Below are 68542 nucleotides of genomic sequence, written 5' to 3' on the forward strand. Positions count from 1 at the left end.
GTAGCCACATGTGGCCAGTGGCTACCACACTGAACAGTTCTAGATATAGAACATTTCCAGGGGCCGGCCCGGTGGCACAGCAGTTAAGTTTGCATATTCCACTTGGTGGCCCAGGGTTCGCCGGTTCGGATCCCGGGTGCGGACATGGCACTGCTTGGCAAGCCATGCTGTGGTAGGCATCCCACATATAAAGTAGAGGAAGATGGGCATGGATGTTAGCTCAGGGCCAGTCTTCCTCAGCAAAAAGAAGAGGACTGGCAGTAGTTAGCTCAGGTCTAATCTTCCTCAAAAAAAAAAAGAACATTTCCACAATCATCAAAAGTTCTATCGGACAATACTGGTCTGGAGTTTCCCACAGTGTATATATGGCTGATTGTTTTCTCGTGGTGTCGTTTAACACATTCCTCTGTCCCATGTCTTTCCTATAAACTGATAATTACATCAGGAAGCTTAATGAGATTCAGGTTCAACTATTTTGGTGAAAATATTTCATAGGTGCTGTGTCCTTCCACCAAGGGCCACATTAAGTTTGGTTGTCTCTTTTGTATGCGTGCGTGATGACAATAGCGTCTTTCCCATCTCATTAGCCAAAGGGCATTCCCATCTCACAGGACCAAACTCAACATCAGTGGGCCAGGGAACGTATCTGGCTTATTCCAGAGGGCCTGCAAAGTCACATGATAAAGTCACGGATGTGCATGGAAATCATAATTCAATCTACCACAAGGGATGTTATTTTTTATCAACTGCATTTTTCAGAAGTGACTCTCTGAGTCACAGAGAAGTTAAGCAACTTGCCGAAGGTCACACAGCTGGCATGGGATGAAGCCAGGATTTGAACCAGGAAGGCTGGCACCAGAGCCCCGGATCATAACATTTACACTACAGGAAAATAATGGAGCCACCTAATGGGGCTGTCATGATAGTCCAGTAAAAGCGGGCATGTATGGCATGTGGCACAAGACCCACGCATAATGCTCAGGAATCATGCTGTTTATTTCCATCACCTGATCCCAGGTTGACCTTGGCTCGAGTCTGGAGGGCTTTTCTGCCCCTGGCAGTGTTCCAGGAATGCGGGCTGGCCTTTATGAAAACATCATTAGGAGTCAGAGTCAAGGGAAGGGAGAGTGGAGATAAAATCAGATGACAAGAGGCAGCGAGGTCAGGAGCAATTCCCCCTTGCCTCGGGCGGCAGGAAGGGTGAGTTGCATAGAGGTGAACATCGTAGGCAAGTAAAACGGCTGAGCAGACACACAGGCGACGGTGGCCAGAGACACTGACGCAGCAGAACTGGGTGCGTGCATAGTCCTGGGGTTGGGTGGCTGAACCCTGTCTCCTTGTCGATAACACAAGCATTTCTTCTCTCGCGTCCTAAGGCCCGAGACTCCACTCCCGTCGTGCTGCTCACAGGCAGAGCTCCCAGCCATTGTGCCATGACGAAGGTGGCAGGTATTTCCCCCAAACGGCCACAGTCATACTTGCAGTGGCACCTGCTCTGCCTTGTGGAAGCTCGGCCCCTTCCCGTCAAGAAGTGGCGTCCGTTTCCCACCCCTGGAAGCTGGGCAGGACTCTGTGACTGCCTTGATGGAAAGCGTGAGATGGATGACTTCTGAGACGTCCGGACCCGGCCACCATAATGTGAGGAAGCCCAAGCAGCCACCTGGAAAGGTCACCAGTGGAGGTTCCAGACACAGCCCCCAGGTGAGGTCCCAGCGGGCAGGCGGCATCAACCGGCTGGCAGGTGAGTGAGGAAGCTTCAGGCCCTTGCAGCCCACAGCCTTGGGGCTGCCCCAGCTGACGCCGAGCTGAGCTGCGATGAGCTGTCCCCATCAAGTCCGGCCCCGATTGCAGATTCATGAGCAAGATAAATCTTCCCATGGGGGCAATTTGTTTTGTAAACTGGAGAGCTTCCAGTTATTTCCCACCCGAGGGGAAAGAGGACTTCAAACTAACTCAGACATCACTTCCCTGCTCAAATGCCTCTCATGCTGCCATCTCCCTCACAGCAAAAGCCTAAGTCCACACATAACCTAAAAAACCCATCCTGCATGTTTGTCCCACACCACTGTCCACCATCTCCCCCCGCCATCACCTCTCTGACCTCATCTTCCTCTCTCCCCACCCATCCCTCTGCTCTAGCCACACCAGCGTCCTCGCTGATCCCTGAAATTACCAGGCAAGTCCAACCTCAGGGCCTTTGCACTTGCTGTTCTCTTAGCTTAGAATGCTTTTCTCCCAGAAATCCACAGGGCTCTCCCCTGTCCTTCAAGTCTTTGCTCAAATGTCACGTTCTCATTAAGCTTTTCCATGATGAAAGCATTTAAACTTATAGCTTCCCCTCACCCCCCAAAAAATCACTACCCGTCTCCAGTTTTCTGGGTTACGTCTCTCCACAGCACCTATCACAGTGGAACAGACTGCGTATTTCACTTACGTTTCTTGTGTATAGTCTGTCTAAGTTCCACGAGGGCAGGTCAGGGATCTTCACCTGTCTTGTTCACCACTGTATTCCCCGCCCCCAGTGCCTACAGCGGTGCCCTACATATGTTTGTCACTCTGTGAATATTTGTTGGATAAACTGAATGAATGAATGAATGAATGAATGAATTGGGGCGAGTATTGTAGGATAAACAGATCCAGGGGAGAGGAAAGAGGAGGAGGACAGGAAAAGACGCCAACGCACCTCGGAAACACAAAGGCTTCTCTTTGCCCGAGGCACAACACACTTTAAAATGAGACCAAACAAAACCCTCTCGTCCCCACAAGTAATAAAAAAAAAAAATTTCCGGCTAATATCTGCCTTGCTTCCTCAACATTTCTTGTTTCTTCCAACATTTCATTAGAAGTGTTTTCAAACATACAGAAAATCTGAACAATTTTACAGTGAACAGATACCATATCATCTAGATTCTACCGATAACATTTTGCTGCATTTACTCTTATCATATTTCTGTGCATCTATCCATCCATCACTCCGGTGTATTTTTTGATACAATTCAATAAAAGTTGCAGACAACAGTGCACTGTCCCCTAAGTCCTTCAGCACGTCCAGCAATGTTTGTTTACTTTTTGTATTTTCTGTTTGGAGGTAAAATTTACATACAGTGAGATGCACAGATCTCAAGAGTACCATTCATGGAGGTTTTTTTTTTTTTTTTGGTGAGGAGGATTGGCTCTGAGCTAATATCTGTTGCCAATCTTCCTCTTTTTTTTTCTTCTTCTCCCCAAAGCCCCCAGCACGTAGTTGTATATTCTAGTTGTAGGGCCCCCTGGTTGTGCTATGTGGGATGCCGCCACAGCATGGCTTGATGAGCGGTGCTAGGTCTGTGCCCAGGATCCAAACCAGCGAACCCTGGGCTGCCAAAGCAGAGCGAATGAACTTAACCACTGTGCCACAGGGCGGCCCCCCATTCACTGAGTTTCGACTAATGCATATGGCTGTGTCACTCAAGATAAAGAACCACTGTCCTGATTTTTTCCCCACCATAAATTAGGCTTGCCCACTTTGGAACTTCATCTAATTGAAATCACATGGTCTGTTCTCTTTTGTGTCTGGCCTCTTTCACTCAGCATGACGATTTTGAGGTTCATCGTGCCGTATGTGGATCGACAGTCCATTCCTTTTTCTTGTTGGGTAGTATTCATTGTATGGACGTACCACAGCTTGTTTCTCCATATTGCTAGGTTGGTATGTTGATACAGGGGTGAATCTCGATATCTCTTCAATCTGTCCCCTCTCCTTCAGCCCCACGGCCCCTTCTGTGGCCCAGGCATCTCTTCTTTTTTTTTTTTTAAAGATTTTATTTTTTCCTTTTTCTCCCCAAAGCCCCCCCCCGGTACATAGTTGTATATTCTTCGTTGTGGGTCCTTCTAGTTGTGGTATGTGGGACGCCGCCTCAGCGTGGTTTGATGAGCAGTGTCATGTCCGCGCCCAGGATATGAACCAACGAAACACTGGGCCGCCTGCAGCGGAGCGCGCGAACTTAACCACTCGGCCACGGGGCCAGCCCCCCCAGGCATCTCTTCTTTACCCCCAGGTCTGCACCCTAGACTTCTCCCTGTGTTCTGACCTCTGGTCTCAACCCCCATCATCCACTCCCCACATAGCAATCAGGGGACTCTTTATAAGTCACATATCGTGTCCCTGTCTTGCTCAAAACTCTGCCATGGCTCCCCAGTGCTCCCAGGAGAGAGTGCCCAAGCTTTTGTAATGACTTTCAGACCCGTTTTGACCTCACCTCCTTACCTGCCTCACTCCCATTCATCCTTCAAGTCTCCATTCAGATGTCTTCTCCTTAGGGCACCTTCCTGACAGCCCCCACGGGCTGGGCGAGGCGCCTGCCCCGAGCCCCCACAGTTCCTGTGGCGCAGTTCACGCTACATGTTGATTATAAGAAGGTCTCCCCTGAATGTCAGTTGCAGGAACAAGATGTCTCTTCAGACAAACAAGAACACATCCTTTTAGCAAAAATCAAAACCGCCTCAACTAACACATTTCCCCTATGGTCTTAGCAGCCAGGAACCACCGAGGGAAGTTTAAGGCTAACCTAGATCATAGATGCCTGGTGCATCCATATATGTAAATTTTGGTTCTGTTTTAATGTTTCTGTAACAAGTGCCAGTTTTTCTGGGGCCCTGGAAATCCTCCGACTGGCTATCTGACGTGACTCGGATAGCCTTTGCGTCCTTGGATAGGACAGTGCTTCCCTTGCAGCCCTTTCTAATTTAGGCCTCTCGTTTTCTCACACTCCACATGCCTGCATGCTGAGGCTCAGGAGATATTTTCTCTGTTTATTAAAATTCTTTTGGGTGCAAATAGCTGAAAATTCAAACAAACCTAAGCACAAAGTAAATGAATGTAGCAATATTTAAAAACAGCAACAACCAAAAAACTATATTGGTTCCAACATGAAATTGGATTTCAGGTATGGCTGGATCCAGGCACCCAAGTGCTGGTGTCAAGACTGCCTTGCACAAACTTTCATTTCTGCTCTCCTCTGTAACAACTTTCATCTCCTCAAGCCTCTCCTTTCTTGGTGACAAAGTGAACCCCATCAGTTTCAGGCTCACCTCCCACCAGCTTGGCAACTCCAGCAGAAATAGAGAAACTCTTTCTTGATAGTTGCAGCAAATGTCTCAGGATTGGTTCTTACTGGGCTAGGTAGGTCACATGTCCTCCCTGAACCAATCCTGGTGACCAGGGAAACAGAATAAACTGATTGGCTAGGTCTGGATCCTAGTGGAGCTGGTGAGGGTAGGGTTATGGCCGGCCCTATTCAAATTAAATAGACTGAGGGGTTCCCCCCAAAAGAAAACTGAGTGGGATACTGGGGTGGGCAAAACCCAGCCTTTTGCTATCGTGCCTCTTCCCTGCCCAACGCTGCATCCAGGATGTTGGTCCGCTGTGGATGAGCACCCCCCCCCCGCCCCCCACCCAACGCACACGCACTCGCTGCTCCCTATCCGATCATCGATCTACTGCTCTCGCCACTCCTTGGTGACCTTCTCCCTCTCCCTTCTTACTCGACTGGTGGAAAGATACCATTTCTCTGCTCCTTTTAAAAGTGGGTTTGATCAAGTTTTCCATATTCACTTGACATAAACTTAATCATTCTACAATCGGAGTTCGAGAGGCAAGGAGGTGGGGCTGGGGGACAGAGGGTGCCCGACTGGAGGAGGTAGGGGGTCCGGGATGGAGGGACGGGGACGGATGGGGACTGGGGGGGAATGGTGGGGCACAGGGGGGAGGGATTGGAGCACGGGCGTGGGGTTGGGAGTTCGCGGGTGGCGCGGAGAAGTGGGGGACTCGTGGGATCAGGAAGAGGAGACAGAGCAGCCAGGGCTGGGCGTCTTGGAGAGGGTGGGCCTGGAGGTCAGAAGGGCCCAACCGTGGGTAGGAAAAGGAGGGGGAAGGCGAGGGTGGGGGTTAGAGGGTGGGGCCCGGGGCGTAAGGAGCAGAGTGAACTGGGTGGGTTCCGAAGAGTATCGGTGTGGGAACTTCGCGGGCCGGGCCGGGCCCGAAGGCGCGGCCCGCGGACCGCGCAGGCGCCACCGCTCTAGGTCAAGTCCGCGGCAAGGGGTGCGGCCGGGGGTGTGTGTGTGTATTTCAAGGCATCCCCCCCCAACGCCTCCCCGCTAGCCGAGTCTCCGTCTCTGGTCCCGCCCCTTTCTCGGAAGTGACCGGCGGGTCGTCCAACCAGAGCGGCGGGCCGGGCGCGGTGCAGCCAATGGCGCGGCGGGGGAGGAGCTGGGGAGGGGGCTCGCAGGGCCCGTGCGGGGGGCTGGGGGCCTCGAAGGGCTCCGGAGCCGCGACGGGCGAGCCATGGCGCTGGGGCTGCAGCGCGCAAGGTACTGGGTTCTGGGGCAGGCATGATGGGCATCGGGGGGCGGCCCTCCTTCCAGGGACCCCTGAGCCGGGCGGGGGACGCACACCCGGGTACAAGCCACGGCCGCCCCGGGACGCGTGGGTGGAGGCACAGCCCCGCCGCACCGTCTGCCCTAGGGGATCGCAGGGGTGGGGGAGTCCCCAGGTCCCCGGCTGCCCCGCCCCTCTAGGCAGGAGCGACTTCGGGGTCGTGACGCCCGAGTTCCTGCTGCTCCGAGTTCGCTTCCCCTCCTGGCTGGGTGTGAAACTCGGGGTCCCCACGGAATTGGGGGTGGTTGCGTTTGAGTAGTTCTGGGCTTCTCTGGGAGGCGTTCTCCCTCCACATATTGACCCTTCTGGGCTCCAAACCCCCAGACTTGAGGTTGTTCTTTGCTACCAGATCCCTGGGATCCTAGGGGGTATGAGGTCCCCCCAAATTGAGCCTTCTCAGCTCTAGAGAGTCCCTTGGAATGGGGAGTCAGTTCCTGAGTTCCAGAGAGATCTCCTTTAATTGGACCCTCTCTGACACAGTCGCCCAAACCTTGAGTTCCCTAGAGATAGGCAGAGGGTGTCCCCTTTCAGAAGCTACTGGGACCCTTCCCAAGGCCTTTTGGTAGCCTTTTGGAAGATAAGGTCACCCCCTCTAATAACAGGGAAACAGCTTGACCTACTTCCCAAAGTCTGGCCCAGTTATCTCATTCCCCCACCCCCCTCCTCCCCCCAGTCCCTGTGATGGTGGGAGGGGGCCCCACCCCAGCCTTATTTGGGGAAGACCCCATGGAGGGTGCTGTGTCTGATGCTGTGCAGGCGGGGATGAGAGCGCCCCCCGCCCACCACAGTGCCCTGCTGGGGTCATCCTGGGCGGAGGGTGGGTCTCTGTGCTCACTGCCCAGCAGGTGCAGATGTGCTGAGGTGACTGGGGACCTGTGCTCGGGGCCCACGGGCAGGACATCCTATCTGGCCATGTTTTCACGGGACCCCGGAAAATGTCCCTGGCCCTTGGTTTCCCCCTGTCCAATCTGAGGCGTCCAAGAAGCCTCACCCCCTTCCCTCCTCCCTGGCTTCGCAGGTCTGATTGGATCTGTCTACACCCCCTATGTTTTCACCCACCCAAGCCGCACCCCTCTCCCCCCAATTCTGTTCCAGTCTCTGGCTCTGGGCCCGCCAGGGAACTCCATCCCACCATCTCTGGGCCAGCCCCGGCCCAGCCCCTCCCAGCGCCCCCTTCTGGCTGGGTGGGGGCCCCTCTTGGCTGAGCTGGGGTGCTCCCCCTTCCCCAGCGAAGGCCAGCCCTTTCCTGTGGTGTCATCCAGCTCTGTGCGCCACCCACTCGTAACTCGCACCCGGATCCCGGCCCCGCTTTATCCCCTCCTGCACCCCTAGGATGGCACCTGGGCCAACGGGGGCCTGGGTGATGGTGAGTGGGCCCCCCCCACCTCCTCACCCCCTTCCTTCCTTCCAGCTGGGGCTTCCTGCTGCCCCCGGGCAGGGGTGTTCTTCGGAAGTCCCTGATGGGCCTGTTGCCCCAGGCCCCCCCAGGTTGGAGGGTTCCCCGGAGAAGATAGGACTTCGGGTACGGGCACCCCACTGGATTCCATGCCCTGGGAATGAGTGGCGCGGGGGGGGGGAGCAGAGAGACACCCCCTGACTGCCACCCCGAAGTCCCTTATCAAATCCAAACCCTGCCTTGGGCCTCTCAGGCCACTCCTGGGCAGTGCCGAGAGGGGTCCCCGCCCAGATACAGCCTGAGCCCCCCCCAAATCCTCTACATTTTCTGCAAGATCCAAGAGCCAGCTGAGTGTGAGAAGAGACACCCAGGGGCAGCCCTGAATGTGGGCCGGCGTCTCCCTACTTTCTCTGGGCCTTTGCTCACGGGTGACAAGTTCTTCAGGATCGGGAAAAGTGGACTTCTCCTTCTCCTGGTTGGGGGGGCCCCAGGCCCCATTCCCAGGCCTCACCCTGGGGCCTCCAGGCCCTGGCCCCACCCCCTGTTCTCTGCTGGAACACAGAGGAAGGGTGGCAGGGTTCCAGCCGCACGTCCCAGGCTGGGCAGAGTGCCAGGGGGCTGGACCAGGGCCGGGCACGCGGCCAGCTGGAGAGACTGGCCAGCTATGGAAACCAGAGGCAGCAGAAGTGGGACACGGGGAAGGGACGGAGGCCACTGGGCAAAGGAGGGGCAGGGCAGGGGCCCCTTGGGGGGGGACACACCTGCCAAGGCATGACATTTAAGAGCACAGGCCCCAAAGTCGGGGTTCAAATCCAAGCTCTCCCAGTTCCTGGCTGTGTGGCCTTGTGCCAGTGACTGCCTCTCTGAGCCTGAGTTTCATCGCCTGGAAAATGGGGGTCATCCCTCCCCTCCCCTGCACCAGATCAAGCTGAGGAGCCATGGGGGAACAGATCTTTGGGGCAGGACAGCCCGTCGATGTGCAATAAGCTGTGTTCAAGTCACACGGAGATCTGGGCAGAAGTGGACACACACACGGTGGGGCTAACTGAGACGCGTTGAGCATAATCAGTGGAGGGCCCTGGGGTTCCCGGCTGGGTGACTTGGGGGCCGGAGATGCCATTGCTCAGAGCCTTTGTCAAAGAGAGACCACTTCTGGTTCATAGGGTTGTTCAAAGGATTCAGTGGGGTCTCCTGCTCCGTGAGTGTCCAATACACCAAAGCCATCATTATTATCACGATCACTGTTATTTAGTCTTCTTCCCAAAATGCTTGTGTAAAAGTCATGGATGGAATTGCACACACACGCCACACCCCGGGGTTACCACCAGGGCCCATGGGTTTCTCCAGTGCCCGAAAGGTTCCTAAGTCTTCCAGCCTTGACGTGGACAGAGGGGGAATAATAAGTTTACCCTTTTTAGAGCACTCATCCATTGCCACGCCCTGTTCTAAGGCCCTCACATATTTCATTTAATCTTCAAAACGGCCCTATGAGGTTGTGTTGTGATGGTGCACAGGGAGGCTGTGCAGTTTGTCTAGAGTCACACAGTGAATAAGAAATGGAGTCGAGACTGGACCCCTGAGCCAGAGGGACTAGCCCCTGCTCTGTTTAAAAGGAAAGGCCAGAGATCCAGGTGTCCGTGAGGCCAGCCAGAGGCCCACGCTTCCTGTCAGAAGACCATCCAGAGAACAGGCTGGGAGCTGGAAGGAGGGTCCCGCTGCAGACACCAGCTGGCTCCTTCTATGGGGAGAGAAGTCTGCCACGGAGGATTACAGAGCCCAGCTGCCTGGGAGGTGGGGGGCTGGCCCCACCCCTGTTCCTGTTCCCTCAGTCCGGGCCCCCAGCTCCGTGAGGCCCGCCCACCCCCACCCTCTGGGCAGGAAGACAAACAGGGCTGGGACAGGCCAGGACGGAATGTCCTCTGGGCAGAGCAGGACTGGAGGCCCTTGCCCCCACCAGCCAGGAGGGAGGGATGGGGGCGATTGCTGGCTCCCTCCACCACTCCACCCAGCCTGCCCCCTCTGTCCCTCCCACCCGGTTGCCCTGTGGAGTTTTTCCCCCTCTGTAGCCAGACACGACAGTCCCCTCTCCTCTCCCCATCGTGGGGCTGCAGGTCTTCTGCTTGGGGGTGAGGTTGATGCCACCCCCTAGAAGTGGCCTCTCTGGCTTTTAGGAAGGGAAGGCTCCCCTTCTAGAGTTCTACTTCCCTGGGCTGGGTTACAAGGAAGGAATGAAGGACCCTCACTGCCTGGGTCCAAATCGCAGCTCTGCTGGTTACTGGCTTTGTGACTTTTGGGGCAAAAGATTTCACCTGGCAGAGCCTCAGTTTCCCCTTTGTGAAATGGATGTTTAAAGTGCCTTGGGTCTCCTAGGATTGACTGCGTACACACAGGCAGAGTACTGACTATGGTGCCAGACACATGAATGCTTAGCACACCATAGCTGCTTATTAATGGTTTTACCAATATTATAAATATAGATACAATTATATATATGTAGGATCCTCTATAATTTTTTTTCCCAAAAAACTGTAGAGTTTGGGTTCAGAAGACCTGGAGTTTGACTTTTAAGACAGTGGCACAAACAAAGAGAAACGTTAAAACCTGGAGATAAACCCAGGGCCCCAGAACAGAGAAAATTGAGGAATTCAAGCACACCAGGATTCCAAGCCTGGCTTCACACCTGATGGGCGAACGCTGCACCTCTCTGTGCCTCGGTTTCCTCATCTGTTCAATGGGGATAATGTTATTACCTTCTTTCTAGGGTTGTCTGAGCTCTAAATGGGTTAATATACGTTACACATTTGGCACAGGGATTGACATAATAGTAAAAGCTGGATAAGTGGCAGGTATTTGTGACAAAATGATGCTCACCCTGCCCCCACCCGTACGTGCAGAATGTGGGCATTTGAAGTGGATTAAAGAGCAGGGGTGAGTGGTTACCTGTCGTCTAGACAGAACCCTAGGGTCAGTTTGCTGTCACCCTGGCAGGGCCCCTGTTGGTGGGTCGTTGGACTTTGAAATCTGTGCTGGAAGATTCTGAGGACTCAGCTCAGCTGGTAGGGGAAAGGGCGGGAGAGGGGGTTCTGGGAGCTGTAGGGCAGGGGGCCTGGGAGACTGCAGGCGTCTTCTTCGTGCTCCCTTCCTTGGCTCTGGGCCAGGTCGGCCAGCTCTCCCCGCCCCCCACCCCCCCCAACCCCAGCAGGAGGCCTCCCTGGCCCCCAGGCGTCCCAAGCCCAGGGAATAAACAACAGATAAGTCAGGGAGGGGACAGAGCGGCTCTGGGCACGCCTCAGAGAGGAGTGAGGCGCTGGTGGGCTGGCGTGGGGACAGATAAAACCCGAGGCGAGGAGCGGCTCCAGAGTCTAACCCTCCCAGGTCCAGAGAGCTTCGGGGACTCGTCCGGGCCACAAAGCGAGGCCTTCACAGTCGTGGCCCTGCTGTCTGTGAGCCCGGGCCCCATGTGGCAGCACCCCACGTGCTTGTCCCCTCCGCCTCTTTCCCTTCCCGGGACGCCACCAGTGAATGCCGCCCATGCCGGCAGGTCGAGCACCGAGCTGCGCAAGGAGAAGTCCCGGGATGCGGCCCGCAGCCGGCGCAGCCAGGAGACCGAGGTGCTGTACCAGCTGGCGCACACGCTGCCCTTCGCGCGCGGGGTCAGCGCCCACCTGGACAAGGCCTCCATCATGCGCCTCACCATCAGCTACCTGCGCATGCACCGCCTCTGCGCCGCAGGTGAGCCCCGCCCCCGGGGAGGCCCTCCTCGGCGAGGCCCCGCCCCCGGAAAGCTGCATCCTTGGGGTGGCCCGGCCTCCGGGAAGCCCTCTCTCCACAAGGCCCCGCCCCCGACGTCTTCCCGGCGGAGCCCCACCCCTCTGGCCCGCCTCCCTGGTGAGGCCCCGCCCCCTTCGAATTCCGGGCCAGTCGGAGCCCAGTTCCCTGGGAGGCCCCGCCCCCTTAGGAGTCTATCACTCGTGAGGCCCCGCCTTTTGGAATGCGCCCTTGGGAAGCTCCGCCTCCTTAGGGTTAGAACTCAAGGAATAGGAGGCCTGCTGCTCCTTAAGGCGCGTCAACCCCTAGGATTTGGTCCCCTGGGAGACCTTCCTGGCTAGGCCCCGTCCCCTTAAATAATAAATACCCCTGGGAGGCTTCGCTGCCCAATTTTTAATTACTTGAGAAAGTCTCTTTTCCCCTCCCCTAGCTCTATAGCTGGTCCTTTTAGTAGCAATCCCCTAGAACTCCCACCAGTTAGAATTCCACTCTGCAGGAGGCTTTGCCACACTCACCGCCCCCCCGCACGCACCCCCCCCCCCCCCCCACACACACACACAGTCCTTGGAATCCCAGGACCCTGAAAAGATTTTATTATAAGGAACATAGAGTCATCCTCTGGCTGGCTCTGCCCATTAGACTTCCCTGCCCCCTAGAATTTTACTTCTCTGGGAGGCCCTGTCCCCTTAGAGTTCTGTCGCCTAGGAGTCCTTGCTTTTTTAGAATTCTGCCCACCTGCAAGGTCATTCCCCAAGAATTCTGAACTCCTGGGAGGCTTGGCCCCCTTAGAATTCTGACTCCCCCTAGGCCCTAGCCCCTTAGAATTTCGACCCCCTAGGAACTCCGTCCCCTTAGAATTCTGTCCTCTGAGAGGCCCACCCCCTTAGAATTCTATTCCTTTGGGAGACCCCTACCTCCTTAGAACTGTGTCCCTCTAGGAGGCCCTGCTCCCTTAGAATTCCGATCCTTGTTGGCCCTGCCCTCTTCCTTGGGACTCCAAGCCACTGGGATGTGCCCCCACTCACCTCGGGGTACCTATACGTTCTTCTGAGTGAGGGAGGGCAGAGGGGGGGGCGAGCCAGGGCAGGCCCACGGCTGAATAGAGATGCCCCATCCACCCTGGCCCGGACACCAGGGGAGTGGAACCAGGTGGCAGCAGGGGGCGGACCGCTGGATGCCTGCTACCTGAAGGCCCTGGAGGGTTTCGTCATGGTGCTCACCGCCGAGGGAGACATGGCTTACCTGTCGGAGAATGTCAGCAAACACTTGGGCCTCAGTCAGGTGAGAGGAGCTGCCTGCTTTGTGCCTGGCCCCGTGCAGGTGATGCAGGAATGCAGAGGGGGCGAGGACCACCTTAGCCGTGCCTTTACAGGGCCCAAAGTACAGAGGGACGACAGACGTGTCCCCAGACAGGGGAGCCTCAGAATGGTCGGGGCTGGGATGGGACAGGACAGCCTTGGGGGTTGTGCATGCCTGGGGATGGGGGATACCTGCCCCAGCCTGAGGGGCAGTGGAGAGCTTCCTGGAGGAGAAGACATCGGTTCTGAAACATGAAGGACTTAGCCAGTCAAGGGATATGGGGAATGGATGGCAGCAGTGAAGACTGGGAAGGTACATGGCCGAGGGGACAGAATATGCAAAGACCCAGGGGTGAGATAAAACAGACCATTTGGGAGAAATAAAGATAATTATCCTGGCTAGGTGCAGAGTGCAGTGGGAGAAGGTGAGAGAAAAAAGGCTAGTGAGGTCAGCAGGGGCTAGATAGTTTAGGGCCAAATTAGAAGGTTTATGGCCAGGGCACTGGGGAGCCATGGGAGGATTTTAAGCAGGGGAGAGGTTGTCTCAGAGAAGTAGAATCAGATTCACATTTCAGAAAGCCCCCTCTGGGTGCTGCACAGAGATAGACTTGGAGGGGGCGAGACCAGAGGCTGGGAGATCCCCAAGGAGGTGGATGCCGGGCCTCAGGTGGGAGTAGGGCCTTGGGGCTGGGAAGACAAGCAAGAGGCACTGAGTGACTAGAACTAATTTCAGTTAATCCTCACAGCAAGCCCCATGTGAGAGCTACCGTTCTTTTTTTTCTATTTCATGTAAATGGGCTCCGTAGTTGGCATCCGTTGCATTTTCCTGCCTCGTTACCCCACCTCTGGTCCCAATTTCTCTGTCAACTTGAGCTCTTGGGCTCAGAGAGGTGAATGTCCCAAGGTCCCAAAGCTCGGAAGTGGCAGAGCCAGAATTCAAATCGAGCTACAAGAGGGGCCATCAGAGGAGGAAGAGCTCACTTCCCTAGTCCAGCATCACCACCGGGCTGTGAGCTGTGTGGGTCCCCTTTCGTCTGTGTCCTCTCCTCCCAGCACCAGGCTCCTTTCCTGAACTGAAAGAGCAAGTTGGTCTTTGGCTTGCCAAACGGGTGGGATTTGAACAGGGTCTCACCTCAGGGCCTTTGCACTTGCTGTTCCCTCTTTCCAGAACACTCTACTCCAGAGAGCCACAAGACCACTCACCGGCTTTGTTTAGCAATTTGTTTAAATGTCACCTCTGCAAAGAAACTGTCCCTGACAACTGCCTCTAAGATAGCCTTGCATCCTTTCATCACTTTACTCTGCTTTCGTTTTCTTCCTATTACTTATTATATTGTTTCACATATGTGTGCTGTTTTCTTTCTGTTTTTCTTTGTTTCTTGTCTATCTCCTCCTGCCAGCCGGTAAGCTCTGAGAGGAGGGATTCTGTGTGGTCACTGCTGTGCCCACACCCTCTAGAAGAGGGCCTGCAAATAGCATGCTGCAGAAAGGAATGAAGGCATGAATGAATGAATGAATGAACGAATAGGGAGAGGGACGAAGTAATCGGGCTCATGAACTAGGGCAGGACTGATGAGGATGGGAAGGAGGAGCTGGGTCGGAGACCCTGGTGAATGTGCTTTCCCTCCCAGACACCCCCTCTGCTTCCCTCCCTCGCAGCTGGAGCTCATCGGACACAGCATCTTTGATTTCATCCATCCCTGTGACCAAGAGGAGCTGCAGGACGCCCTGACCCCACGGCACAGTGAGTTCCCTAGAGGCCTCTGTCCCCATGGCACAGAAACTGAGGCTCCACCCTCCCGCCAGCATCTCCTCTCCTCTGGAAGAGTGGACTGAGAGAAATGGGGCAAGGAGGACGCAGCCCTGCCCTGGGTCTGAGGGGACATGGCCCTTCCCTGGGCTCCAAGGGGATGTGGCCCTGCCCTGGGGCCCGAGGGGACACATCCCTGCCCTGGGAGGTCTGAAGGAGATACCCCACCCCTGAGGGCCCCTCTCTGGTTCCGGGTCTCAGTTTGGTGATGAGGCTGGGGAGACTGGAGTCCCCAGGGTGCTGGAGGGAACTGGGCCCTGTGCGAGGCTGCCCAGTGACCGGCGCCCCCTCCCCCCCACCGTGGCCCTCCCCAGGCCTCTCCAAAAAGAAGCCGGAGGCCCCCACGGAGCGGTGCTTCTCCTTGCGCATGAAGAGCACCCTCACCAGCCGCGGGCGCACCCTCAACCTCAAAGCGGCCACCTGGAAGGTGGGCAGGGCTGGCCTGAGGAGGGCGAGGGGTCTGGGGGCCTGCTGGGGCTGGGATGAGCCCTCAAATTCTGGCAGCAGGTTGGAGCCTAGGGGTGTCCTAGGCCGGGGATCCTGTGGGGCTCTCAGGCTGGATCCAGTGGATCCTTCAGGTATCTAGGAGATTGGGGGTCTGTGGAGTTCTGGGTCTGGGGGTCCTGAATCCTTTCTTAGGCTGGATCTCTGTGGGGCTGGGGCTGGGGGCTCCTCAGCCCCCATGGGGTTGGAATCTCCATGGGGTTGGAATCTGGGGACCCTCAGAGCTCCCTGAGTCTTGGAATCTTGCTCCACCCCCCACCAGGTGCTACACTGCTCTGGACACATGAGGGCCTACAAGCCCCCTGCACAGACTTCTCCAGCTGGGAGCCCCACCCTGGAGCCCCCCTTGCAATGCCTGGTGCTCATCTGTGAAGCCATCCCTCACCCGGGCAGCCTGGAGCCCCCGCTGGGCCGGGGGGCCTTCCTCAGCCGCCACAGCCTGGACATGAAGTTCACCTACTGCGACGAGAGGTGGGCGGGAGCCCTGTCTTCGTCTGCCTTCCTGCCCAACTTCCCTCCCTCTGTTTCTTCTCCCGCTGCCCGGGTCCTCTCTCTGGTCTGTTTCTGTCTCTCAGACTCCATCTCTCTCTGTCTCTGTGTGTCTGCCCGTCTCTGAATTTTCTGTGGGTCTTTTCATCTTTGATCGTGTCTCTCTCTCTCTCTCTGTGTCTTTCTCATAGTTTCTCCCTCCTGGTCCTTCTGTTGCTTTCCTTAAGCGAGTCACTTGGTGGCAAGCAGGTAGTCCAGTGTCGACACGAAGTAAGCACTCCATAAACCGTCATTATTCATTCTCCCTCCACCCTTCCCTTTCTCCCTTTTTCTCTCTCCCCTCTGCTCCTCTCTCCCTCCCTGCCTCCCTTCATTTTTCTGTGTCTTCCTTCTTTCCCTCATCTCAGAGTTGCAGGCGATTCTGGCTTCAGACTGTGGGTTTAAATCCTGGCTGTGTGCCTTTGGCCAAACGACTTCACCTCTCTGGGCCACCCTTTCCTCCTCTGTCCTATGGAACGACAGCAGAATCTACTTCAAACAGTCGTTCTGAGCGCCCGGTGGGTTGCCTGGCACAGAGCCCTATAGAAGTGTGTGTTTTTTAAATCATTATCATCATGATTACTTTTTATTTCTCTTCATTCTTCTCTTTTCGTGATTTTCTTCCTTCCTCTTCCCCTGTCGTATTTCTTTCACATTGTCTCTTTTTCTTTCTTCACTCTTCCCATTTCCACCCTCTTTCTCCCCTCATGTTAGTTTCTTGTTGCGATGGTAGCATAGACCACAAAAGTTGTGCCTCAACACGACCCACGTTCACTGTCTCACGGTTCTGGAGGTGAGACATCTGAAATGAGTCTTATGAGGCTAAAATCAAGGGCTGTGTTCCTTCTGGAGGCTCCATGGAAGAATCGTTGCCTTAAAAGCTTCTGGAGACTTCCTACATTCCTTGGCTCGTGGCCCCTTTCTCCATCTTGAGCCTCGTCTCCATCATTGCATCTCCGATTCTCACTCTGATCTTCTGCCTCCGTCTTATAGTGACCCCTGCGATTACACTGGGTCCACCCAGATAATCCGGGACCATCTCCCATCTCAGGATCCCTAACTTCATCACATATGCAGAGTCTCTTTTGCCATGTGAGGTGGCATATTCCCAGGTTCCGGGAATCAGGACGTCTTTGGGCGCCATTATGGAGCCTACCACGTCTCCTTTTCTATTTCTTGTTCTTTCCCTTTCTGTTACAACCCTGTCTCTCTGTCTTGCTGGCTTCCTCCCTTTGTCCCCCTGCCCCTTCCCTCCACCCACCCTCCACCTCAGCCAGTTTAACTGACCAGGCCCCCCCACCCCCCCATCCCAGGATCGCGGAGGTTGCCGGCTACAGCCCCGATGACCTGATTGGCTGTTCCGCCTACGAGTACATCCATGCGCTGGACTCCGACGCAGTGGGTCAGAGCATCCACACCCGTACGTGTTCCCAGTCCATTTCCCGGGGCCTGGAGCTGGCACTACATGGCCCCAGACAACACCGACTCCCTGCTCCCCAGGGAACCTATCCCCCCACCCTCTGAAGCCAGCCCCCCAGCTCCCCACAGCCCAGGGAGCCTTCTCTTCTCTGGACCCTTCATACCCAACCTCTGCTCCCAGATCCTTCTCTCCCCACTCGCCCCTTCTGTGGCCCTGACCCCTCCCTGTCCCCTTTCGCAGTGCTGAGCAAGGGCCAGGCAGTGACGGGGCAGTATCGCTTCCTGGCCCGGAGTGGTGGCTACCTGTGGACCCAGACCCAGGCCACAGTGGTGTCGGGGGGCCGGGGCCCCCAGTCGGAGAGTATTGTCTGTGTCCACTTCCTGATCAGGTAAGCGGGAGGGGGTGGGGCGGCTATGTGGGTGGGTCTGGTCTGCGTGTGTGTGAACAGGTGTGTGTGTGCACGCGCACAAACCTGCGTGCATATTGTGCACATGTGTGTGAGAGGGAGCGTGCACAGCTCCATGTATGTGGAACATGTGTGACTAAATGCACACACGTGTCTACAGGTACACACGAAGTTGCACGGGTGTGTGTCTGTTAATTTACACTAAAAGGACTCTATAACTTGAGAAATTTAGCAGAATCCTGGGGATGTTTTTGCTTTTTAAAAAATGAAGCGTCATTTACGTATAGAATATTCACTCTTTCTGGTGTACGGTTCTGTGCGTTTTGCTATGTGTGGAATTGTGTAACCACTACCACAATCAAGCAATAGAATAATCTCATCACCCAAAAAAATTCTCTCCTAATGAACCCCAGCCCACCTCCAGTCCCTGGCGACCACCGATCTGTTCTCTGACCCTAGAATTTTGCCTTTTCTAGGATGTCATCCTGGAAAATCCTACAGGATGTAGGATTTTGAGTTTGGCTTCTTTCACTCATAACGTATTTAAAATTCATCTCTGTTGTGGTGCGTGTCAATGGTTCCTTTTTAATGCTGAGTGGTATTCTGTGATGTGAATATGAGTGGACCACTGTTTGTTTATCCACTCACCAGTGGGTGGACATTTGAGCTGTTCCCTATTTTGGGTGATGATGCAAAAAGCCACTGTAAACATTCTCATACAGGATTTTGTGAGATCATGTGTTTTCATTTCTCTTGAGTAAACACCTAGGAGTGGAATGGATGGGTCGTACGGTCAGTGTATATTTAACTTCCTAAGAAACTGCCAAACCGTTTTCCGAAGGGCCGTACCATTTTGCGGTCCCATCAGCGATGTCCGAGGGTTCCAGTTCCTCAGCCTCCTTGCCAGCCTTTTGCTTTGTTTTGTCTTGTTGGGTTTGAATTCCAACCATTCTATTGGATGCTTAGTGGTAAATCATAGGCTCCCTCCTCCTCCTCATGTATCTTAGAAGTTTTTCACATGACAACATCATGACAAGCGCAGCAAATTATCACATAAGACAGACAGAATTACAGCTTTTCTTTGAAGATTGTCTTCCAGGACACGGCATCGATTTCTAAAGCTTTAGGAGTTTTCCCAGGTCTCTTTGATCCAGGACAGATTCTGTTAGAAAACAGAAATTGCTAACAGGGATATTCGTACGAGTCTTCACATTGCCCAAGAAAACAAGACTGAGCATCTGTGGAAAGTTCTCATTTTAACACCTTTTCAAATTAGACACTTGGAATAACTTGTAGGTATGGAAAGAGGTCTCTCCATTGTCACTGCAAGAGAGAGGGACCTGGCCCCATCTTTTCTGGAAACTCCTTTTTTTTTTTGAGGAAGATTAGCCCTGAGCTAACTGCTGCCAATCCTCCTCTTTTTGCTGAGGAAGACTGGCCCTGAGCTAACATCCGTGCCCATCTTCCTCTGCTTTATATGTGGGATGCTTGACAAGCGGTGCCATGTCCGCACCCGGTATCCGAACCGGTGAACCCCAGGCCGCCGAAGCAGAACGTTCGAACTTAACCGCTGCGCCACTGGGCCGGCCCCTGGAACCTCCTTTTATTCACTAGGAAGATTTGCCTTTTTACAGCCCAGCCGTGGGATTGCAAATGTGTGCACTGTAATCGAGGGGCAGGCCAGCAGGTTCAGTTTTGCTGGCAGAAAATGGGGAGGAATGAATAGTTTACTTAGTAACAGGGAAATGAGGAGCGGAGGGTGTTAATCAGCCTTGGGGCTGTGTACGTACTGTGTGGTGTGCAGCTCTGTGGCTGTTTATGTGTGCTCAGGAGCTTACACTTTGTGGTATAAAAACCCCTCCCCTTCTGCACCTGAGCCTCCCTCCAATGCAGTGAGCGAATGCTTCACAAAAGTAAAACTCACTTATACGGGGCACCGCTGAATCGCCAGCGCCTAGAACAGTCTCTGGCACACGGGAGTTGCTCAATAAACCATAACAGAGAATACTTACGTGGAGCTCGCCTTGTGCCAGGCACGGCTCCACCCATTTTTCATATATTAACTCACTGAAGCCTCCTAACAACCTGGGAAGGAGGTAGGATTGTTATTTCCTCTTTACAGAGGAGGAAACCGAGGCCCAGAGAGGTTCAGCCACATGCTCAAGGTCACACAGCTCGTAAGTGGCAGCGCTGGGGTTGGAACCCAGGCCGCTGGCTGCAGAGCCCTTGCTCTTAACCACTAAGCGGGACTGGCCGTCTAGGAAGTGTTTGTGGAGTGAAGGAGCGAGTGAGCTCCACGTGGCCTGGATGCACGTGCAAGCCCGCCTGGAGGGCGTGTGTGCCCAAATCTGTCCGGGGATACACTGGGGCATATCTGAGTGTTCCTGTTTCTGCCTCTGTGTACCAAGTGTGTGTACGTGTGTGACTGCGTGTGCTTGTGGTTTTCCAAGGGGATGGAGTGGCTTTGGTCCAGCCTCAACTGGGATGTTTCCAGCCCGGAAGGGGTTTTGGTGAGGATGTGGAAGGGTCCTAGCTTCTCACGGAGCTGGTGGGAGGACCACCCACGTTCCATCCTGGAGCGTGTCATGCAAATGAGATGCAAATGAGGGCTGGTCTTCAGCCCCAGCCGGATTCTCCGAAAGCCAGTTGGCCCCGTGAACATTTGGGCTGTCTCTGCAGCTAGAGACTGGGGGGTGGGGAGGCGTGGGGGACGGAAGAAGGATGCGTTTATAAATCTGTTCCCTTGAATATGAAAAATGCCCCTGAATAGAAGCCTCACAAATAAAACCTTATTCATTAAAATATATCCCTATGAATGCTTCACATTTGATAACATGGGAATGTTAAATATAGATTCTTCATCAATACATTTATAAGAATAGGTTTATAAGTAAATATCTATAAGGATATCATCCTGATGACAAGACATCCTCTGGGCTGTGGCCAGGGAGCCTCCCTGACTCCCACTCCCCTTTCTGCCCTGTACCCCAGCCGGGTGGAAGAGACCGAAGTGGTGCTGTCTTTGGAGCAAACGGAGCGACACTCTCGCAGACCCGTTCAGCGGGGTATCCCCTCTCAGGACGGCCCTAATCTTGGGGACAGCCTTGGTATGGGGTAGGGCTGGGGCTGGGAGGGGTTGTGTCCCCAGGATGCTTGGGAGGAAGCCCAAGTGCCTTAATTTGGCTCACCAGGCCCTGTGTGACCTGCCTCCTGCTTCCCTCCCCTTCTTGCTCACTCTCCGAACCACACCAGCTTCCTTAGTGCTCCTGGAACATGCCAGACTCTTTCCTGCCTCAGGACCTTTGCATGTGCAGTTTCCTTTGCCTAGAATGCTCTTCTCTCCCTGCTCCTCCCTCTTCTGTGTCCCTGGGATGATTGCTTCAGACTTGTTGGTCTCTGCTGAATCCTGCTGTGGCTCCCCATTGTCCTCTCCCTTCAGCTTGTTCCCTGCTCCCATCTCACTGCTCTGGCTTCCAGCAATCTCCACCCTCCCCAGTTTGGCTCCTTTCTACCTCTTCCTTCTACCCCCCTGGATGAGCTTCCTTCCCTGTTTGTCCTTCAAGGCCTCACCTTCTCCAAGCTGTTGCTGGCAGCCCATGCGCCTGGGTGTGGTGTGGGGGTCACTGGTATCTTTTCCTTTTCTGGCTCAGAACTGACTCAGGGCCACGTCTTGACCTCCATGGACCTGAGAACCTCCTTGAAGGCCTCGGGCCAGTCTTTTCTTGTAACATGCCAGCCTCCCAGAGCCGAATGGCCGAATGCTGTTCTGTGCCGCTGGAGAACTGGGTCAGTCAGGTGCCCTGGTCCAGCCACGTCGAGTTTAAATATTAAAACATCTCCCCACCATTGGGCAATTGCGACTGTCTCGAGCCTACTGTATGCCCTTCACCCTCCACTGGCCTCTCCCCCGGGACCCTCCAGGGCCTGCCACAAGGTGACAACTGAAGGGGTAGCCCCTGGCCCCGCAGGGCTCCTCCAGGACCCAGCACTGTGAACAGTGTCCCCCCGATTGGTTGTTGACGATGTCAGCTATGCTCCCTGGGGTTGGGGCGGAGGGCTCTGCCCTTCAGCCCTGGATGACCATCCTGTGTCCTCCTCTGTGTCCTGCAGACGCCTCTGGTCCCCGGATCCTGGCCTTCCTGCACCCCCCTTCCCTGAGCGAGGCCGCCCTGGCCGCCGACCCCCGCCGTTTCTGTAGCCCTGACCTCTGTCGCCTCCTGGCACCGATCCTGGATGGGACTTCAGCTGCCGCCACCCCCAGCGCACCCCCGGCCGCACGGCGCCCCCAGAGCCCTCTTCCAGTAAGCAGTCCAGCACTCTTGGGCCCTCGGGGTCCAGGCTGCTTGGGCCCTTGGCCTGAATCGTGCTATTCTCTGGGCCTCAGTTTCTCCATCTGTGTAGTGGGAAGGTCGGGATGAGACAAGGTCTGGGGTTCCTTTAAGACCTTGATTCTAGATTCTTCCACTGTTATCTGGACCAAAACCTGGGATGTTTGGGACTGGCACAGGTGACCCCCTCCTTGCTTGTGACCCAGCATCCAGGCTCTCTGAACTTTGACCTCAAAGAGTCAAGAATATCTAATGTCTTAAATTACAGAAACCTGGGTTCAGATCCTGACTCCGTCACTTACCAGCTGTGTTACCCTGGACATGCAGGGCGTCAGTTTCTTCACCTGTAAAATTAGGATAATGGCAAGGAGCAACCATTGGTTACTGTGAGGGCCCAATGAGATCATTCATGGGAAGCAGTAGCCAGGGGCCTGGGCCCTGGTGGATGCCCAGTAGGCCATAGCGGTTACTATTTATCCTGACCTTTGACTCAGGGGTCCAAATTATCTGGTGTTGACCTTCCTCATTCCCACCCTATGCACCCACCTAAATACCTTCTCTCCACCGGAGAAATAGAGTGACCTTTGACCTCAGCTTTTTCCCCTGGGACAGCTGGAGTCTGCATCATCTCCCAGACTCCAGACTCCAAGACCTTTAACCCCAGAAGGCCTGAATAGCACTGCCTCAGGTTTGGTCTTTCGAACCTTTTCTGCTTGCCCTGTGCACTCTGACTTTTGAACACCCGGGTTCAGAACTTATTTGCATCTGCTCTTTGACCCCCTCAGTGTCCCAGCTCTCTGACATTCGACCCTCGCTTCTGTCTGAGTTCAGATGTCCAGACTGTCTCACTGTTGCCATCTCCTGGGCTCAAGATTTCCTGAAGCCTCGATTCTCTTTCCCCACAGGCTGATCTCCCAGATGAACTACTTGTGGATGTGGAGAATGCACACAAAGTCTTTGCCTCCGGGAAAGACCTTGAGGCAGTGGAGACAGATCTGGATATAGCTCAGGTGAGGACCGGCGTGGAAGAAGAGTCTTCACCCCTGTGCTCTGGGGGCTGACATGTCTGAATTTGAGAGAGGGGTGGTGGGATGGTTAAGGGGATGCGTGGATGGATGGATGGATGGATGGATGGACCATTGTATTCATTAGGTGGATGATGGTGGATACATGGATGGGTGATGTTTAGACAGATATTTGGATGGATGGATGGATGGACCATTGTATTCATTAGGTGGATGATGGTGTATATACATGGATTGGTGATGTTTAGACAGATATTTGGATGGATGGATGGATGGATGGATGGTTGGACCATTGTATTCATTAGGTGGATGATGGTGGATACATGGATGGGTGATGTTTAGACACATATTTGGATGGATGGATGGATGGATGGACCATTGTATTCATTAGGTGGATGATGGTGTATATACATGGATAGGTGATGTTTAGACAGATATTTGGATGGATGGATGGATGGACCATTGTATTCATTAGGTGGATGATGGTGGATACATGGATGGGTGATGTTTAGACAGATATTTGGATGGATGCATGGATGGATGGATGGATGGACCATTGTATTCATTAGGTGGATGATGGTGTATACATGGATCGGTGATGTTTAGACAGATATTTGGATGGATGGATGGATGGATGGATGGTTGGACCATTGTATTCATTAGGTGGATGATGGTGGATAGACAGATGGTGGTGTTTAGACAGATATTTGGATGGATGGATGATGGATGTTTGGATGGGTAGTTGGATAGATAGACCATTGGTTCATTGGTTGAATGATAGGTGAGTAGATAATATTTGAATGATTGATTGAGTGGATAGATAAATGGCAGTGGCATGATGTATTAGTTACCTATTGCTGCACAATGAATGAGCCCAAAACTCAGCACCTTAAAACAGCCAATATTTATCATGTCACACAGTTTCTGAGAATCAGGAATCTGGGAGCAGCTTAGCTGGATGGTTTTTACTCAGTCTCGCATGAGGTTGAAACCAAGCTCTCAGGCAGGGCTACAGTCATCTGGGGCTGGAGGACCCGCTTCCAAACTCACACACATGGTTGTTGGCAGGCCTCAGTCCCTCACCACGTGGGCCTCTACACAGGCTGCCCAAGTGTCCTCACAACACAGCAGCTGGCTTTCAACCATACCTTCCTGAGAATGCCCTTCTTTACACAGATGCTAATTTTAGCATCATTTGCCTTCTGGGGAGTTCCCAGAGTCAGCCAAACCTAAGGTGAAAGGCCCAGTCTGCCACGTCTGCCTGAGTCTGGGGGTCCCCAGGGCCACCCTCCCTTCAGACCGGCTGCCAACAAATTCAGAGATTCCCATGGACTCCCTCAGTTTCAATAATTCGCTAGAACCAGTCACAGAACTTAGGAAAGCACCAGACTTATGATTACAGTTTTATTATAACAAAAGAATATTACAGCCAAAGGAAGAGATGCATGGGGTGGAATCTGGGACTAGGAGAGTCCCAAATGCCAAGCTTTCATGTCCCCAGATACGTGTTACTCTCCCGGGGTTGACAGGTGACAACATGCACAGGGAGTATGGCCACTCTGGGAAGCCTCACCCATGCTTTGGTGTCCAGAGTTCTTCTTGAGGTTTCATTATGTAGGCATGATTGCTTGAGTCATGGCCCATGTAGTGAACTCGATCTCATCTCCATCTCCCCCAACACACACACTTTCCTTGGAGGGCAGCTGATTTCACACGACCCAAAGCCCCAACTTGGTTGGCCTTTCTGGCATGACCAGCCTCATCCTGAGTCATCTTGTTAGCATACACTATGAGGTGTGGTCCAAGGGGCCCACCATGAGTAGCCAAGACACAACTGTCACTCAGGAAATTCCAAGGTTCAGGGGGTACCTCCCAGGAGCCAGGACAAAGGCTGAACCTCTTTTCGGGTAAAATTAATTCTTAGAGACACAGGGAGGTTGAGAATTTTCAAGACCTTCAGGTCCCAGCTCCTTCACGTTTAACCTTTCTTCCTTTAGCTTCTCTCTCCTCTTGCCTCTTACTCCAACGTAGCAAGAAGAAACCAAGCAGCCCCTTCAACACTCTGGCTGGAAACCTCCTTAGCTAGATCACTCAGTCCACTAGTTACATTTTCTACTTTCCACAAAACTACAGGTGACAGTGTTGCTAAACTTTCAGCCACTACACAACAGAAATGCCCTTTCCTCTGGTTTCCAATAACATGTTCCTGACATCTTTTTAAGCCCTCACTGGCAGGCTCATGGTTCAGATGTTGACAAATAGTTTGGCAAGCCAAGGCAACCTAGGCTTTTCTCTGATAGCCTCTTCAAAGTCCTTCCAGCCCTCACCCGCTGCCCAGTGCCAAAGCCACTCTCATGTTTTAGGTTCTTGCCATGGTAGCACTCCATTCTCGGTATCAAAATCTTATTTGTTATCTATTTCCAGATAAGAAATTACCCTAACACTTAGCCAATTAAAACAACCAACACATATTACCTCACCTAACTTCTGAGGGTCAGGAGTGGGGGCCACTTAGCTGGGTGGCTTTTGCTCAGGGTCTCTCATGAGGATGCACTCAAGATGTCATCCAGGGTTGCAATCGTCTGGAGGCTTGACCGGGGACCAGAGGATCCACTTCCAAGATGACTCAGTTGGCTGTTGGCAAGAGATCTCAGTTGCTTGCCATGTGGATCTCTCCACAGGGCTTCCCCGAAAGCAAGTGATCCGAGAGGGAGGGCGAGACAAAAATGGAAGCCGCAGTATCTTTTATAACCTGATGTTGCAAGTCGCGCACCATCATGTCCTCAGTATCTTACACTTTTCAAGTCAGTCCCAGTCACTGTAGCAGGGGACCACGCTAGGGTGCGAATACCCAGAGGTGAGGATCCTTGGGGGCCATCTAGGCAAGTGGCAACCACAGAGCCCTTTTACCCATTTTGCAAGTGAGAAAACTGGGTCTCAGACCCTTGACGTCAGACACGCAACTCAGCCACCTGAGGCCAAGGCTCAGACTTTTAACTCCCTCCTGCCCTCTGCAGGACGTCGATGCTCTGGATTTGGAGATGCTGGCCCCCTACATCTCCATGGATGATGACTTCCAGCTCAACTCCAGCGAGCAGCTACCCAGAGCCTACCACAGACCTCCGGGGGCTGTCCCCCGGCCCCGCGCCCGGAGCTTCCACGGCCTGTCGCCCCCAACCCCTGAGCCTTCCCTCCTGCCCCGCTGGGGGAGTGACCCCCGGCTGAGCTGCTCTAGCCCGTCCCGTGGGAACCCCTCCGCATCCTCCCCCATGGCTGGGGCTCGGAAGAGGTGAGCCACAGGAGAGGGGGATATCAAGGGAGTGGAGAGAAGGTCCCTGACCCCCTATCTTGCTCCTGTCTCCTTCTTCAGCCTCATCCTTCATCATTCCTCCTACCCTGACCTCTGCTCCAGCCAGGCCCGCAGTGTTGCCAGCACATGCCACATTTGTTCCAACCTCCATGTTTTTGCCTAGGCTGTGCCCTCCTGCTGGAGTGCCCTCCACTGTTCTCATTGTTTATCCAGATCCTGCCAGTCACCCAGGGCCCTCTCCTTTGGAACATATTTATATCTGGCTCAGTGACAGTTTTTGTCGTAGTTAAGAGGACATTGCCGTAGTGTCAGAGGAACTGTTTAGAACTAAGTTTCCTGACACCTTTGAGAATCTGTTGAAAGCTATGGGCTCTTTCCCAAGAAAATTTACACACACACATACAGACACACAATTTTGCGTGTCATTTCAGAGGACCCGTGTCCCCCTTCCAAAGACATTAGATTATTAATAGTCAAGTTTTTGCTCTCCAAGTTGCAGGCATGTGCCCAGTTAGTCTCCAGAGTGGTCTCTTTACTGTCCTTATGAGGCCTTTATGGACACATCTCAGTATTTCCCAAGGCTCCTGGCTTGGCGCTGGATATACAGCGGGTGCCTAATAAAGACTTGTTAACTGAGGGACAGAGGAAGTTATAGTAGGTAGGTAGGTGGATGGATGGATGATGGATGGGTGGTGAGTGGGTGGGTAGTGGATGGACAGATTGGTGGATGAATGGAAGGATAGATGGATGAAGGTTATATAGATGGGTGAATGGGTGATGGATCATTGGACAGGTGAATGGGAAGATGGATTGGTGGATGGAGAATGAATGGATGGATGTATATATGGATGGATAGATTGGTTGATGGATGGCTGGATGGATTGGTGAGTGGATGGATGGATGGATGGATGGGTGGATGGATGGATCAATGGATGGACAGATGGATTGGTGGATGGATGGGTGGATGGATGGATCAATGGGTGGACAGATGGATTGGTGGATGGATGGGTGGATGGATGGATCAATGGGTGGACAGATGGATGGGTGGATGGATGGGTGGATGGATGGATCAATGGGTGGACAGATGGATTGGTGGATGGATGGGTGGATGGATGGATCAATGGGTGGATAGATTGATTGGTGGGTGGGTAGATGGATGGATGGATGGATAGATCGATGGGTGGATGGATGGATTGGTAGATGAATGGATTGGTGGATGGATGGATGGATGGATGGATCAATGGGTGGATAGATGGATTGGTGGATGGGTAGATGGATGGATGGATAGATGGATAGATCGATGGGTGGATAGATGGATTGGTTGTGGGTGGATGGATGGATGGATTGGTGTGTGGGTGGATGGAAGGATGGATGGATGAATGGATCAGTGGGTGGATGGATGGATTGGTGTGTGGGTGGATGGATGGATTGGTGTGTGGGTGGATGGATGGAAGGATGGATGGATGGGTGGATGGATGGATTGGTGGGTGTATAAGTAAAGGAATAAATAGGTGCTTGGGGGAGTGAATGAACGCTCATCATTTCTGATACTGGTGCCCACACCTGCCCAGGTGTGCTGTGTTTCCACATTCTTGCCTGTCTTCCTGCAGGGCCCTGGCCCAGAGCTCAGAGGACGAGGCCGAGGGGATGGAGCTGCTGGGAGTGAGACCCCCAAAACGATCCCCCAGCCCAGATCCCGAAAACTTCCTGCTGCCTCCCCTCAGCCTGGTATGTATGGGGGTTCGTGGGATTCTCTGGCCCTCAGAACCCAGCGGGCTTAAACCTACAGTTGTATAGATGGGATGACAAGAGGAGGCAGGGGCTTCCTGAAGGTCAGACGGACGGTCATAGTCCCGCTGGGGATAAGATCTTGACCTGCCGCTTCAGCTGATGCGTATGAAAGGGCTTTGCAAATATATGTAAGTCAGTGGTAAGTGCTAGGAAGAAACATCAATCAGGGTAAGGGGAGAAATGACAAGGTCAGCATCTGTAGGAATCTTCTCTGCTCCGGGGAAGCGCCCCCAACCCCAAACCTAGAACAGGTCCTGGTCTTAGATTATTAGGGTAGCGTTAAGAGTACAGACATTAGAGCCAGCAGGACTTGGGTTCAAGTCCCAGGTCTGCCACCTACTATCTATGAGACCTTGGGCAGGTGACATCACCACACTGAGCCTCAGTTTCCTCATCTGGAAAGTGGGGATAATCACATTTCACGGGATGGCCATGAGATCCAGTGAAAGCGGGCCCTTAGCTGATCCTCAGCGGGCTGTTGGTAGATGGAGGTAGAAAAACAAAGCAAACCAGGGCAGCACCCTGGCTCCTCACTCGGAACAGGGCTGTTCGAACATGAGGCGTGTGGTTGGTAATGTCAACAACTTGTATTTATTGAGTGTCTGCCATGCGTCAGACACTGATTGCAGGAGGTGCCTCACATGATTAATTTATTTAATCCCCACAACCACTCTTGAAATATTATTATTATTATAATACACATTTACACATGAGAGGTTAAGCAACTGTCTCATTTGGGGTCTGGGTGGAAAACAGCACGCTCCAATGGGATGTTGAGGAGATTTAGTAACAGGAGCATTGGCCAAGGTGTGGGCAGCATGTAGGAATCAACAAGAGCTGGGGCAGTGCCCTGGGGCTGGCACCACGGGGAGCGTGGCCTGAAGGCACAGGGCCGGGGTGGATACTGGACCCTTGACAGAGCAGGTCCACCCGGTAAGAGCTGGAACCCTCCGTGGAGAGGCACCTCCAACCCACAACAACCCAGCAGAGAAGCAGCTAGAACCCCACAGCGTCCTTAACCACTGCACCATCCTGCCTCCTTGGATATTGATGATGATGATGATGATTTCATTTCTGTCCTGCAGAGTTTCCTTCTGACAGGAGGACCGGCCCCAGGGAGCCAGCAGGACCCCAGCACCCATCTCCTGGAGCTGAATGAGCCCCTGGGTGAGTAGCAATCTGGGTTTCCAGAGGCTCTGGTCCCTCTCTCCCCTGGGAGGTACCTCGGATGGTTGAGAGAGGAGTGGAACAATCCTGAAGGTGGTGGGGGATTGTCAGTGCCCGGAGGTGACCTTGGTGGGAAGAGGCTGCCCGTCTCTCCTCTCAGGGGCACTGTAGTGGAAAAGAGAGACTCCAAGGGAGGCAGGGGCTAGCCAAAGCTGCCCCTTGGGGTGGAAGCCAAGCCTTGGCATCTGATTGCGCTCTGGAGCCTGAACCAATTGGGAGTCAGTCCTGCCAGGGTCATTCCCAGCTGCGTGGCTTAGCCAGCTAGCTTCTGCTTCTGGAGCCTCAGTTTCCCCCTCTGTCGACTGGGGCCTGGGTAATAGCTCTTACCTTAAGGAGATGTTTTGAGGACTCATGGAGATGCTGCACAGGCAGAGCTTAGCTTAAGATGTGGCTTGTCATAAACAACCAATGTCCGTGCTTGTGGCGATGTCGGTTCCACGGCCCCTCCAGAGGGCGCGAGGCAAGTGGCCGTGCTTGTTGGCGTTCTTCTCATCATCTGCAGCACAGCTGTCCGTAGCCATAGCTCCCCTTGAAACCTCCAGGCGTCAACCAGAGGGGTCTCTCCAAAGCTCAAATCTGACCCTGGTCTTCGTCTGCTCAAAACTCTGCCATGGCTCCCTAGGGCCCTTCGGAGAAAGATCAAGCTCCTCACCTTGGACTCAAGTCTCTGCAGGGCCTGACCACTGCCTTATCTCAGATCACACGGCTTCACACCCTGTTTCAGCCACAGTCACTGCCTTTTGATTCATTCTTTCCTTCATCCGTGTAGCAAATATGTATTGAACACGCAGTGAGTGCCAGGCACGGAGCTAGGAGCTGGAGACACAACTGTGAACAAAACATAGAAATCCTCGCCCTCGTGAAGCTGACATTTTAGCGAGGGAGACAGGCCGGAACAGAGAAACGAACAAAATAAAGAGTGCCAGAGAGGAAAATCAGTGCTGCCAGGGGGAAAATAATGTGTGCAAAGGAAAAAGGAGCTCTGGGATTGGGGATTTCAGTTTTAAAGAGTATGACCAGGGGTGGTTTCATTGAAAAGGTGACATTTGAGCAAAGACCGGAAGGAAGTGGGGGAGTGAGTCGTGACAGTTTTTGGGGGAAGAGCATACCAGGCAGAGGGAACAGCGAGTTCAGAGGTCCTGAGGTGGGAGCATATCTGTCTTATTTTGGGGAAAAACAAGGCCAGTGTGGCTGAAGCAGAGAGAAGAGGGGTGAGAGGTGAGGGGCAGACTGCATAGGGCCTCTGTAGGGCATTGTGGTGATTTCAAAGTCATCTTGCTTGAGGAGGCTCCCTCAGGACCTTTGCATATGCTGATCCCTCTGCCTGGAATGCTTTTCCCTCTATTCTTTGCCTAATTACTGCATCCTTTAGATCTCAGATCAAATACTACTCCTTCCTTGAAGCCCTCCCTAACTTCCTAAGCTGCTGGCTCATAACACTCATCACAGTCCATATTCACATACGTATTTGTGTCACTGGCTCAAGACAGATTTTGGCCGTCTTCTCCCTGTGGGTGTGAGCCCTGTGAGGGCAGGGGCCAGGCCTGTCTTGGTCACGGCTGTCCTCTACTGTGAGGCTGGGCACAGTGCAGGTCCTCAGTACATATTTGTAAATGAAGAGCTAACATTTATCTAGTACTTACTCTGTGCCAAGCTTTGTGTCAAATGTGTTATGTCCGTGACCTAACTGATCCCGTCACTGGAAGGTCAGCCCCACGAGGGCAGGGAGTCTCATCTGTCCCGTTCACTGCCGTGTCCCCAGTGCCTGGCACACAGAATGCGTGAATTCTCATAAATGAGGTGGGTATAAGTACCCCTGTTTTCCAGCTCATGTACTGAGCGCTCACAGTACCAGTTATTGTTCAAAGTACTCTACATGGATTCCCTCATCGACTCCACATAACAGCCCTGGGAGGGAGGTACTGTTGTTAGCCCATTTTACAGGTGAGGTCACCAAGGCACAGAGAGGTGAAGTCACCTGCCCCAGGTTACACAGCAAGTAAATAGCAGAGCCTGGATTCCAACTCAGGCAGCATCTGCTCCAGGATTCTTACCTCTTGCCTTAAACACCCTGGACACCTGAGGTGCAGAGAACAGAACTCGCCTGGGATTTCACTGCTATTTGAATCCCGGCCTGCTGGCCTCACCACCCCCGCTTTTAACTGTCAGGAAGGGAAGACAAGTTGGGGTGATCGTTCTCCCCTGGTTTACCTTCCATCTCCCCCCACAGGCCTGGGCCCCTCTCTGCTCTCTCTCTACCAGGATGAGGACACCGCCCAGCCCAGGAGCCACTTCCAGCCAGCGGCAGGTTTGGCCCAGGCCGACTGAGCCAGCCCCTCCTCCCATCGCCCTCCTCCTCCCCAGAAAGGACCTCAACCACACTCCAAGCCGGCAGCCAACGCACAGGATGGGGGCGCCAGGAGGGGGCTGCCCTCTCTGCTCTCAGTGGCCCTCGCCCGCCTCGGGCCTACCTCAGCCCCCACCCCTCTGCCCCCGCCCGTCTGGGGGCTCTCTGGGGTGGTCTCAGCTCAGTGACCTCTGGGAGGGGGTCCCTGGCCTCCTCCTTCTGCTCTCAGGACGTCCCTTGGGGTTCTCCGTACTGGTTACCTCATCCCTTTCTCCAGCTCTCTTGGCTTTACTTTGGGTAATTAGGGATGGGGGAGGTTGGGGTTCAGATCTGTGTTTCTGGGCTCTGGGGAGTACTGACAACCATAATCACATTTCTTTCCATCCATCTTTCTTTTACTATTATTTTTATTTTTGTTGTGTTCATGATAAGTTTTTCATTGCTATGAATTGCCTAGGGTCCATAAGAACGTGGTGCTCTGATCTTCCCCTGCCCTCAGGTGTCAATGGTGGGGGGCCTCTGGGCTAGACCGCACCCCCAGCGACTTCTCATTGAGCCCTCAGCCTCCCAAGCAACTACCCAGCTCTGCCTACCTGCTCCGCTCTGGACTTCTGCTTCCCCTAGCCTCGCCTGGACACTGACTTCATTCGTGGTCTTCCTGTTCCAGGTGTAGCCTCCAACCTCCTCTTCTTCCAGACCACACGACCCCCAACCTTCTCCAGTTCTAGACCACACAACTTCTGACCCTCTCCGGTTCTAGACCACACGACCCCCAACCTTCTCCAGTTCTAGACCACACAACTTCTGACCCTCTCCGGTTCTAGACCACATGACCTCCAACCCCCTCTGGTTCTAGACTCTGCTTCTGACCACCTCTGGTTCTAGACCTGAGGACCTCCAGCCTTTTCTTGTTCTAGACCATACAATTTCTGGCCCCCCTCTGGTTCTAGAGTACACTGCTTGAGACCTTCTCTGGTTCTAGACCATGCAACCTCCAGTCTTCTCTGGCTCTAGACTGCACAGCCTCCAATGTGGTCTGTTTTAGACATTGCATCCTCTAAACTCCTCTGATTCCAGATCTTTCAATCTTCAGCTCTCTCCTGTTCCAGACCTTTCAACTCCCTCAGGTTCCAGAGCCTACAAGCACGAGAGTCCTCTGGTTCTAGAACTTACTCTCTGGCTTTCTCTGGTTCTAGACCTCTCCCTGTAAATCTCCCTTGTGCTAGATGTCACGTGCTCCAACTCCTGCTGATTCCAGATCTTACCACCAACGATCTCCTCTGATTCTGCACCCCACAACCCCAAGCTTTGTGTTGGTTCTAGTCTTCCTGATGTGTAATACATTTTTTTCTATATTCAGACTTCCTAATTTCTAAATAATTTGGTTCTAAACCTCATCATGCCCAGCTCGTTCCTTTTCAGCGTGCCACACTCAAGCTTGCTTTTCCCATCAAAAAGAAGTAAAATGAGTTTTATGTCTTGATCTGATAACCAGTGTTTCCAGAACCAGATACCATGCTCCAGTTCTCTTTTGCTTTAGACTTCATGACCTCTACCATTCACTGGTTCTAGACTACATAACCGTTAGACCTTGCAATTTCTAGGACCCTCTGATTCCAGATCTGATGTTCTCCTTTTTTTCCTCTGGTTATAGAACTTGGCCTCAAATGTCTTCTGATCCCATACCTCATCCTATAAATTCCTTTGGTTCTAAACCTCACAATCTTCAATTCCCCCTCACTCCAGATCTTGACTCCAAATTACCCTGGGTCTAGAACTCAGCCTTCAAACACCTTCTGATTATAGACTTTGCCTTATAAATTTCTCTGGTTCTAGACCTTACAACTTCCAACTCCTGATTCTAGATCTTACAACTCCAAAATCCCTCTGGTTCTAGAACTTGGCTTCACTTTTTCAAACTCTAGTCCTTACTCTATAGATTCCTCTGGTTCTAGACCTCACAGCCTCCAGCTGCCTCTGATTTCAGATCCAAATTCTTTTGGTTCTAGAATGCACCCTCCAAATGCTTCCGATTCTAGAATCTGGACCTCGTCCTGTAGATTCCTCAGGTTCCAAATCTTATGACCTCTGACTCCCTGATTCCGGACCCCCCCCTCCTAACTCTATTCTGGGCTTCTCACCCTACTCCCCTCGCCCCAATTCCTACTCTCTGTCTTAAGTCTTCCCATTTGAAATCCCTGCCCTCCCGGTTCCTTTGCTAATGGACTTCATGCTCAAGCCTCTCTATTCTCAATCTTACATCCCTAACATTTCTCTGTCCTAGAACCACCCCCATCTCAGCCCTCCAGATGTGCACTTACCTTTACTTTACCCCAGGTATCTGGGGACCTGGGGCTCCCTTGCAATCCAGGAGACTTCCCCAGCCGCACAGGTACACGCACAGCCCTATATGCATATCATGGGGTGGGAGAGAGGCCAGGACTCCTCAGTACCCTGCCACCACCTATGAGTCCCCCTTACCCCCCAACCCTCTTTCTACGATGGTGCTACTCTTGGTCTCCCACGGAAAAGGCCTCCCTCTCTCAGCCCAATTCACCCCCTTTCTGGAAGGCACGTCTCACTCTGTTTCGTCAGGGGATGGCCTGTCCAGATTGGTGCTATGGGGGGAGAAGGGTCTGACCCCTCCCTCCCTCAGGGGGTCACCTGAGCCCTCAGTGGAGGGAACTGTGCTAGGCTGGGGGAGGGGAAGGGACTGGATCAGCCACGCTGGCTCTGAAACCCACTAATCTCTGTACCACCATAAAGACCTCGCCTTGGTGGGCACCAGACCTCTGTGTGTTGACTCATCTGTGGGCTTGCTTCAGGGGGCGTGGGGGCACTGGGTGACTGAGTGTCCACGTCACTTTGTGATTCTGTATGTGTGTGATTCTGTGTTCCTATGTGGGTCTATGCAACATTGTGTGTCTGGTGATGTCATTCTGTATGTGTGTGTGTCTTGGGGACAATTCTGTGAACCTGTTTTGCGGGGGGGGCTTTGTCATTCCTTCTACATGTGTGTGTCACTATCTGGGTGAAATGATTCTGCCTTATGTGCTTCTGGTTTCTTTGGATTTCTGTGTTCCTGAGTGTGGGAGGTGTTTATTTTCTTTTTGGTAGCTGTGTGTGTCTGTGGTGTTGTGATTCTGTGTACATGTGTGGGACTGTTGGACACTATGATTCTGTACTGATGCCTGTCTGTGTGACATGATTCTCTGCACTAGAGTGTGTGTGTGGGAGAGAGTGATTGCGTGTTTACAGATTGACGTGCTGATGGCTGTGCCTGTTGTCACGTCTCTATATATCACCCCCCTAATCCCTCTCCCATGTTCCACGTAGGAATCTTCTCAAAGGAAGAAAACTACTTTCAAGCCTTAGCACTTGCTGTTCCCTCTGCCTTAAATGCCTTTCTCCCTTCCTCCCTCTCCTCACTTGATTATCTCCTACTCATACTTCAAATCTTGGTTCAGACGTGCCCTCCTCCAGGAAGTCTTCCCTGCCCCAGCTGGGTGAGGTCCTCCCACAAGCTCCTGAGACTCCCCACCCAATCACAGCTTTAGGTACTCTGTCCCACTCTGAGTATCTATAATAGAGTGAATATAAAAAGTACTTGCTCTGTGTTAAGCCTTCTGCCAAACACTTTACTCATGTGATCTTATCAAACTCTCCTCTAATCCTATACAACAGCACGGTTATTATCCCCAATTTTACAGAGGATGAAACAGAGGTTCAGAGAGGACAGTCACTTGCCCAAGGTCACACAGCAAGAAAGGGCTGAGCTGGACTCAAATCTAGGATTCAAATCCATTATGGCAGCCCTCCCACCCCCACCCCCCACCCCCCAAAATCTCAAAAACCTAACCCACAAAGTGGGCTCTGGAGCCTACAGAGACGGCAGAGTAGGCATTAAGGGCAGAGGTCTTAGCTGGGATGGGTTCAAGTGCTGGCTTGGCCACTTTGTTGCTGTATGACCTTGGGTAAGTGCATTGACCTCTACATATCTCAGTGTCTTGGGCCGTAGAATGTAGACGATGCTACTCTGTGCCTTCCAGGGTGACTTGGCCGTGGCCGGAGGTGGTGGGGTCAGACTGCCAGGCCGAGAAGGTTTGGGGGTGGGATAGCCTGTGCTTCCAGGAGGGGACCCAGGGCAGATCCTTGAAGGATTCGGGGCTGCCGTTCCGCACGAGGGTCGGCTGAGGGCCGGGGAAGGATGGTCTGGAAGGGTGTGCAGCGTGTGGGCATCTGGGGATGCGGCCCGAGGCCAGACTATTCCTGGTCTCCCAGGTCATCAGGAAGAGCTTAGGTTTCCTCCTAGGGGCACTGAGGAGCCATGGAAAGTTGGGGAGTGAGGAAGGCGAGAGAGATGGTGCAACAAGCTTCTGAGCCTGGCTCCGGGCTAGGGGATCCAGGGCGCCTTCGGGTCATATCCTAGAAACATTGCTCCACAAGGTTGGAGCTGAATTCTGTTGGTTTGAGAAACCACCCATTCTTCAGAGAGGGGTAACTGAGGCTCTGGAGGAGCAGGGGTAGATCTGCTCAAGGTCACACGGGGAACTGACAGCAGGCCAGCCTCCCAGCTCCGGTTCCTCGTCGGGCACGGAGCTGCCTGGCAGCACAGCCACACCCACCGGCGGCATCTACCATCCACCCACCAACCCGAGAAGACGGCGTGGGAATCCCACTTGAAGACCCCGAGAAACTTCCGCATCCTCGGAACACGGTAACTCTGGGAGCCGGGGCCACCCCGGGCCTTTTTCCCCCGCGCGCCCCTTCCTGCCTTCCCCATTGGCTCATTCTAGGGGGCCCCCTGGTCACCTTGTCCTCCGCGCGCTCTCGGGAGAAAGCGCCCTGCGCACGCGCGCCCAAGGCGCCTCCGGGCCCGCGCTTTACGACACTTGTGCAGCAGCGGCAGCGCCACTCGGCGCTCCTTCGCGACGATTCGGCCGGGTGCCGCTGGCGGCGGTTGCCAGGGTGGGGGTCGCTTTGCGGCATGGCGATGGCGGAGGGCGAGCGGACTGAGTGTGCTGAGCCCCCGCGGGACGAGCCCCCGGCTGATGGCGCTCTGAAGCGGGCGGAGGAGCTCAAGACGCAGGCCAACGACTACTTCAAAGGTGCGCCCGGCCCGGAGAGGGGGCGAGGGAGGCCGGAGAGCGGCGCGGGGCCAGGGCTGCCGGGGCCCGCGCGGAACCATGGCAACGCGGGGCAGCGGCCCGGGCGCGGGGCGGGCGCCACCAAGTGCCCGGGCGTGGGGGGCGCCCGGGATGGCGCTCCCGAGGGGCGACAGCGGGGGCTCCAGAGAGAAGGGGGGATAGTCCGAAGTGGCGTGCGGAGCGGGGGCTGCTAAGTGGGGAGACTGGAGAGGGCGCCACCGACTGTGAGGCTGGAGGGGGCCGGGAACGGGGACCCTACCGAGTGTGGGACCCCGAGAGAGCTGGAGAGGGCGCTCCCACGGGGTGACACGGGGCGGGGGAGTGGTGGCACTACCAAGTGGGGAGACCTGGGGTGGGTGACACCGACTGGAGGCTGCGGGGGGCTGTCCCAACAGAGTAGGGAATCGTGAGGGTGGGGAACAAATCATTAGATGGGAGGGTAAGGAAGTAGGAGCTTTAGGGTTACGCGCGGAGAAGGGATGTGTGGGAGGCCCTGAGGGTAGAGGTGGGGGAGTCCCCAGAATAGTATGACTTAGCATCTTGGGAAAGAGTAAGACGTGGGGGCAGCTATTCATTCATTCATTCAACATGTTTGTGGAGCACGTGCTGTGTGCTAAGGCCTGTGCGAGACTCCGGGGTTATCAGCAGCCAATGAGGCAGTGGCAGCCCTGCCCTTAGCAGCGTGTAATTTAGCAGGAGGAGAATCAGACGTTGAGTAAAGTCACAAATAAGTGATAAAATACTTAGAAGTTGTAATGAGTGCTTTGAAAAAAAACCCCAACAGGGTGTGAAGTAGAGAATAAGGCTCTGAGGCTGCTTGAGATAGAGTAGACAGGAGAAGACATTTCCATTGAGAAGAATTGGGGAGGAGTGTTCCAGGTGGGTGGAGCCACATGTGCAAAGGCCCTGAGGCAGGAAATGATAGGAGACTGGCAGTTACTGTTGAGTTACTGTTTAGACTGATACAAGATGAGTTTAGGATAAGGGCCATATCACGTAGGGTCTCATAAGGCATTGCAAAGACTAGTTTGAATTTTACTCAGCTCTCCAGGAGGAGACATGCAGTAGATGGATGGGCCAGTCTGGAGCTCCGAGGAGAGGAATTTGGGCATGATCAGCCTGTGGATGGACTGGAACACTCTGGGAGAGGATGAGGTCATCTAGGAAGAGAAGGGGCCTAGGACAGAACCTGGAGGAATTCTGATGTTTAGAACAGAAGGGGAAGAGCCTGAGCGGGGTGGTCAGTGAAGTAGAAGGGAAATCAGGAAATGTGTCGGGAAAGAGGAGAGAAGAGAGTGCTTCCAGGACAAGGCGGCTGTGTCCCAGGTCAGAGGCTGCCAAGGCAAGGCCTGAGCGTTGACCGTTGGATTTGGCTCCACGAGTGTTGTTGGTGGCCTTGGCCAGAGCTGTTTCTGGGCACGATGAGAGTGGTAGCCAGATACGAGGGCCCTGGAGAGTGGACGGGAAGCCTGGAAGTGGAGACAGCAAGTGTCAACCAGCATGTCCAGTGTTCTGGTTCGGAAGGGGAGCGGAGAAGTGGGGGAGGGAGGCTGCTGCTTTTGAGGATGGACAAGACTAAGAGTGTCGTCCAGTAGAGGGGAGAATTGACCCCACAGGAGAGAGGGGAGACGTACAGCAGCAAGGCCCTGGAGAAGGGCAGCGTGGAAGGGGTCTAGAGCCTTGGTGGAGAGTTGGCCTCTGCTGGGAGCACAGACGGATTCGAAGAGTGGGACGGTGTGGTCAGGCTGGAGCAACGAGGAGGAGGTAGGCCTGGTGAGAGGTGAGGCTGGTGGTAGAGCCTTGGAGGCTGGGTCGAGAAGTGTGGATGTCATCCTGATGGAGATAGGGAGCCATGGAAGGTTTTAGGAGAGGAGCAACATAGTCTGATTAGCGTTTGAAAAAGATCCCCCAGCTGCCTTGCAGAGATTGGACGCAAGGGCAAGACCGGAGGCCAGGAAGGAGACTGCAGTGGGGGACAGGTGAGGGGAGGTGGCGGTGCTGCCGACCAGGCTGGAGAGACGGAAACTGACTCAAGAAATGTCTCCGAGAGGAAACGAGAGCGGCCCCCTGGAGAGGGGGAGGGGACTTCAGGCAGCAAGAGCAAGGATGGCAAAGGCCCAGAGGGGAGCAGAGCCTGGCACCCAGGAAGTGAGTGGGGCTGGGATGCGAGAGGCAGGAGGAGTTAATGGTGAGGCTGCAGGAGGAGGCTGAGCTGGCTCCTGAGGACTCAGGTGAGCCGCGGATGGTGCTGAGCAGGGAAAGGACAGGGTCGAGTTTGTGCTTTAGGAAGACCCCGCAGGAGGGGCAGGACTGGCGGCTGGGAGACTGGGAGGAGGCTGGGCAGGACCCTGGGCAGCAGAGGATGAAGGGCAGACCCGGGCAGGGGGTGCTGTAGGGATGGAAGTGAACGGTTCTGAGTGCTGCTCAGCAGGCTGACTGGCCGGAACACGGTGCCTGCTGGACTGTGGGGGTCGAGGGGTCAGGAGGTGTCCAGGACAAGGCCGGTCTCCAGCGGGCAGCTGGCGCGGAAGGGGGCTCTGGAGGAGCAGCAAGTAGGGGGGTTGCTGCTGAGGGGAGGTGAGACTTCTGGGGGACAGTCAGCCATTGGGAGGGGCCCCTTGCCCTCCAGGACCTGGGATCGGAGCCCTGAGGAGCCCTGGGGCTGGGCAGGTGGCCAGAGGTCCTGGTCTGGGCCCCTCGCTGTCTGGCAGGCGGGGCAGGCACGAGCCGCAGCCTCCGGGGCTGTGGGAATAACAATAAAAAGAATAATTACAGCCCAGAGTAATTGAGCCCCTGTGGTGGCCAGGTACAGCACGTTGTTTCATCCTCCCCGGCACCGCACGGCTGTTTGTTTTAGAGAGGAAGCCAGGCTCCGAGAAGTGAAACCGCTTGCCCAAGGTCAGAGTGTGTGAGCGCAGCGCCCGGATATCCCCCTTCCTCCCCACGTGCTTGGCTCCTACGGTCAGAGTCCTTACCCCGAGCCACCCTGGCCCTGGGGTCAGGGGAGAGGGGCCCTGGGGGCTCAGAGAACCCCATCCCTACCCCCGCCAACATGGCTCGCTCACCTCTGTGAGCTCAGGCCCATTCCAGGGGCCTTGGGGGGCAGAGCCTGGTCCCCCATGTCACTCATCTCTCCCCTCTCATCGCCCTTCTGTAAAATGGGGGAGGTGTGTTTAACCCCCAAGGCCGCCTCGGGTCTCGGGGTTTGTAGACTTGGTTAAGAGCTCAGGCTGCCTGGGTTCAAATCTTGTTTCTTCCTTTTACCTGCTGTGCAACCCCTGGACAAATGACTTAACCTCTCTGTGCCTCAGTTTCCCCATCTCTGAAATGGGGAATGTCTTGAGGAATAAAAGTGCTTGTGTTTTTTTAAAACACGTAGAGCGGGCCTGGGATGTGGTGTGTTGGGTGGATGCGTGAAGTCCCGGCCCCTCCCATTTCCTCTGCTCCATTCCCCTTCCCTTCATATAGTCATTAGTTCACTTCTTTTACAAGTGTCTGCTCTGCTGATCACGTTCTCAGCTGTAACTGCATTTCATCCGTGAGTCCATATAACCCTCACAACTGTCCCCCCATGGGGCAGGGCCAAGTGTGATTCCCGCATTTCCGATGAGCAAGCAGAGCCCCAGGGAGCGGGGGCTGTTTGCACGAGGTCCCATGGTCGGGATCTGCAGGGCTGGATGTCAGGCTCTGAGACACCAGGCTCCTCACCCCGTGCCAGACTGCCACTCGAGTAACACCTCACCCGTCAGGAGAGCTGGCGAGCTGGGCTCTGGAACACAGCCAGGTGGCGGGAGGGAGTCCTCGAAGGCGCTGGCATTCCGGGGAGGGTGGGTCAGGCTTGGGCTGCCTGGTTCTGCCCTTGCTTGTTTCCAGGAAGTCTTAAGCCTACCCTCCAGGGCTCACGGTCCTGGGGGGACACGCCCATCACCTAACGGTGACAACCCAGGGTGGGCAGAGCTGGGATAGGGGAGCCCAGGGGCCGGAGCGGCCCAGAGGGGTGCCTGCCCCAGCCAGGGGGTCACGGAGGGCTGCCTGAAGAAGGGGACATAGGAGCCATTTGAAAGATTGCCAGATGTTAGCCTGCAGGAGGGATTGTTGCATTGTTCCTGGCTGTCTCCGCAGGACCTGGCTGCTTCTCCTTTCTCTAGTGTCTGTCTGTCTCTTCCTTCCTTCCTTCCTTCCTTCCTTCCTGCGGGACTGTTCATGGGGCCTGGGACCCTCTTTCTCCATTCCCTTCAGCTGCCTCACCCTTCCTCATCCTCCAGGTCCCAGCGTCAGCATCCCTGCTGGGCTGCCCCAGCCCCACACTCGGAGGACTCTCTGTCTGGACCTCACTGTCTGAGGACAGCTGTGTCCCCCACACTGGACTGTGAGCCCCAGCAGGGCACGGCTGGGTGGGAGCTGCTGTGTCCTCAGAGAGGGCTGCCCCTGCCCTCCCGGGGCTCGGGTTCAATCTGGGGAGATGCATTATAAGCAAGAGACAAAACACAGTCGTGGTGTATCAGACGGCTCTGGAGAAAGCTGAAGTGGGGGTTAGGGCAGGAATTCTCAGTTTCGGCTGGGGCTTAGGAGGACTCTGAAACGCAAGTCCAGAGAGGGTACGTAAGTTGCCCAAGGACACCCAGCGGGTAACCCAGCCAGGGTTTGGGCCCAGGCCACCTACCCCTGTGTCTGTGCCTGCCCCTGTGCCGGGCTCCCGCCCACAGGCCACCTGGCTGGAGGGGAGAGTGGGAGCGTTAGGGTCTTGGCCTGGCTCAGAATCCCCGCCTGCCACTTGCCTCTTGACCTTCAGCATGGGCTTCTCCTCTGAGCCTCAGTCCCTCATCTGGGAAATGGGCCTCATGCAGCCATCCTCGGGGTTGTGAGGGTTCAGTGAAGGGACTCGTGTACCCAGGGCCCCACATGCCACCTGGCACATCATGGACCCCTGATTCGGGTAAGCCTCCAAGCTGTGGTCTCCTGCCTGTTGAATGGGCCCGGGCGAGGGGTCCAAGCCTGACTCTGCAGATGCAGACTGGGTGCTTGACCTTGAACAAGACCTCCGGGAGCCGTCCGTAAAGTGAGCTCCGGACGATGCTGATGCCGTGGAGATGTGAGGATTCCACGGGTCAAGATGTAACGCGCAGGGCATGCCATAGCTCAGTGCACATAAGATCAGCCTTTTCCCCTTGGCCAGATGTCACATTTAGAACATCAATGTCCAGCCCCCGCTGTGGCTGCCAGGGCCTGAGGGATCTGTCCTGCCAGCCTCGCTGTGCTCATCTCCCACCCTCCCCAGCTCACCCTGCCTCGGCTACACTAGCCTCTCACTGGTCCTGGAACACAAGCACGCACACGTATGCATGCACGCGCAGACGACACACACACCCACACCCACCCCGGGCCTTTGCATCTGCTGTCCCTTCCGTTGGGAACGCTCTTCCTCCAGTCTGGTTGTCACTTTCCTCGGGTCTCTGCTGATGTCCCTTCTCCGTCCCCACCTCCTGTTCTGCCAGGCCCTCTGTGTGCTGCTTTCCTTGCTTTGGGGACGACCAGAGCTGGACGACCAGGGGCCTCAGAGCAGGCTCACATTTGCTGGCTCCCTTGTCAGCTCTGGCACTCAGGGACCCGTCCTCTTCAGGCCGTGGGGAGGGCGCAGGAGGACCCTCCTGAAGTCCTGGAAGGAGCATTGCCCGGCTGGGGTCTGGGGTGACGGGTGGGTGGAAGTGATTTCAGCTAGGGTGGGATGCTTGGGACAGGGAAGGGGGCAGGCTGAGGACATTTCTGAGCTCAGCCGTGGACCCCAGTTTCCCCTCTGTACACGGGGAGACAGGGCCGGTACCCCGCCCAGGGCCCTTGCTGGGCGGCAGCCCTGCCTCACACCGCCTCCTCCTCCTCCTCCTCCGCAGCCAAGGACTACGAGAACGCCATCAAGTTCTACAGCCAGGCCATCGAGCTGAACCCCAACAACGCCATCTACTATGGCAACCGCAGCCTGGCCTACCTGCGCACCGAGTGCTACGGCTACGCACTGGCCGACGCCACGCGGGCCATCGAGCTCGACAAGAAGTACATCAAGGGCTACTACCGCCGGGCCGCCAGCAACATGGCCCTGGGCAAGTTCCGGGCCGCCCTGCGCGACTACGAGACGGTGAGCGGGCCTCGGGGAGGGGTGCAGGGGAGGGAGGCCTCAGCGTGCGCGGCTTGGGGGGCGAGGAGGCCACTCAGCACTCACTCACCACTCACTCATCCGCCAGGTGCCCTCAGGCGCCTGGCCTCTAGCAGACCGCCCAGGTTCACAGCCCCGCTCTGCCTTCGCTCGCCTGGTGACCCTGGACAAGTTACCTGGCCTCTCGGTGCCTTCTCTCCCACTTCTGTGAAGTGGGGAAGAGTAAATGAGTTTCTGCTTTCCAAGCATTTAGAACAGCTCCCGGCACGTAGTCAGTGTTGTGGAACAATTAACGATTATGATTCTGATTATGAGTTTTTAATACGGAACGCTTCACGAGTTGGCATGTCACCCTTGTGCAGGGGCCACGCTGCTCCTCTCCGTAACATTCCAGTGTTAACGTAAGTGCTGTGAGGTGAGCGCCTGTTCTGATTGTTGGTGGCGGACAAGAGTCACACAGCCCTCCTGGTGGAGGTCACAGTTCCGAGCGGGGCGGAAAACTCGCCGTGTCCTCAGCTAGTCAGCAGAGCCATTGCCGCTGAGGTCGTGTGCCTGGGAGGGAATGGAATAGGGCGATGTGCGTTAGAGACAGCAGGCGGGGGACGTGGGAGGTGACGAGGAGGTGACGAGGGATGGCACCTAGAGCGCAGCAAGTTTGCTGCCCGTCTGCCACTCCCCGTGCTGTCGTTGCTGTGGTGGTGACAGCAGTAGAGGTGAGGACTCAGAGAGCACATACCCTCACGCCAGGCCTGTTCGCCTGCCGCACGGGCAGCTGAGGGCGTCGGTGTGGCAGCCCCAGGGTAGGAACCATGATCGTCCCTGTTGTACAGATGGGGGGACTGAGGCCCGGAGGGGTTGAGACACCTGCCCATCGACGTGCAGGTGGCAGAGCTGGGGTTTGAACCCAGGCGGCCTGGCCCTCCAGCCCCTGTCTCCCCCGTTCAGAGAGTTAGCCCCCTGAGAGTAGGGGGTTGTTTGCTTGCTCACTGGGATGGTGGCTGGCACTGGGCAGGGGCTCAGTCAGTGTTTGTTGAATGAATTGTCCTTCTGCCCCCTGTACACATGCACACCCTCACTTCCTCCTTTTGTTTCATTCACCACACACCGAGCAGCTTCTGTCATCTGGGGAGAGCTACCGGGGGGCCGAGAACCACAGGCCGCAGGGGGAGGCAGCCTGGTCAGACTGCACAGGTTGCCCGCTGGCCTGGGGTGGAGGGGGCATTCAGGCCAGGGACACCTGTGTCAGGGCAGGGACAGAGGCATCGAGGAGCGGGGAATTTGGAGACTGAGGGGCAAAGTGGAGAAGGGGCTGGGGTGACACCCAGGAGGATGGGGAACGGAGCAGAGGAACAGTCCTATGAGCTTGGGCTCCCAAACCTCTCCCTTGGTGTCCCCATCTGGGAAATGGTGACAAGAGGAGCGGCCACCTCGTGGGTAGCTGTGGGCTCTGGGTAAAGGTCATTGGGGCTGGAGAGCTCAGTAATGAGTAACCCAGAAGGACAGTCAGGATTGGGTGGGGGCAGGGCTCCAAGTGGGGGAGGGGCCCGGAGGAACCGAAAGGGGCCAGAGAGGAGAGCAGCTCCCAGGAGCACAGCTCTGCCGCAAGGGCCTCCCCGCCCCCTCCTGGGGTTGCGGGAAAGCCTTTCCCCAGGGTGAGGAGTGGGGTTCTTCTCAGCTTTGCTCAGACTGGGGCCTAACGACCTGCTCCCTGAGGCCCAGACGGTCAGTTCCAGCCTTGTGGACGTACGGCGTCTGAGCTCCCTCCCAGGCCTGTGGATGCCGTGGAACACTGGGGGACATCCACAGCTCTTTTTGGACCCACCTGTGGTGGAGCCGCACCCAGCCTTTGAATTGTCACAGCCCATTTCCCTGTGGGGGCTCTGCCAGCAGCACTGGGGAGTCCCCATGTGAGCCTGAGGTCCCTGCCACCCTGGGCCTCCACAGGCCTGCGGGCTTTCCACCCTGCTCCCTTCTGACGCATTTCCTCGGGCTCTGGATGCCGGGCAGGGGGGCTGGCCCTAGGGCAGCTGCCCCCACCCAGAGTCTCTGCCTCCCGCCCTCCTGCCCTCCGGAGCTGTCCTGTGACCCGCTGCAGTTTCACGGAGAACGTGCCAGGCCCGCTCTGAGATCGTGGCCTCCTCGGAGGCCGAGCCAGGGCGTGAGCCTGGATGAAGGAAGGAGCCCGCGGCGTTGCCCCTCAGCACCCGGGCCCTGGGGCGGGCGAAGGGCCTTTCCTCCCTCAGCCTCCGTCTCCTCGTCTGCACGCTCACTGCGGGCCTCGCTCTGTTGTGAGCTCTTTGCACGCTTGAGTCAGTCCATTTTCCAGGAAGGAAGCTGAGGTCTAGAGGGGAAGGCCTCCTCCGAGGTCGCCCCGCAGAGAGGGCGCCAGTGGGACTTGAAGCCAGAGTCCATGCCTGCAGCGCCTCGCGGGCCGCAGCTCACTTGAATGGTTTGAGCCCAGCCCGTCCGTCCTCAGATAGAATAGACAAGAAAACAATTTGTCATTGGGAGGAAGTGTGTGTATATTTTGTGGAAAAATATTTTCCGTTGGCGTGAGTCTAGATGTGTCGGGTGTCAGGTAAAATAGACGTTCCTTGCCGGGAGCCACGGTGGCGGAGTCTGCAGGTGCAGGCGCAGGGGCTGGAGGCCCCGGCTCCGGGTCAGGACGCCAGCCGCGAGCTGTTTCTGCTCTGAGTGCTTGGGCCCTGCGGCCTCTGTGGCCTCATCTGTGAGAGGGCGCGACAGGAGGGCCTGCCTCGGTGTCCCTGTGAGGGTTGAATGAGAGCAGAAGGGCCCCGCTTAGCACTGGTGCAGCTTCCCCTGGGGCTGTCTGGGGGCAGAGCCTGCAGCGCACAGGAAGGGCTGTGTGCAGGTGCCAGGACCTCGCTAGGGCCCTGGGGAGCTGGGTGTGTCTCCCTTCTGCTCTCCCTCTGGGGCCGGGCCTCAGACCCTCAGCAGCGACTGACCTCGGGTTCGTGTTCAGTCCCCCACCCACCACCCTCGTCTGCAGGCTTGTCCTTTCAGAGGGACCTTGCTCCAGGACTCCCCGGCCCTTTGTTGGGTCCTCTTCTCAGAAGGCCCCCTGTGTTCTTCCCTGTCTGTGGTTGGAGCTCAGGGCTCACGTGGGCCCAGGCCGGATCTGGGGGCTCCTGCACCCCCATCCCCTCCCAGGATTTCTTGGGTTTGGTTTGTAATATGGTTCACATTTGGGCTGCTTCTTCCGGCATAGCCCAGTGCGGTCCGTTAGAAGTGCGTTTTGCCTTGCACGCCTGTCCGTGTGCCCGCACACCTGAGGTTTGGCTGTCTGGGAGTTGCAGGAGCGCTCACCATGGGCCGGGCCAGGTGTGGCCTTCATACCACAGTAACTCCTGAGATCGCAGCACCCTGTGTGCTGGGAGCTGTTCCCCCTAATTTACAGATGAGGAAAGCAAGGCCCAGAGAGCAGGGCACTCCCTGAGTCCCACAGCCAAGAGGGGACAGCATGGCCCCAGGTGGGCTCCCACCACTGGATGTCGTGCCGTTCACGACAGTTTCTCGGCACAGCGCTTGCCCTTCGCTCAGGTGCTGTGTTTGCTGGTCTCTGCTCTTCTGTTTCACTGAATGGGAATGTTGGGTGTGACTTGCTCAGTACACTTACCAGAGGGTCTTGACCTGTGGGTGACAGACCTGGTGTTGCGCGTCAGGCTGGCTTCGGAGTGCAGGCCCTCGAGCCGGCCATCCCCGCTGTCCACATGCCTCATGCAGTGCGGCCCTCTGTGGGCTGCGTCTCCTCGTCCGTGCGTCGTAGGGGATCATGATGGTCACATGGGCCTCGGGGACACTCAGCATGGGGCCTGGCTCTCGCTACTGTTCCGAACCCAAGCTCTTCTGAAAACCACTTGTTCCAGTTAAGTTCGGGCAACTCGTTTGGTGGCAGAGTCTGACGGGAACTAATCAGAAGCCATCGCTGGCCTCTTACTGATGCTCCTGCCTTGTGTGACTGAAGGTTTTGCTGCAGAAAAAACCAGAGTGCGTGTGATCACCAGGTGCCACTCGGATCTACCGGGTGTCATATAACGTGGGGTGGCCCTGGGTCACCTGTCTAAAATCCCCCAAGTTCCCAGTTCCCATGTATGCGCAGCCCCCCGGCCTCACGTTGGGATTGCGCCCCGTGTTGGTGCGCCAGCAACTCGAGCGCTGTCGTTACTGCCCGTGAGCACTCCTGGCTGAAGGGACCATGTTTTAAACACAGCTTTTTATTTTGAGAGCGGTGTGGCTCCATGTGCAGTCGTAAGAACTGCAGAGATCCCGTTCTCCCAGTTTCCCCAGCAACATAGCCAGCCTCACTGCAGAAGCATCCCAGTCAGGATACTGACGCTGATACAGTCCAGATGCCACTCTTTAAAGGGAAGTCCAGCGTGCAGTTCTGACCCGGTGGGCCTCAGCTGCTCAAGGACCCGCCGGGCCTCTCCGGGCCGGAGCAAATGACCTTCCCCAGGGGTGGAGCCAGGGGGCCGCTTGCTCTGTCCCAACCGGACAGTGAGTTGGGAACAGCAGAAGCCACGGGCCCTGGAGCGTGCACTCAGGGCTGCTAGGCCGTGATGGGCCCAATGTTAAATTCTCACGCCAGCCCTCCAAAGGTGTGCTGGCACCCTCTCCACTTTCTAGAAGCTGAGGGAGACTCAAGAGGTGGGGCTGCATGCCCCCAAGGCCTGGCCCCGGAGCCGGCGCTCACCAGCACTGCCCCACACTGCCTCCCTGGAGGACATACAGGGAGCTGTAGGGACCGGTGGCAGTGGGCAGGGAAGGGAGGTGGCGGGAGGGGAGCACATCCCAGCCTGTGTGGCAGAAGTCAGGATCCTAGGCAAGGAGAAAACGGAACCCTGGCTTCTGGGGTCAGTGATTTCGCCTCTTTGGGCCTCAGTTTCCTCATCTGTCAAGTGGGGGTTGTGATAACATCACATAGAGCTGCTCCGAGGATAAAGCGAGCAGGTTAATTGCTCTCAGCAGCGTCAGGCACATGGCAGGTGCTGGGAACGTGAGCCGTGTGCTCTTGCTGCCGCTGCCATTGTTAGTGCTCCTGCTGCTGTTCCCCAGCCTTGGCCGTGTCTCCATCCTGCACCCCAGCCTGTGAGCCCTCTGAGAACGGGCACTGACTCAGAGGAAGTACTGAGTGGTTCATCCATCCCCTCGGGGGGCATTCATTCACTGCTGGGACACACCTCAGCCCCACCTCAGGGCCCCCTTCCAGGGGGACACAGACCCGGCTCCAGCAAACAGATGAGCTGGGGGTCCTGCTTGACCCAGCCTGGGAGACGGCGGGGAGGGGGGCTGATACCTGGAGGAACTAGAAAGGAGTCGGAGGTGGGACTGAGGTGTTCCGGGCCAGGGGGCAGCGTGTGCAAGGCCAGACGTGAGAGGGAGCTGGCACGTCTGGGGACTCGTGAGTTGGGGCGGATGCGGTGGGGCAGGGCAGACAGAACAGAGGGCGGGCGGGCCGTCCAGGGCAGGCCAGGTGCTGGTGTGGACTTTATCCCCAGGGGACACGCAGCCTCTCCCCCACCCGGAAGGACTCCAGAGGATGTCTGGTGCTGCCTGCCTCCAGGCCTTGCCCCATACCCACACCCCAGGCAGGCGGGGCCACCTGGCAGGGTGCCCTGGCCATCACTTGCCGAGACCCAGCCTCCTGCCGCCCGCCTGGTCTGCGCGTCCCAGGGCGGAAGAGCCACCCTGGCCCGCAAGGGTTAGCAGATGAGTTTCTGACTCACTCTGCCAGGCTCTCCCACGAGGGGGCGTGCTCACCCCTGAGGGCCAGCCCTGGCACCCCTCTTTCTGCCCCCTGGCACAGGAGCTCTGGGGGCCCACTCCTGGGGAGGCCAGCAGGGTCCACTAGCAATTACAGTCACAGTTATAGATGACTGAGGCCAGAGTGCTGAAGTCCCTGCCCAGGGTCACACAGCCCGTAAGTGGCAGTGCGGGACTCCGAATGCATCGCTGTCTGCTTCTGAACTTGGAGGATCAGAGTTTGTGGGAAGTGCATGGAAGGTGCAGAGGGGAGGAGACGGGCTCCTGTGCTGAGAGCTTGCTGGGTCCCAAAGCCACGTGCCTTTATCAGCACAGCAGCCCGTGATGGGCTGTGAGGAGCAGCCGAGGCTCGTGTGGCGTTTGTTCTTGCCAGCGCCGCTGCCTGCACTTTACAAGGGGTCACCCCGACACCCTCACTGTGGTCTGAGTGGCTGCTCGTCCCTTCCGTCTTACAGGGGCAAACTCACCTGCCCAGCGTTACTCATCTGGTGCGGGCGGAGCTGGGCTTCGAACCCACCGGCCTGGGTCTGTGCCCGCAGTCCCCACCTCCCTTCGGAGGAGGAAAGGGGAAATCACTTGTCCTGGGTCTCTCCAAACGCCTGAGGTCAAACACGGGACGTGACGCCCCTCAGTGCTGGCCGCGCCTGCCAAGCCGTGCCTCACCCCAGGCCCCGTGTCCATCACTTATCCTTCCCCACAGCCCGGGGGGAGCTGTCACCTCCCCGTTTTATAGAGGAGGGAACCGAGGCTCAGGGAGTCTATCACCCAGCAAGTAGCTGGCCCTTCTGATGAGTCTGGGCTGTTAATCATGATTTTAGACCCAGCCCACCCTTTCCTCGCCACCCCCCACCTTGGTATCAACTATAATAGTACAGGTACACACGCAGCTCTGTTATGCACAGTTTGGGGACACAGAAACCAAGGCCTGGAGGTGGAACATGCCCAGCGGGGGTGTGCCACTAGTGCATGGCACCCCGGGGGTCTGGCTCCAGCGTTCGTGGAACCCAGGGCCCGGCAGGCGGAGGGCAGCCTCGGCGTCCCGCCTCCGGCCTGCTCCTCTGCCCCAGGAGGGCCGTGCCACCTCTTGGCCTGAGTGGGGATGCCTCCTTCCCTCTGCCCGCCGCCCGCCCAGGTGGTGAAAGTGAAGCCCCACGACAAGGACGCCAAAATGAAGTACCAGGAGTGCAACAAGATTGTGAAGCAGAAGGCCTTCGAGCGGGCCATCGCGGGCGATGAGCACAAGCGCTCTGTCGTGGACTCACTGGACATCGAGAGCATGAGTGAGTCAGGCCCGGGTGCCCTCACGCCCAGCCAGAACATTCCAGATGCTTGCAGGGGTCCTCTCCATCCCCGTGCACACTGGGGGTGAGGAGTGGGGCTCAGAGGTGGTCTCTGCCCCGCCCCAGGCCACCGTCTGCTCCTCGTCTGCTTGAGTCCCCCGGTTCTGGGAGGGGGCGAGCCCTCCGCCCCAGCCTGGCTCCCTACCGGCTCCCGGGCCGTGCCCCCGTCCCAGGCCTCCTGCGTCTGACCCGCCTCTGTCCTCTATGTGCTCACATGGTTCCTGAGCACCTACTGTGTGACAGACACTGTGCTAGGCACCGGGAGCCAGCCGTGACCACAACAGTCCCTGCCCTCGTGGCGCTGACGCTCTGGGGAGAGAGGACTCGCTAGTCACCAGATGCGTTGACAGTGTGAAGGGCTGTAAACCAAGTCGGCGGAGGGGAGGGAGGGTGCTGAAGAGCGGACCCATGAGATGGGGGGGCAGGGAGAGGGCCTCGGAGCCGGCCTGAGCGCGCGGAGCAGGCCGTGGGGGTGGATCTTCTCTCGCTCCATCCCTGTCCTGACCCGTGTCCAGAGCCGCGTCTGCCCCGGGCCAGGCCCCTCCCCACCCTCACACTGGCTGTGGCCACTGACTCTCGCCCCCATTCACACACCAGCCATCGAGGATGAGTACAGCGGGCCCAAGCTGGAGGACGGCAGAGTGACAGTCGCCTTCATGAAGGAGCTCATGCAGTGGTACAAGGACCAGAAGAAGCTGCACCGGAAATGTGCCTACCAGGTGACACGCCTGTGACCCGGGATAGCGTCGCGCTGGCAGTGCCCAGATAGCCACAGAGGGCAGGGTGGAGGCAGAAGCCAGCACTTGCTGCGCGCTGGGGCCGGGCATCGTGCAGATGCGTTCTTTATTTCTGAGGTTGCATGTTTTTATTTCTGGCATTTCCATGGTTATTTTTTTAAATAGCTATCATCTCTGCCCCATATGTTCAGGCATGCTGTCTATCTTCCCCAGGGGATCTTTGAACGTGTTTGTCGTTATTTTAAAGTCTCTGTAGTGCCACCGTGTGGGTCATGCCTGGATCTCCCTCTGTTGTCCGTTCTTCGTGGGTCTCAGTTTTTATCATATGCCAGGCATTTTGTGTGAAAGGACAGTAGAGACGGAGATAAACAACTTTCTGCAGGAGGTAGCGGGAGCCTGCTGTCAGGCTGCTGCTGTGAGGGCTCCGTCAGCCTAATCTACGGTTCAGGCCGTTTTTGTGGGCCTTAGGTCACCCCTGGTCTCCAGTGTTTTCAGAGGGGCATCGGGATGCCCCCTTCAGCAGGGCGTGGGGTCGGCACCCTGGCGGCATCCCAGGGATGTCTGTGTGTTGTCAAGTCTCCAGCTTTTGGAACTGTGATTTTGGTGCTCTGATTTTCCACCCTGCTGCCGGACTTTTGGGTTGCTGGCGAGCTCTCTGCTCTCCAGTCTTGCTCCCACCTTTGTGCCTCGGGAGGGCTCCCTCCCCTGTGCCGCCTTGCGCCCAGCCTGTGATGGAGTGAGAGCGTTGGCAGGTGCGGCAGGTGCGGGCGGAGGCGTTCTGTGGCGCGGGCTCCTGGGGACTCTCATCCGTCAGGCCGCCCAGCAGGGACGTCCCGCTGGCTTCCCCTCCCCTTCAGTGGCGGGCCTCAGGCCGGGATGAACGCAGGCACGGTCTCTTCACCAGGGAGGGGCCTGGCGCGGGCGACAGTTTGGTTGATTGCGGTGTTTTTCCTCCTCGGCTCTCAGATGGGTTTTTTAGTTCAATTTGTTGGGCTTTTGGCCTGTTTTCATCACTAGGGCGACAGCATCAGACTTGTCTTTCTGCATTCTGACCAGAAGTGGACAGCTTCTACTATCTTAACACCTTTTTTTCCCCAACTGTTCATTTTGAAAATTGTCAAACCCTCAGAATAGTCAAAAGAAGAGTACAGTTAACATCCACACATTCTTCCCCCAGATGCCCCAGTGGTTGAAATTTTGACACATTTACTTTATCGGTCTTTCTGCATATATGCGTGTATGTTTACGTTCTTTTTCTTTTTTCCTGAACCATTTGAGACTGGGTTGCATCATAACCTCTGTGTCCTAACCCTGGATCCTGGATCTCTTCGTGGGGAGATGGGGCTGTGCAGTCACAGACATACGGCAGCCGGCGCTGCCCACACCCGGGTGCCCTCCTGGCCTTGCCACTTCCCGGCTCCATGACCGTGGCTCATGACCTCACCTCTCGGTGCCTCGGGGTCCTCATTTGCAAAATGCAGATAATAAGAGGGCCATTCTCCTGCGTGACTGATTCAGTCGTTGCACCATAGAAATGTAGCTTCATACAGGAACACCGACAAATGCATGCAGTCCGCAGGCTGTCCACAAAATCTGGAAACGTTGTCAGATGTATGTGATGTTGTCAAGGTCGTCTTTAATCTTCAATTAGTAAAAATTAATATTACCTACGTTTCCAGACGAATATTTTAATTTCCCCCAAAACATCCTTTTGAGCTCTTTTTTGAAATCCAGAATCCACTGAAGGCTCAAATATTGCGTGTGACCTGCCTTTTTCTCTCTTCCCATCCAGAACAGTCTCACGCCTTCCGGGGGAGACTCTTTCACGACACTGACACTCAGACGTGTCCAGGCCTGTTGTTTTATAAAACGTTCCACAGCGGGATTCATCCGCAGGTTTCTTCATCATGCTGATTATTTTCAAAGAAACCGAGATTCTCGATTTTCACATGAAATAATCCTGATGCTTAAATGCCACAGAGGCCACTTGGGTCACAGTTTGGGGACCACCCCTGGCCCCGGCCAGCACCCACCTGTCCGGGCGCCCCGCCCCTTCCTCCCCTCTCCCTGCCTGTCCCGCACCCTCGGCCCAGCAGCGTCTCCTGGTCGGGGCAGGGTGGGCAGCAGGCCCTCCAGCCGGCCCGCTCACGGCCTGCCCTGTGCTCCCCTGCAGATTCTGGTGCAGGTCAAAGAGGTCCTGTCCAAGCTGAGCACGCTGGTGGAGACCACGCTCAAAGAGGTGCGCGCTCTGGGGCGGTGGGGGCCGGGGCGGGGGGCTCCTGGCCGGGGGGCCACGGAGCTCAGAAACTCACAGACCCACCTGGCTTGGTCTGCCTTCCCTCTGCCCACCTGTGTCTCCCCCTGGATGTCCTTCTCTCTGGCCTCTCGGTCTCTGTCCCACTCTCTCCATCTCGTGTCCCCTGCCTGTGTCTTCTGCATGGTCCCCCTCGGTCTGCCGTGTGGCCTCTTGCCCCTGCCCTCCCCGCTGTCCCCTCCCCACGTCTCTCTCTCGGCCCCTCCCTCTCCGGTGGCCTCTTTTCTTTCAGACAGAGAAGATTACAGTGTGCGGGGACACCCACGGCCAGTTCTACGACCTCCTCAACATATTCGAGCTCAACGGTTTACCCTCGGAGGCCAACCCCTACGTATCCTTCCTCGGGAGATGCCCGGCCCGCCCTGCCCTGGGTCTGCGGGTCCTCTGCCAGAGGGGAAGGCGGCGGCCTGTGCAGGGAGAAGCTGAGCAGCCACCCGGGCCCAGGCCGCGGGCTGGCCTTGCGCTCCAGGGTGGGCTCAGACAGGCTAGGGCCAGTCCCCACATGCTGCGTTACCTGGGCAAGTGACTCAGACTCTCTGGGCCCTGGCTTGTCTGCCTCTTGAGATGGGGCTGCTGCAGGATCACATACAAACAGCACCCGGGGCTGCGCACACCTGGTGCCCTCTCGGCTTTGCCGCGTCCTGGCTGCGTGGCCACAGCAGGTTCCTTCCCCCTCGGTGCCTCGGATCCCTCGTTTGCAAAATGGGGATAAGAATAGGGCCTTCCTCAGGAGGTTACTGAGAGGAGTAAATCCTCGTGAAGGGCTGGGCGGCCCCCGTGGCCACATTGCAAGTATCTGCTGACGTTCTTCTGATAATCGCTTGATAAATGGCCCCTGTGTGGGGCCACCAGGCCTGTGCAGGGTTTGGGGGGAGGGTCCGTGTCCCATTTCCCCTGTGGCTTTGGGCCTCTATTTGGGAGAAGCTGAAGCAGCCTGACCACCTGGTGTCGCCGCTCCACCATGAGTTTCCCTGAGAGACACGCGAGCTTGAGGACCTCAGTAGCATCCTGCTCGGAGGCTCAGAGAGGCCAGGCTGCTGGACCAGAGCCACACAGCGAGGAAAGAGACAAAAGCTCGGACCCCCTGCGCCCTGGCGATGTGCCTGCTCCTGGGGAGGTGCGGACAGCAGCCGCAGGCGTGGAGGGCCCGGGGAGGGAGCCAGCCGCTTGTTTTCCTTAGCAGGGCAGATATTTAATGGCGACTTCGTGGACCGCGGCTCCTTCTCCGTAGAAGTGATCCTCACCCTTTTCGGCTTTAAGCTTCTGTATCCAGATCACTTCCACCTACTCCGAGGTGAGCTGGGAGGCAGCAGGGTCTGGGGTCAGGGCGGGGCACTCGCTTTCTCCTCTGTGAGCCTGCCAGTTCTCTGTAAGGCAGGGATGCTAGTGGCAGCCGTGTTTATCTTGTCCCTTCACTGAGACCATGCACAGGGTTGCCCTGTACAGTCAGGCAGGTTGTGCACTGCACAGTGGCTCACACAAATGGCGCTCTCTGGGCCCTCATGAATACTTTGGTCACGCCAGGGCTCTGAGCAGAGGAGGGTGGGGCTGACTCGGGTGTTACCAGGATCCCTTAGGCCTCTCTATGGGGAACTGATGAAGGGCTGAGGATGGGAGCACAGAGACTGGTGGTGGCAGCTGGATGTGGATGGGAGCAGTGGCTGGATTAGGGCTCTCTTCATGGTACAACCCAGAGTGTTTACCCGTGGGCTGGCTGCAGGCATGAGAGAAAGAAGGGGTCAAAGGGCATACCCCAGGGTTTTTGGCTGGAGCAGCTGGAGGGCTGCGGCTGCCACTGACAGGTGGGAGGTGGGACAAGCGGGTGTGGCCAGGGGATGAGGAGCCTGGGGGCTGTCAGTTTTGGGGTCCTCGGCATACGCATGGTACTGGGAGGAGGAGCTCACGAGGGAGTGAGGGCCGCTGGGGAGATGAGCGGGAGCTGCAGCTGGGAGGGGGGAGACCCAGGAGGAGGGGCGAGGGCGCTGGCTGGGTGGGGGCTCCCGGGGGCCTGCGGGCTGACTGCCGCGTTCAGGGAGTCCAGGCCGCTGTACTGGCACCTGGTAGATGCTTGGAGCACCTGCTGTGGGCCTCATAGGAGGCCGTGAAGAGCTCACCCCAGCCAGAGAGTCAGACCATGGGACTCAGCAAACGGCCCGGCAGCCTCCTGTCTCCCCCAGGCCCCGGGAGCCCTGAGACGAGGGAGTGAGGAGTGTGTGGGAAGGTGCAGGCGCAGTGTGGGGCCGGCACGCAGCAGGGGCTCTGCGGTGGCGCATGTTGGGTCAAGACATCTCTCTCCTGGTACTTCCAGCCTGGAAGGCAGGCAGGTCCTCCCAGAGGGGGCATGAGACCCACTGGGGCGAGAGATGTGCCCGAGGTCCCTTGAGGCCAAGCCAGAGCTGAACCCAGGCCTCAGCCACTCCCGTGGCGCTTTGTACGGCCTGGGCCTGGTGGCCATGTGCCCACGTGTGCCACTCAGTTTGTCTCTCCCCCTGAGAACAGATGGAAAACAGTGTCTGCACCTTGTCAGGGCTCTGTGAGGGGCCGATGAGCTGATGTGAGTGTTGTTGGCTTCGGGCTGCCAGGCAGGCCTCCCTGGGCCCCGGGCCTGAGGGCACCCGGGCGGGGCTTTTAAGGTTTCTTCGTTCCTGCTGTCGGCCAGGCAACCACGAGACGGACAACATGAACCAGATCTACGGCTTCGAGGGCGAGGTGAGGGCCAAGTACACGGCCCAGATGTACGAGCTCTTCAGCGAGGTGTTCGAGTGGCTGCCGCTGGCCCAGTGCATCAATGGCAAAGTGCTGGTGAGGACGTACCGGGACCCACGGGCTCCCTCCCCCGCCTGCTGCCTGTGGGGGCCACATGTGGGCAGACGTGCTGGGGAAGTGGGTGGGAGGATGGGGTCTGGCCGGCGCCTCCCCTCTCACGGCTGTCCCCACCCTGAACCCCAGATCATGCACGGGGGCTTGTTCAGCGAAGACGGTGTCACCCTGGACGACATCAGGAAGATCGAGCGGAACCGGCAGCCCCCGGATTCAGGTGACTGGGGTCAGGAGGGCCTCTGCGGGGTCACGTGAGAGCTGACACGGAAGGAGGTGGCACCTGCCTCACAGAAGGGTGTCTGGGACAAGCGCTGGGGGAGCATCCGGGAGGCCGGTGGCTTTGGGGTGAGCAGGGGAGTGCTTTAAAGGGCTTGACGAGGCAGACCCTGTGCTCCTCACAGGTCCAGGGAGGAGCTGGGTCGTGGTTCCCGGGGCGGAGGAGCCGGAAAGGCTATGAGCAGGAGGGGCGCGATCTGAATTGTGATGTTGACAGCTCCCTCGCCAGGCCCCTCGGGGCCATAATGGATTGAGGGGGTTCTGGAGGGGAGGCATTGGGAGGCTGGGGCGCTATCCAGAGGAGAGGCCTGTGGCCAGCTCAGTCCTGGCCCATGTGTCCCATGCCCCCTCCACTGTGGATGTCCCCTGCCCAGCCCCTACCCAGCTGCTCTGTGCATTGGGCAGGGGGTGGCCTGTGAGCACCCACCCCCGGCAGGCAGGCCAGTCCCTGACGTTCCCCTCTGCTCCCCTCCAGGTCCCATGTGTGACCTGCTCTGGTCGGACCCACAGCCGCAGGTCAGTCTCCCTGGGGCCATGGTGGCGGCTGTGGGCTGTGGGCCGTGGGCAGAGCGGGTGGGTGGGAGTGGACGTCGTTCTGAGCCCCCTGTCTCCCCAGAACGGGCGCTCGGTCAGCAAGCGGGGTGTGAGCTGCCAGTTTGGGCCCGACGTCACCAAGGCCTTCCTGGAGGAGAACCACCTGGACTACATCATCCGCAGCCACGAGGTCAAGGCCGAGGGCTACGAGGTGGCGCACGGCGGCCGCTGTGTCACCGTCTTCTCTGCCCCCAACTACTGGTGCGCCCCCCACCCCACCCCACCCACGCCTCTTCCCAGCCCACTTTTTTAACTTTTTATGGTAGAAAATTCCAAAGATACAGAAGAGTCCATAAAAGAGTATAATGAACGCCCACATATCCGTCACCCAGACCCAGTGGCTACCGGCTCCGTAGCTGTGACCACCCCCGTCCCACAAACCCCAGGTGGCATCTCCTCCGTCCGTTGATAGCCCCGGGTGTTTCTGAAAGGAAGCACTCTTCTTTCCTGTATATAAGCATGGTACCACTGTCACACCTTCGGGCGAGGTCACCGGACCCAGCCGGAGTTCCGTTTCCCCATGTCTCATAAACGTCTCTCCAGTGATTTCTGGACCCACACGAGGGCCGCGTTTTCAGTCTCCTTACCTTCGATCTCCCGGTCCCTTTCCCACCCCTCTGGGCATTTTTTGCTTGAAGAAACGAGGCCCGTGTCCTGCCGAGTTGTCTGTGCCCCAGACCTGGCCAATTCCGTCCTCAGAGGCCAGTCACCACTTTCTTCATCCCTCATGTTTCCTGGTGGTTAGAACCAGGGTCTGGTCCGGTTGGAGTCCAGGTCTTGGCAAGAGTCCTGCCTCCGTCGGGCCGCGTGTCCTATTAGGAAGGCCCTCCTGGCCCGGCTGCCTGCCTCCTGCTCCCCCGCCCTGTCCCGCCTCCACGCTCTCCTTCCCCTCAGCCCCCCTGCTCAGGCCCCTTTTGTCTGGACTCCTGTCTGTTCCCCTGCTGGCCTCTTTCCCCCTCCTGTCTCTGTCTGTCCCTCTGTGTCCTTGACTCTCCATCCCTCCACATCCCTGTCTCTCTTTCTGCCGTGTCTCCCATGGGCTCTGTCCCTCTGTCTGTCTCCTCTCTCGGCCTGTCTGCCATCCAGCCTCAGTCTCTTCTCGCTCGCTCTCCCTCTCCCTGCTCGCTCCCTCCCTCTCTCCTCTCTGCCCGCCCCTTCCTTCTTCATCCCCCAGCCCCACCGGGCCCCTCACTGGCTACTTTGCCCCTGTCCCCTGTCCCCACAGCGACCAGATGGGGAATAAAGCCTCCTACATCCACCTCCGGGGCTCCGACCTGCGGCCCCAGTTCCACCAGTTCACAGCAGTGGTGAGTCAGCCCCGGGGGTCCCCCGCTCTCCCTGGCCTGGGCCTGGGGTGGAGGAGCTGAGAGGGCTGTCAGGAGGGCGGGGGGCGGGCGCAGGACAGCTCTGGGGGGATAGGGCTGGTGCGTCTGCTCAGAGACTCCCCCTGAGGCTGCCCCTTTCTGTCTCCGCCCACCCCGGTGGCCTCCGCTTGCAGCCTCATCCCGACGTCAAGCCTATGGCCTACGCCAGCACGCTGCTGCAGCTGGGGATGATGTGAGGCCCAGCCCAGGGCCACGCTGGACCCCTTTTACTTTGTAAAGTTTGTATTTATTCCCCTTTAGGTTTGCAGAGGGGGTGGGGGGCTGGCCAGAGGGTCTGCTCCCTGGACAAAGAGGAAGGAGGTGGAGAGGCAGGGCTGGGGCACCGCCTGGGCATTCTGGGGGAGGCGGCGGGGAGGGGCGGGGCCAGGGCTTCTCCGCCCCCCTCGTTTGCATGGCCCCTCCCCCGCTAAAGCAATAGGGCCCCGCCATAGGAAGACCCCGAAGGAGGGTCATCAGGGAGGCCTCGCCTGCACCCCCTCCTGGGAGCCCCGGAGCGGGGCTAGGCTGGGGCTCACCCCCTTCCCCAGCTATTTTATGTCTGTAATTAAATGTTAAAATAAAGTCATTATTGTAAGTCAGCTTGTCTCAGGTTGTGGCGCTGCTGGGATTGGGGTGACCCGTTCATCAGGAGAACGGGAAGGGTGGGGGGCCACAAAGCCCCACTCCCTCGTCTGCCATCTCCCTGGGGCGCCCTGGAGCCGGGCCGGGCGGGGGGCTACCAGCTGTGCACAAGCAGCCGTGCATCTGCCCATCACCATGGGCTCTGGAGCGGGGATCCCCTGCCGCCCAGGACGGAGGACCCTGGTCAGCAGGCTGCGGGGCACACGGGGCCGAGCGTGGGCCCAGCGAGGCTGCGTGGGCGCGGAAGCTGGAAGAAGGTCCTCCTTTCCTCTGCCCATCCCCCTCAGCAAGTGCTTGCTGCGGCGGCTCCGCGCGACCTCCCCTCGGCCGCGCACGTCTACCGGGCAGACCCGTCGGGCAGGCCGGGCCTTGGTCCTTGCGCCACACGCGAAGCAGACACTTCCACCCTCCCAGGAAGAGCAGAGGCGTCCCCCCACTCCCCGTGGTTCTCCGTCAGAGGGGAATGTCGGATCCCACGCAGGCCGCTCTCGGGCCTCGGCTTCTGGCGACGGGCCTGTTTGCATGTCTGAGCTCTTCTGGACCCACCTTTTCCGGGAGAGCAGCCCTGGGGTGTTGTCTGTGGGCGGATGATGCCGCATGGAGGGTGGAGTCCATTGAGTGCTCTGACCCCCTTCGTTGAAGTGAGGGGGCAGAAGCCAGGCCATCACGGTCCTCATGTTTTGTGGGCGTTCAGAGAGCTCCTTGGGTGGGTCCCTTTCTCTGAAGCCAGTTGGCATTGCAGGAAGTGAGCTGTGGGATGTGCGCTGGCGGCTCGAGGGTCCTAGGAAAACAGGCGGGAAGCCCAGGTTGCCGATTCCGTTTATTTCCCCTGAGAAAGAAGTGTTCTGAGGTCTTCAGACCTGCGGGCGGGGTTCCCCAGGCAGGAGCGGCAGCGTCCCCAGGCAGCCTGGGGGCGTCCTGCTGCAACAGTTCAGGAGCCCCAAGCACGCCCTCAGGTTCAGTAATTTGCTAGAGGGACCCACAGAACTCAGAAAAGCTGTTAGACTCACGGTTATGGTTTCTTACAGTAAAGGACAGACTAAAGTCAGGGAAGAGAAGAGGCACATAGGGAGGGCCAGGAGACCGGGCGCCAGCTTCCAGTTGTCTCTCCCAGTGGAGTCACACCGACGGCGCTGATTTCTCCCTGCGGCGTCAGGTGACAGCACACAGAGTGTCGCCTACCAGGGAAGCTCTCCCGAGCCTTGGTGTCCAGGGTCTTAACTGGGGTTGCTCCTGTTGACTGCTCAGCCCACCTGGCTGACCTTAGTCCCCAAAGAGACTGGCCCGTGCCGTGTGGCCCAGGGTCCCCAACACAAATCACGTGTCAGTATAGACTGCCTGGAGTGGCCCAAGGCCCCTGGTAAACAAAGGCCCTCCCCAGGAAAGATGTCCCCAGGGCTCAGAGGGGCCAGGCGGGTCCTTTACTGCGTAGCAGACAGCCCTAGAAGTCACCGGCTTTAGCCGTTTGAAATCTGTCTGTTCCGTGGGTTGGCGGGGCATGGCTGTGCCGTTCACACTTGAGTCTTATGCGTGTGTGGTCAGGTGGCATCTGGGGCAGGAGTCGTCTGAAGCCTGGCCTGGCTGGCTGTCCAGGAGGCTCACTCCCACGCATGGCTGTCGGTGCAGGTTGCTGGCTGGGAACCATCACTGGGGTGCCCACACAGGGCCTCCATGTGGCTTGGGCTTCTCACAGCATGGCATCTGGGCCCACGAGGGAGCGCCCCGGATGCCCAGGGGGAAGCCGCAGCACCCCATGCCCTGGGCTCGGAAGTCCCAGTGGATCACTTCCCCACATGGTGTCCATCGAGCTCGTCACTAAGGCCGGCCAGATTCAAGTGGGTGGGGATGTCCATCCCACGTCCCCTTGACGGAGACACTAGCAGCGGTCCTCCAGGAGACTGCCCGCCACAGAGGGCCTTTAAGACCCATACGGGCCACCCTTTCAGAGGAAGCTTTTTGTCAATTTCTTTAAATTTGTAGTCAAAAGTAAATTTATCAGTTGATCCCAAGATGCGTGGAATTAACTTTAAGCCCAGAGATGCAATTTTTCCTATTGAAAGAGGCCCATAGCTGGCATTTAGTTTGTCAGCTGTTTGGCTTTCTGTGTTGAGGATGACTCAGTCCAGATTGCACACTGCTGGCGTTCCTCAGCAAATACTGACGGGGTTTTTTTTAACTTTTTATTTGGGAACAACTTTAAAGCAACAAAAAGTTGCAAGAAAGGTACAAAGAACACCCAGATACCCTTTGCCCAGATTCACCTATTATGAAACATTTTGTTCCATTTGCCTGCATGGGAGGAGGGGGTGTGTGTGTCTGTGAACACACACGTGTATATGTATATACACACACACACTTGTTTCCTGGCCTGTGTGTGCACACACGTGTACATGTATACACACACTTGTTTCCTGGCCTGTGTGTGTGCACACATGCACATGTATACACACACACACTTGTTTCCTGGCCGTCTGAGAGTAAGTTGCAGAGCACATGTCGTGACCCCTCATCCCCGTGTAAGCTTCCCGTGGCTCTCACGCTTGTATTTCAATCTGCCGCCTGCGTCTGGCTGTGCCAGTGGTCCCAGTGACGCGCTCCGTCTCATTTCGGTGTCCTGTCTCTTTGGTCTCCTGTGATCTGGAGCATTTCCTCGGCCTCTGTGTCTTTATGACGCTGACCCTGTGGAGAATACATTCCTGTCCCATCCCCTCTGAGTAGAGTGCTTGGGGTTGGTGTGATTCTCGGTGATTAGACTGGGTGTGGACCAGCTGGAGCAGCACGTGAGTGAGGTGCTAACAGCCCCGTATTTGTGATAAATGTGGAAAATAATTCTCTCCCAGTCTGTCTTTTTTTTTAAAAATAATTGTGGTAAAAATACCTAACACGCAGCGTACCATATTCCAGTCTGTCTTTTATCCTCAGACTTTGCTGGTGGTGTTTCTGCCATGCAGATGTTTCTGTTTGTGACAGCCGCCGCCTCTGGTGTGTGTCAGAGTTAAGAGCGCCTTCCCCTGTGCGCGTTTCAGGGGAGCGCCCTCCGGTGTCTTCGGGGGCTGGGAGGGTTTGATGCCTGACTTCCAGATCACGGGCCTCTTTGGTGTTTATTCTCGTCCGTGGTGTGAGGGACCAGTCTCATTTGATCTTTTTCCAAGTGGGTATTGGAGAAAGGTGTTAAATGAGAATGGAAACCGAGTCAGGAGATGCTGCGAGGGATGCGGGAAGTTACAGGGATCAATATCTGGGTAAAGTTTACTGTCATAACAAAAAAAGTCAGCAACAGGAAAATCAAAGTTTACCCACAACAAGAACTAAAACCATAACCAGTTGGACGTGGTGGAGGTGGGGTGGGGGACAGAGGGCCGTGAGGGGAGGGAGGCCCTTGGGGTGAGAGCTCAGTGAGTCAGTGCTTTTGAGGGAGTCAATAGGGACACATAGAGGAGTCAGGGTCTGAGGCTAAGGGCAGTTAGCTAAACAAAAAAACAATGTCTAACTTCCAAAAGGGAGTTTGACCAAGAGATGCCCATAGAAACAGGTCATTAAAATCCAGGGATGCTCTGGGCCATCCGGGTGGCGCAGTGGTTAAGTTCTCACTTTCTGCTTTGGCAGCCCAGGGTTCACCGGTTCGGATCCCGGGTGCAGACATGGCACCACTTGGTAAGCCATGCTGTGGCAGGCGTCCCACATATAAAGTAGAGGAAGATGGGGACGGATGTTAGCTCAGGGCCAGTCTTCCTCAGCAAAAAGAGGAGGATTGGCAGCAGATGTTAGCTCAGGGCTAATCTTCCTCAAAAAAAAAAAAAAATACAGGGATGCTGAGATGGGGGACACCACCCTGGGTAGAGTGTGGGTGAGGGTCCCCAAGCTGGGGACACGGAAGGTGCACAGGGGTTGTGACAGGTGGGAATGAGGGAGACACTGAGGTCAAATGCGGATACTATGATGTGTGATGATGTTAGAGGCCGCCAAAGGGTCTCGGGGTCTGGGTAGGAGTGGATGCGGGGGTCCCTGGAGTCATGGGCATGAATGAGGGGGCCCTGAGACCCCACCACCACCCAAGGAGGGCCTGCTGGAGTGAGGGATGGTGGCGCAGGAGAGGCCGGAGAACCGGGAAGGGGTCTCAGAAGCCGCCCACCCCTGCTGGCCGGAATGGACCCCGGCAGCTGCCCCCCTGGACGGATGTGAGACTGCAGGCGGCCGGGATCTGAGGTTCTTCCTCCGTCTCTGTCTTTCTCTTGGTCACTTTCCAGCTGTCTCCCCCACCCCTACCCCATGTACCTCCCCCCCGACACCTGTCACTGGTCATGATTAGGTCACAGGCCTGAGCCCTGGCCAGCAGGAGCCCGCAGAGAGATTCCCCCACCTCCACAGCACGGGGGGGCACCTGCCTTCCGCCTGTCCGGGGATGTCAGGTGCTTGGCAGCCAGAGTGACAGATCGCCCCACACCCACACACAGCTTTGCCCCTGACAGCTGGGGAAACTGAGCCTGTGGCTCCTCCTCTGCTCATCGCCCTCCTGTGGTTCCCAACTCAGTAAAAGCCTGACTCCTACACGGCTCCTTGATGTTCTGGAACCTTCCAGAAGACGTCTGCCTCAGAGCCTTCCACTTGCTCTATCCCTTTCCATTTCGCTCTTGCTCACCTACTTGAACGTCTCCCTGCTGGCCTCAGGTCTCTGTTTGGAGAAGGCAAATGGCCACAGCCCCTCCTCCAGGACCCCTGCCAGCTCCCAACAGACTGGATCTCTTGCTGGTCGTACTCCCTGCCTGTGTCCCCCCAGAGTGACAGCCCCTGAGGGCAGGGCCTCCTTTCTTCACAGCTGTGTCCTCAGTGCTCCAGTGGCCCCTAGCACCGCGGGGCTGCTCAGGACGTGCCTGACAGAACGTCGGCGCGTGGTTCTTGCGCCAGATCACGCTCCACGTCCTCTCGTCACCCTGCATTCAACAGCTACTTCGTGTGACAGACGAGGAGACAGGCACAGAGAGGTGAAGCCACTCGTCCCGGGGCACACAGTGAGCAACGGAGTCAGGATTTGAACCCAGGTCTGCCTACATGCAGAGTTAGGATAACCACATAGAGGCCCAAAGGCCGAGGGGAGCCCTCGGGAGGAATTTGGAAATGAACACGGGCGGAAGCAGCTGACATCCCAGGGTGCCAGGAGGGCTGAGGCGAGCGCCCAGCTGGGGACGAGGAAGGGGCAGCATCCGGGTTCAGGGGGCCTCGTGCTTTGCAGCCTGCACTTTAAAAGCAGGCAGCCGGGCTGGCCCCGTGGCCAAGTGGTTAAGTTCGCGTGCTCCGCTGCAGGCGGCCGAGGGTTTCGTTGGTTCGAATCCTGGGCGCGGACATGGCACTGCTCATCAGGCCACGCTGAGGCAGCGTCCCACATGCCACAACTAGAAGGACCCACAACGAAGAATATACAACTATGTACCGGGGGGCTTTGGGGAGAAAAAGGAAAAAAAATAAAATCTTTAAAAGCAGGCAGCCGGGGAGAGATGGGAGCCCCGGCCATCGCTGGAGGGAGTGGGAATGGCGCCGCTGCTGTGAGAGCCGCTTCGTGGCTCCTCCGGGGGCTAAACCGTTTCCTCTCCTAGGTATAGTCCCAACAGACACAAACCCACTCCCAGTAGGACAGCCCAAAGGAGTGAACACAAGTATTGAAACAAAAACTGGTACACGAACGTCCTTCGCACCTTTCACTGTAGCCAAAAGGCAGAAAACAGCCCACCCGTCCGTCAACGGGCGACTGGATTAAAACACGTGCTACACCCGTACAATGGAATATTAACTCAGCCATAAAGAGGCCACAGCATGAATCTTGAGAACATCATGCTGAGTGTAAGGAGCCGGACACAAAAGGCCACACAGTGTAGGATTCCGTTTGTATGAAATGTCCAGATTCGGCAAAGCCGTGGAGAGAAAGCAGATTAGTGGCTGCCTGGAGCTGGAGCGAAGGGCCAATGGGGAGCGAGCTTAATGGATGTGAGGTTTCTTGCGGGGTGATAGAAATGTTCTGGAACTGGACAGACGTGATAGTCGCACCCCCATCGTGAATGCACCGCATGCACTTGAATTGTAGATCCGTCTCTAGGCAGGGGCCCTCCCGTCTCCCCACGTTCCCCCCAAGTGGGGCCCAGCGACGGTCACCCTCGCCGAGGTGGAGGGCGGAGGGTTTGCAAGATGGAGGGTCGATGGTGCCCTTCCGCTGTTCTAGGCAATTCCATGGCCCCCGGTGTTCTCAGGATAAACCCCTAGCCGAGCCCGCAAGGACCGGCACAGTCTGGCCTCTGCTTACCTCTCACCCCTCACCCCAATTAAAGCTAAGTTTAAGAATTTGGGTCTTGTATATCTCTATAGATTATTTTATTTTCAGGCTTTTAAAAAACATTCTGCACTGCAGGCTCTGTCTATATGCATGTGTTTGGATATAAATATTAAACACGGGGGTGGGGGGACACGCAGAAGCCATAAAATTTGAAATGAAACCACACTGAACATTTAAAAATAGTACGTGGTAGCTGGAGAAATGACTGAGGGCAAAAAATAAATTCGCGGTGACAGAAATGGCCCAACGCCACCGATCTGAAATATCTGTAAAAATTCAAATAAGAGACTGAAGTAACAAACCATCTGCCCCTGACTTGGTCACACGTCCCACAGTGCCTGCTGAGTGTCAGCCCGGGAGCCCTTGCCAGTCCTGGTCCGCGCGCGGGCGCGGCTTCTGCTGCAAACTGGGGGAGCTGCGCTCGGGCGAGGTGCTCGCTGGCCGGGAGCACGGACTCAGCCCCCGTCATCTTTCTCTGGTGGAACACACTTCGTCTCAGCAGTCTGCCAACCCTGGAGAAATTCAGGTCTATTTTTTCCTCTGGCTTCAGTCAGCAGATTTCTTACATTCTCTATGTAAAGCTTAAAATGAATGCCCTGGGAATCATAAAATGCGATAATCTGATTAGAGAGTGGCCCGGGAAGGAGCGACCAGGGACTTCCAGGTGAGTGGAATCAACAGAAGACTCTCTTTAAACAAATCTGCCCTTTTTTACCCCATTATATCCTCTGGTGGCCAACTGTCTACGAAAAAAGTTGTTGAAGAAGTGAACATGGTTCCAGAAGGTTCTGTCCCAAAATTTTCTTTAGAATGACCTTACAGCTGTGGCCTATGGTCAGAACTCTTATTTAAGGAATATCTTTCCCATCATAAGGCCCAGTGCAGATGCCCCAAAAAACACAGAAAGACACGGCGCTGGGCTGCCCCCAGGGATGGATTCCGTGTCCGTGCGTGCCCCTCCTCCCACCACGGAGGCAGCCTGTCTCCCCTCTCCTTGACCCTGGGAAGGTCTTGTGACTTGTTTTGACCAACAGAACGCAGAGGAAGTGATGCTGTGTCCCTTTGGGGCTAGTCATGACCAGGCCTGGCAGCTCCCCATATTGCTCTCTTGGAAACCGGCTGCCATTTTGGAAGGAAGCTCAGCTTCACTACCCAATAATGAAAGGCCACTTGGAGGGAGAGGGCCCACGTGGAGGAGAAGCAACCCAGGGATCCTGGCCAGCAGCCCCAGCCCATCACCAGCTGACTGCAGCCACAGGGGAGACCAGCAGAAGAGCCGCCCGGTGACCCCCTGCATCGTAGTAATCATTGCCCTTTGAAGCCACTAAGCTCCAGCTGCTGCTCATGCAGGAGCACGGAGCTGAAGCTGACAGGTCCCCATCCACCCCCAGCTGGAAAAGGACCCCTGCTAACATTTTGCTGTAGGTTCTGCCAGATTTCTTTTTCCTGCGCCCCTAGTTATAATAATAATAATAATAATAATAATAATAATAAATGACAGGAATAGGTGGAATCTACAAAGTAAACATCTTGGTGTTATTTTTACATTTCAGGAAAACTGCGCAAATGACTTTATGATGCCAGGTCAGAGTTTCGGGACCCAGCTCGTGCTTTTTAATAGTCACGCAACCATCCAGAGAGTTGGCAGGTCGTCCTCAAACAGCTGTCGTTAAACAGCTGTTGGTGTGATTAACGTGCTCGGTGGGAACCGGGCCTATTTTGATCACAACTGTATCTGCTGACAGTGGGCGCTCTGTTTGATGGATGGGTGCATTGATCGAAGAGTAAATGAGTGAATGAATGTGTGAGCGAATGGCAGGGACGGTGCTGCCAGAGCCGCCTGATGTGCCTGTGAAGAGGCTGGGTTTTTGGGATCTGAGAGAGACTGTGTTTACTTGCTGTCCTGCCACTTCCCAGCTGGGGGCGCTCGGCAAGGCCCCCCCGGCACTTCTCCCCACCACGCCTCAGGTTTCTCATCTGGAAAATGGGTATATTCATAGCACGACCCAGCTTTCTCACTTCCCCAGCCTCACAGGTGTAAAGCCGTGGCTCAGTGTTACTTTATCTTGTGTGTCTCTAATTTTAACGATTTCAAGCATCTAATCAGGGGCGAGGGAGCCTTTGACGCATCCCTCTTCTAAACGGCCTGCTGGTATTTTTGCCCGTGTTTCTGTTGTGCCTGCCTTCTTTTTCTCTGATTTGCATGAGCACCGTGTCCATTTCTCATCACATATTTCCTACCTTCAGGACTTTGCCGTGATCTTCTTCCATCCTCTGGTGTCTTTGTCTATGGTGATGTGTTAACAGAAATTCTTGATTTTGATATAATCCATTTCACCCGTTTTGCCTAATGGTCTGTGTTTTTGAAGCTTTGTTTAAGACGTACTTCTTCCTTACGCCGCATCCCCAACTCAAGGTCGTTCCGTGCATCCTGGTCTTCTCAACATCACGGCTTCTCTTGGGCACCGAGTTCTGCTAGAGCCCAGCTGTGTACGCGGTGTGAATTAGGGGCTCCACTCTCCTTCTCTCCATATATTCGCTCAGCTCTTCGTGAACCGTGAAAACCCTCCTTTCACACATAAACCTCCGCTGTCGGGTATCTGTTCGCATGTTTAAAAGCACCTGCACCGCGGGTCCCCAACTGTGGACCCAGAGATTTTTCACATTTTTGAGGGAGACACAGCGACATCTGTCGGACGCCGCGTGAACTGCCAGCTCAGGGAGTCCTCGGGGTCCCCCCCAAAACCCGCCCGGGGCGGGGGGCCTCTCGGTGACGTCATATATCTTCGGGACGCTGCGGGGTCGCCGGTTGCAGGAATAAAAAGCAAGTCCCACGCGAAAATCAGTGCGGAACAGGAAATGAGGGTGGCGGTGTTCGATCTGACCCCAAGGATTGAGAAGTTGTGCAGTGCTCAACAGGCACACGCGTCCTGTTAGTAAATAATTACGCTTATTTAAGAAGGAAATAAAAATATCACTTTTTCTTATATATATATTTTTTCAAGTGGCTACTAACGTTGTTAGGACATAAATACTTATCAAGTTGTTAGGACCTGACTAGATAATAAATGAAATTGTCGAGTGTTTCTTTGGGGGCGCCGTGGAAGAATGATGCGAACATTGAGAGCCATGCACAAAGCCAGTTTGGGGCTGTGGGCCCAGGACGCAAGGATGGAGAGCTTGGGCTCTGGGGCCACAAGACCCAGGTTTGCGACCTCGCTTTGCCACTCCTGGGGCTTCATGCAACTTCTTTGCCTGTAAAATGGGAATAATAGTTACGGAGATTAATGACAAAAGTTCGTGTGAAATTCTTAGACGATTCCTGGCATGTCGTCAGCAGGCAGTAAATGCAAGCTTGATGAAATCATGCCTTTAATTAACCAAAATGGAATTATTCTATATACATAGTCCCACCAAGGGCTGTTTTCTTCACGTGACAATATCACCATGACGCTTTTTCCAGCCTCCATAAGGGACCTAG

The 68542-nt window shown here is 56.1% G+C and overlaps 2 protein-coding genes, 1 long non-coding RNA gene and 1 other non-coding gene across 10 annotated transcripts; 2 read left to right on the top strand and 2 right to left on the bottom strand.

Annotated features, from left to right (window-relative positions):
* The first annotated feature begins 6255 nt into the window (after nt 1-6255).
* Nucleotides 6256-34362, top strand: HIF3A (hypoxia inducible factor 3 subunit alpha). 6 transcript variants are annotated; one of them, XM_023649958.2, is made up of 15 exons: nt 6256-6348; nt 11353-11543; nt 12715-12860; nt 14537-14621; nt 15002-15114; nt 15454-15662; nt 17033-17139; nt 17380-17527; nt 20537-20652; nt 21656-21846; nt 22779-22883; nt 25916-26187; nt 27819-27936; nt 29085-29166; nt 31457-34362. In XM_023649958.2, exons 1-15 carry the CDS (start codon nt 6323-6325, stop codon nt 31552-31554), a joined length of 2007 nt encoding a protein of 668 aa, XP_023505726.1. In that variant the 5' UTR covers nt 6256-6322; the 3' UTR covers nt 31555-34362. The 6 variants fall into 6 exon arrangements, with proteins under 6 accessions (XP_023505726.1, XP_070079170.1, XP_023505725.1 ...); XM_070223069.1 differs by lacking the exon at nt 25916-26187 and having other exon boundaries at nt 6268-6348; XM_023649957.2 differs by lacking the exon at nt 6256-6348 and having other exon boundaries at nt 9876-11543.
* LOC111775223 (uncharacterized) lies at nt 24289-36460 on the bottom strand. Of its 2 annotated transcripts, none has more exons than XR_011421918.1 (4): nt 36386-36460; nt 33895-33979; nt 29554-30054; nt 24289-25532 (listed from the first exon to the last, which is right to left on the bottom strand). It is a non-coding gene; the product is annotated as an uncharacterized lncRNA (long non-coding RNA). The 2 variants fall into 2 exon arrangements; XR_002810729.2 differs by lacking the exon at nt 24289-25532 and adding an exon at nt 28568-29331.
* On the top strand, nt 36376-58696 carry PPP5C (protein phosphatase 5 catalytic subunit). Its single transcript, XM_023649964.2, has 13 exons — nt 36376-36681; nt 42609-42850; nt 49785-49932; nt 50590-50711; nt 52903-52968; nt 53276-53374; nt 54232-54337; nt 55703-55845; nt 55993-56080; nt 56615-56655; nt 56756-56934; nt 57959-58040; nt 58232-58696. The coding sequence occupies exons 1-13, from the start codon at nt 36561-36563 to the stop codon at nt 58292-58294; spliced, it is 1500 nt and encodes a 499-aa protein (XP_023505732.1). The 5' UTR covers nt 36376-36560; the 3' UTR covers nt 58295-58696.
* On the bottom strand, nt 43186-43291 carry LOC111775520 (U6 spliceosomal RNA). The gene has a single exon (XR_002811227.1). It is a non-coding gene; the product is annotated as a U6 spliceosomal RNA (small nuclear RNA).
* Nucleotides 58697-68542: the final 9846 nt, after the last annotated feature.

This window comes from Equus caballus, chromosome 10 (genome assembly GCF_041296265.1).
Source record: "Equus caballus isolate H_3958 breed thoroughbred chromosome 10, TB-T2T, whole genome shotgun sequence".
Lineage (NCBI taxonomy): Eukaryota > Metazoa > Chordata > Mammalia > Perissodactyla > Equidae > Equus > Equus caballus.

What these genes read in the sequence shown, in the direction of transcription:
- HIF3A (XM_023649957.2), top strand. Translation starts at nt 11,270, where the DNA reads ATGTGGCAGCACCCCACGTGCTTGTCCCCTCCGCCTCTTTCCCTTCCC. An exon ending in CGCCCTGACCCCACGGCACA is followed by an intron (nt 14,622 to 15,001) that starts GTGAGTTCCCTA and finishes GGCCCTCCCCAG; the next exon opens with GCCTCTCCAAAAAGAAGCCG. An exon ending in TTCACCTACTGCGACGAGAG is followed by an intron (nt 15,663 to 17,032) that starts GTGGGCGGGAGC and finishes CCCCCATCCCAG; the next exon opens with GATCGCGGAGGTTGCCGGCT.
- PPP5C (XM_023649964.2), top strand. Translation starts at nt 36,561, where the DNA reads ATGGCGATGGCGGAGGGCGAGCGGACTGAGTGTGCTGAGCCCCCGCGG. An exon ending in ACTGGACATCGAGAGCATGA is followed by an intron (nt 49,933 to 50,589) that starts GTGAGTCAGGCC and finishes TTCACACACCAG; the next exon opens with CCATCGAGGATGAGTACAGC. An exon ending in CCTCGGAGGCCAACCCCTAC is followed by an intron (nt 53,375 to 54,231) that starts GTATCCTTCCTC and finishes TTAGCAGGGCAG; the next exon opens with ATATTTAATGGCGACTTCGT.